Source organism: Akebia trifoliata, chromosome 8 (genome assembly GCF_017979445.1).
Source record: "Akebia trifoliata isolate Shusen 1 chromosome 8, ASM1797944v1, whole genome shotgun sequence".
In the NCBI taxonomy this organism is placed as follows: domain Eukaryota; kingdom Viridiplantae; phylum Streptophyta; class Magnoliopsida; order Ranunculales; family Lardizabalaceae; genus Akebia; species Akebia trifoliata.
The window spans coordinates 28,579,531-28,651,619 of NC_141382.1; the positions used below are offsets into that span (position 1 = coordinate 28,579,531).

Below are 72,089 nucleotides of genomic sequence, written 5' to 3' on the forward strand. Positions count from 1 at the left end.
CACAAGTATTTTTCTTCTTCTTTCCACCTTGACTACTAATAGTTTGAAGTGGATTCAATTCTGAAATAAAAAATTAGATATTAAGTTTGATTGCATTAAAATAAATAGTTAGTAAAATAATTGGATATTAAAATAATCAGGAAGAATATAAATTATAATGTAAAGAAATATATTAAAAATATCTATGAATCAATCCAATTCTATTATAATTATATCTCATATAAGATGATATCAATTCATCATTATCATCTAAATCAAATGATTCCACATTAGGAAATGCATTGGTATAAGGTTGAAGTTTGTTGAACACATCAACAATATCATCATCATCGTCATTAATAGGATAATCTTTTGCAAGAGTCAATAGAACAATTGAATATTTTAAATCAAGTTGGTCTTCTACATAAAAACTTTTTTTGTTTGGAAAGCAAAATAAAAAGATTATTTTTATGATCAAGTCTATGAAGCTTAACTATCCTGAAATCAAGGTCATTACCTATGATACAATTATTATTATCAATTCATTTCATAATCAAGTAGCCATATATCTACAATAACACCATAATAACATATATTTCAAATTACAGGTTTCTTATCTTCTGATGGTTTCGAGTGCCTTTAAATCTATGATTTGGAAGTCCTTTTGATGCAGATTCTTCAATCAATGGAAGTGCTTCAATACATTTACAATTTTTTTCGAGAAGCATTTTTTGGTTGTGTGAACGGATGTCCACTTGCATCATGAGTATACGTGGCATCTACATTAACCCCACAGTTTTGGGTCACGCGGCTGCTATAACGATCTTTTGTATTATAATGATATCTATTGATGATATAACTAACATATTTTCTTAGTTGTATTCGTAGTCCTTGTGTTATCCATCTCAATTTTTTTGATATATTATTTCCTAGGATGCTTAAGTCCTCTTCAACCTTTTAAAAGATAACATAAGTAATTAGAAAAGAAAATTATGTATAAGATTAAATGTACTTACTCGATATAAAGCTAAATATCCTTTATGTTCTACAAAACATATCAATGTGCTATGTCTAAGGACAAAAGATCTATTTTAACAATATAACCAGATAAAAACACACCACCCATAAGTACATTATCGTATTCTATAATTTCGATTTCCTTTATTCTAGCATGTGGTATCCCAATTTTATTTACCCTATATAGGTATTTTGAGCAAAATTCAACTACTTCTTCTATGATATAACATTCAATAATGCAGCCTTCTAATCGTCTTCGATTACATACGTAATCCTTTAAAACCTTCATAGCCCTCTTAAATGGGTACATTCATCGAAAATGAAATGGTCCATATAATTTGATCAATCTTACAAGATGCACAGTAAGATGAACCATGATATCAAATAATGAAGGTGGAAAATATTTTACAAATAAATATAGGTGTAGACACCCCATTTTGCCTCTGCCTGATCTAATAATTCATCATGTAGTTGTTGTGGATTCTTAATGATGAGCGTAGAACATGCGAAAAAATTGAAAACTTGTGAGAGGTCCTTTCTCGATTTCTTTTAATCTTTTTTCAGTCTCCGTGATCTTATCTTTTTTTTCTTGGCACACTCGATGTAGAAATTTCACATGCTTAGGATCGTCACACCCTACACTCGATTTAACAAATATGTATGATTAGGATCATCATGCATTTCGATAACTTAAAAATCTCACAACACTAGAAAAATGGGACTTTGTGACATAGAAATAATCATATTGAAACAAGAAGTAACTTATCGAAGTTCACATCAATTGGTAAAATGACAAAAATACCCCTAAACTTTAGAATACATCTAGAAATCTTTACGCTTAGGCTGATAAATTTTCAAATAAAATGATGATTTTCATTACTTGAAATGATACTTATCGCCATATAAAATGATGAATTTTTACACCAAATAACGATTGCCATCTATGTGGAATGACACCCCTCGCCACATAAAATGACGACATTTAAATTAAAAATTGAAATCTCAATCCAAAAATTTTGGCCTCGAAACTTTAATGAAAATATTTAAATCATAACCATAATTAAATATTAAGAACCTTAATCACCAATCAAATAAACCAGTAAATCATTTGGAATTCAACAAATGTAATTCAATTTTTAATAAACTTTAACCCATCAATTCCACTTAACCACAAAATTTTAATCAATCGACCTCTAATTAATTAAGACAATCAAACTAACAAAAAATGATGAATAATCAACAATACAATCAATTGATTGTGAATTTTAATTAAATTATCGATCTTGACACATCACAATCAAATTCTAAAAATCGAATTATCAACAAACAAGTTAAAAGTGACCAATCACAAAAAAATTTTACCAATCTACTAATCATTAGTTAATTAATCAATAAATCTTTCATAAATTTCAAACAATCAATGTACAATCCGACTAACAAATTCAAACTAATCAAGCAATTGCACTCAATTTTTTATCAATCTTAAATTCATTAAACCAATCAATCGATGAAACATCAATCAATCAACTTGTGAGTTTTGAGATGGGAAGTGTGGGAGAAGCTCATGCTCACCACTTTTTATGATTCTGCCAAAGACAATATTGAAAATTCTTCCACATAATTATGAAATCCCTTGAGTAAATCTTTATTGAAAATGTCAAAATGAAAGTCATGGGAGGTTGGTCGAATAAGTCAAAAATTAGAAATAAGACGAAATTTGATTAAAGAAGGTTTCTAACAAATTTAAAATCAAAAAAATAAAAATTTTATAAAGGAATATGACCTCTATAGATACCCCATTTTTACAACTGTCCAATTTGATAATCCGTCACCCGGTCATTGTGGGTTCCTAATGATGAGCTCAGAATATGTGAAGAACTCAAAATTTTGTGAAAAACCCTCTTTCAAAATATTTTATTTCTTTCCTAGTCATCGTGATTTCATCCATCTCTTACCTAGTACGCTCAACGCATAAATTATGCACGTTTAAGATCATCACATCATACATTCAATTGAGCAAGTACGTACACTTAGGATAAATATGCATTTCGATAACCTAGATTCCTCACCACTCTAAGAAAATAGGACATCAAAACTTATAAATAATCATATCGGGATACAAATAAACCACTCATCAAAATTCGTAAAAATTGATAAAATAATCTAAATATTCCTCATGGGTTTTACACCTCTAAAATTCTCAAAAGTACTTTCATTACTCTCAGAATGTGATTGAAAGTCTAACAAAATTAAAATCCATGAAAACAGAAAAATTTACAAAGAATTACAAAAATAATCAAAATATCCCTTAACATTCGACTTTTACTTAAAAATCTTGATTAATAGGAAAACGTGACTGAAAATAAATTTTTGACAATATTCATGCATATTAAGAAAAATCTATGGATTTCACGCTTAGGAGAACCAATTTTTTCACATAAAATGATGATTTTTTTTCATATAGAATGATGATTTTTACCACGTGAAATGACACCCCTTCACCCTCTTTGTTTTTTAGCCATTAAACAACCCTTCACCTTCTTCATTTTTTTATCCATTAACAACGCTTCATCCTCTTCATTTTTTCACACTCTAATAACAACACGTCCATCTTCCTTCAACTTACACACAACCTTTTTCATTTGTCCAAGCCTCCCACAATACCTCCATTAATCCCCACTCCATTAAACATCAACTTCAACTTCTTACCATCTCTTTCTCAATTATCTACCTCTCACTCACAGTACTTAAAGCCCCACTTTCTAGTTTCTTCTCTATAGCAGTCCCACCACATAAACCATCTCTATCTCATCATTTATCTTTATTGTACTAGCAATAACTCCCATCTTTCTCCCTTTTGATTGTTGTCTTATCACAAATCTGACATCACTTTCACACTCTTAACTACTTCCAAAAATAACTTTCCATCACTCTTCCTTTCAGTTTGAGTCACGTTTCAAGCTTCATATCCTAATCTTCTGTTTGATTTGACTCCTTTAGACTTCACTTCCCTTAATGACATAACAACCTTCTATTCGAATCTTATCCCCTTCATACTTCATATCCATTTACATTTTAGTTGAATCCCTTTACTATCACCTCCATCTATGTTTCAAGGAATCTTTTTAATCTCATGCCATTAATATTCTAAATATCCCCTCGATCTTTCCGTTTGTTTTTACACCCGATCGAACCCTGTCTTCATTTTTATTACTTCAGTCCAACACTTTTGGCCTCATAACTACTCTCGGTCTCGTAAGTGTAAGAGCACCCTAAAAAGATCCAAGCAATTGAATTCTTATGAAGGGTAATTTTTTCTTTTTTTTTCTTTGGTCATTATTTCATGTGGATTGGGGGTTTAATTCGGGACTTATTTATGCATGTTATGATTATAATCGATTTAATAAGTGTTTGTGCATGCGATTATGTATACATGTTATGGATTTCTTTTAGTAATTTGAAAATCTTATCCATATAATGTATTTGCTAATTCGAAATTTTCTTATACATATGATAATATTTATCAATTCGGGGATCCTTTATATATGCAATATCTTTTACTTATTCGAAAATCTCATATATGTGATAGTCTCACCAATTTAAAAATTTTATGCATGTGATGTTTTAGGTGTACTTGTTTGAAATTTTCTTATCAGTTTGATAATTATTTATGTATATGGAATTCACCCATTTTGGTAATTATTTGAGCTTATGAATTTTTTCCCATCTTGGTAACTATTTGTACATATGACGATATTTAATCTTTTTAGTAATTATATATGCATAAGGAAAATTTTGATCAATTTGATGAATTATTTGTGCGTATAATGAAATTTGACCTTTTTGATAATTATTCATGCTTATGAGTAAATGGTGGCTGATTTGGTAATTTGTGTGTGCATTTAATGCTTGACCCATTTGGTGATTATTTACACATGGGAGAACTTTAACCAATTTGAAAATTATTTATGCATATGATTATATTTATCCATTTAGTAATTATGTATTCATATTGATATGTTTATCAAGTTAGAAATTATACACGTGTAAAGTTTTAATCTATTTGGAAACTATTTATGCATATAAAATTTTAATTGAATTTTATTTCTTACCACGTGAGCTATAGGTCATTGAGTGCAATTTAGATTTTTTTCAAATAGATTATTTTTCTTCTTATGTGCATAATTTGAGGAATTGGTGAGGTGTTTGTTGTAAAAATCATAGTCATAAGGATTTGATTAGTTAACATAGCATAAAATGATGATGTCTGGACCCTAGTCATAAGGATTTGATTAGTTAACATAGCATAAAATGATGATGTCTGGACCCTAGCTTGACCCTAATCTTCTTTCTTGACTATTGGACCTTCTCAAATTGTAGTAAAAACCGATCACCTTGATCAAGTGGGTTTAGTGCCTAACACCTTCCCCCATAACTTAACCCCTTGCCCATTTCTCTTACCCATGAATCAATCCAGATCTGTTTTGGAGTTATTTTGGTTTTTAGACCTAAACTAGGTAGCGACTCCCATTCTCTAAAAATCCTCCATATATCCATCAAATATATTTTTTTAATCGATAAAGTGTTGAGGCATTTTTAATCTCTCATTTTGAAGGAGCTTTTCCTATGACAATGAGACCAGAATAACTAAAAAAGAATAAAGAAAAGAAAAAGAATAAAAAAAGGAAGATGTACCTCACTGTCAAACCCCCTACCTCCCTTTCATTTTTTTTATGTCCAGCCACAATCCCACATTCTTTTCTTCATCTTGGTACAGCCACAATAGTCCTTCTACCTCCTTTTTGTCTCTTTTTGCCCAATCACGCCCACCTCTCATTTTCCCTTTTGGCCTATTTTCTCCCTAGCTCACTCACTACTCTCCTTCTTACCTCCTCTTGACCTCAGTCACAACAACCATCTCTTTGACTTTTGAAATTCACTTTCACGACTATAACAACAACAAAAAAAAAGAGAAGTAAGAAAGAAGAAAAAATGTAGAAGCCATCTCTATTGTCCTTCCATGACTCCCACTCTTTCATTCTCTCACAACCTCTCTTAATTCTATTTTGGACAATAGTAAAACACTGAAAAACAAGAAGGAAAATGAAAAAAAAAAGAATATTAAGAAAATGACTCACCCTAGTTTTTCCTCTTCAGCCACGCCCAACAACAACCCTTCTATCTTTATCCTCGCCTTTCTTTCATTTTCTCGATTAGCCTCTCACTATCCTTATTACCATCACCCCTCAAAACAACAATCACCCTTCTTTGATCATCCTCTTGACCTCCACCATCCATCTTTATCTCACATTTATAGCACATCTCTCATTTCCTTATCCCTCTCATATCACACTTTCCTTTCTCATTTCCTCTTATCGACAACCTCCTCTAGCACCCCATCGGTTCTGCCTCCTCCCAAACTTCATTTTAGTCCTCATGCTCACAAACACACGATAACCCATATAATCCCCTCCATCTCCCTTGCCATTACTACAATACTCCCACCATTCTCGGCTTCTTACAACTCCCAAACAATTATTCTTCTTCTCGGCCTCACCCCATTTCAACCCTCACTCATTCTCTTGCTACAAGCCTCTCTCGACCCTCTCTTGATCTTTTTCTATTTTTCAACCCCACTCTTAAACTTAACTCTCTCTATCATTCTTTCCTTTCACAATCTTTTATTCTACAAGCTCTTCTGACAGTCGCAACGATATTTGAATACTTTGGTGGAATCCACAACGATCATCATCATTTGAATAATCCATTTAGAATTTTTTCAACTCTTTTATCATAATAATTTTTATTTGATTTCATCTGTTACAAATAATACAAAGTTGCTAATCTTTGATTATTCTTCATTATAATTAATAAATTCTCTTTATGTGCAGGTTTCGGAGTACTTGTGATCATGATTTCATGTTGGATCTCAATCAAATGATCGATCAATCTCTTCTATAATTTAATATTTTAAATCGAATATGAACTTGCACAATAAATCACAAATCGATTTGAAAAAGGGATTTATTGATCACATATCGAAAAGATGATTATTGTTTGATATTATCCATGATTTCATGTGTGCATTAAGCATAATTGAATTTCTTCAAAAGTGACATCCGTGAATAGAATCATTGATTTTGTGTATCATTATTGAAAATTTTTCATTAAAAAAAATTACTGAGTCAACTCGTTGAATTTTGTGCTTATGAAAAAAAATTGCAACCAATTTGGTAATTAATTATGCCTACGATGTTATTTGACCAATTTGGTAATTACTTGTGCATATGATAATATCTTATTAATTTGATGATTATTTATGCATGTGATCACATACGATCAATTTGAAAATTATTTATGTATGTAGAATGCATGTAATATTATTTTACCAATCTGAAAATAAATTTTGCATGTGATGATATTTTTACCAATTTAGAAATCAATTGACTAATTTGAAAATTAATTGTGCATGTGATGATATTTTTATCAATTTGAAAATCGATTGTGCATATGATGATATTCACCTAATTTGAAAATTAAATATGCATGTGAACAATTTTGACCTATTTGAAAATTATTTTTTCATGTGACATTTTAATTGAATTTCATTTGTATAAACATACTCGTGTAATATTAGAAAATATTAACCTCAAGCACATTAGAGGCTCTACAACAATCAAAAGGCTAAGATGGGAGAATATTTTGTAGGAATTTGCAAATGAAATAGATCTTAAAAAATGTGAACAAGTCTTTGTATTTTCCTCTTAGTCAACCCGTATGTTTGATGGCATACATGAAATTTTATTTGAAGCGAGAAAATTCATGTTTATATTTACTATTTGTAGAAATAATTTCATGCACGACCTCGAGATCTATAATTTCTGTCTTGATTCCATACGTCCAAAATTTTTAAGTGTACCTGCAACACAACCTTTCTGACGTCCTGGTCAGAATAAGTATAAAATGTGCAAAATTTCTTCTATACCAAAGAAAAGCATTCCTTGTGCGCCATTTTCCTCTCTTATTTATAGAGATTTAGTCATGATCCTTTTTTATTCTCTATTGATGTCATCTTCTTCAAAATTTGAAGTAGTTAGTTGAAATATACTTTTTTAATCATGTCTAGATTCATGGAACCATATTTAGTAATGGGTTCCTTATATCTAGGATAATCCCTGATTTTTTATCCATTAGATCCCTTATATTCCGGAGTTTGAGTATTTGTTCCACTTCTCTACTCCCAAGATCTGATTTCGAATTTTCATTGAGGTTGTCCTTCATCATTTTATATCTCTTAGACTTGGATGATCACAATGTCTCTCTTCATGTTCGTAGGACTCAATTTCTATTCTTACCACGAGTCATGGTTTGATGTCATCACTAAAATGATTATCCAAAATATCCCCTTTCTTGGGGTTTGGATTTCATTTGAATCCTTAGAGATCCGTCTTAAATATATATGGCATATGGCCCAGTCCATTTTTTTCGTGTGCCTTTTCTCTGGGCCGATACATCCTCGAGAATTCAAACGATGCAATGACATGTAGTTACTTTGGTAACTCAATGGTTGCACCATGTGACATTTCTGGTGCATTTATTACGCTTGCTACATGATTTCGCCTAGTTGGTTATTTGGTAAAGCATGTTCATAGCCTTCGGGCTCAACTAAAACAATGCAAGATAAATCTTGAGATTTCCAAGTCCGAGACCTTGAGCCAACAGCTTCGGGCCGAGGAGGTTGTTAAGGAAGCCTACATTTTGAAGTAAGAATGGGACTCGGCATAGGCCAAGCTAGCGAGGACCGTTGTCCAGAAAAAGGAAACCAATGAAAAGGCTTTGGTTAACCACGTAGTTACCGTCCAAAAGGAGTTTGATGCTTCTGATGCTTGGTGGGAGAAGGCTTTGAACAAAGTCAAAACCCGACTTGCCAAAGTCAAAAAGGCCCTTGCTTACAAGACCTTTCTCCCACCCATCCAAGCTACTACACAAGAGACCCCTTCCCTAGTGGTTTTGGATGGCGATCTTCTTACCGATCCTACCGCTTCGAGGATCGAGTTTCCAAGGAATGATGAGGCTACAAAGAATGCGTCGATTCAAGTTAGCGGTAACCCCCCAGCCCCTATAGCTTAAGTTTCTTTTGTTTTTTCTTTTTCCCCTTTTTGTACTCCTTTATAATTATCATCTTCAATGAAATAAAAAATTTATTTCCAAGTACTTATTTGTCTCATCTTGTAAGCCTAACCATATAATTTTCAATTGACTTCGGACTTGGCTCTTTTATTAGTCCAGACTTGAATTAACTCGACCTCCATTTTCGATAGAGCTTGGCTCCTTTTGCAAGCTAGGACTTTCGTATATCGACCCCTTTATGATCAGGCATGGCTCCCTTTGAAAACCAAGGCTTTTGTATTTCGACCTCCTTACGGTCGAGAAAGGCTTGGTTTCCTTTATGAACCAAGGTTTTTGTATGTCGACCCCCTTATGACCAAGCTTAACTCCCTTTACAAGCCAAAGTTTTTGTATTCCAATCCCCTTATGGTCAAGCTTAGTTCCCTTTTTGAGCTAAGCTTTTGTATGCCTACCCCCTTACGGTTGGGATTAACTCCATTTGAAAACCACGACTTTTGTACTCCGACCCCCTTATGGTCCAACTTGGCTCCCTTTGCGAGCCAAGGTTTTAGTATCCTGACCCCTTATGGACAAGTTTGGCTCTTTTTGCAAGCTAAGGATTTTGTATTCCGACCCCCTTGCAGCTTGGCTTGTCTCCCTTTGTGAGCCAAGGCTTTTATGATTCGATCCCCTTACAACCAAGCTTAGTTGAAAAACCAAAAAGTACAATGATAAAAACAAGATCAATATTTATTGATAACATTTTTCAGATTAAATACATTCCAAGTTGAAGAGATGGATTCTCCAAATACTATTTGTAGATAGTAAGTCCATGTTGTTCTAAGCTTTCGCACTACGTAAAGTCCATTCCAATTTTCATCGAGTTTTCTGCTGTTAATCTCTCTATTGTTCTAGAACACTTTCCTCAATACCATATTTCCTGGTTTGAAGGTCCTTCCTCATACATTCCAATCATATGTTCTCTTTAACTATTGTCGGTATCATCCCAACCATTCAAATGCTCGCTCTCTCTCATTTCATCCAACCAGTTGAGGTTTCGAGCTAATAGTTCCTCATTGGTTGTGGTTCGGGCAATCTGTGTTTTTGTTATTGGTATTTGTATCTTGGTTGGGATAATTGCTTCCGAGTCATAGGCCAACATGAATTATGCGAATCTTGTTCCTCTCCTCGGGGTTGTTTTGTAAGCCCATAGAATGTTGTGGAGCTCATCCACCCATTTCTTTTGTATTCTGCCAACCATTTCTTCAGATTATCCAATATAATTTGATTTGATGCCTTGGGTTGTCTATTACCTTGTGGGTATCTCTATGATGACTATAGAGATTTAATCCCATATTCTTCATAGTTGATCTGTACTCGTTTTCCTTTGAATTGCATGTCGTTATCCAAAATGAAAGCGCACGGGATTCCAAACTGCATGATGATATGCTCCCATACAAATTTGACGACTTCTTCTTCTCTTAACAAAGTTAATGGCACCGTTTCAATCCACTTTGTGAAATAATCAGTGGATACTTGTATGAACACTCTTCCCCCTAATCCTTGTGGCAAAGGGCCTACCACATCCATTCCCCATATTGCAAATGGTCATGGCATCATCATTGGATGAAGCTCTTCCACTGGTTACAAGATCATCCGAGTATCTTTCTGACACTGATCACACGTTCTTACGTATCTATTATAGTCTTCTTGCATCCTCAATTAATAATTATCTTGAGTGATTACTTTGTAAGCTAACAACCGTTTGCCAAAGTGATTTTTGCAAATTCCTTCATGTATTTCCATCAAAACGAGCTTGATTTATTTCATATTAAGGAATTTTAAGAGCAGTTTACCATAAGATATTCTTTATAGCTCTTCTTCGACCATAGTGTACCTTGGTATTCTGTAAAAGAGGCTCCTTGCTTGTTTCTTATTTTCTAGTAGTTTCCCTTCTTTCAAGTACTTGGTAAACCTATCCATCCATGAATATGCCATGTCAACTTGCATGCATTTTATCTTTAATCATCAATGTTTGGCTTCTATTGATATTCTACTAGTACTTTCCTTATATCCAATTCTCCGAGCATAGAAGCTACGTATGCTAGTATACCGGCATGTCTATTGTCATCTCTCGGTATTCTCTTTATGTGTACATTACTAAAACTTTCGAGTTCACCTCTTAACAGGTTGAGGTTCGAGCCATTCATTTATCTTTTGCCTAGTACCCCCCCTCCCTCCATTACACTAGCTAGCCAGCAGTTGCGAGTATGTAAACAATGTTAATTTTTTTATGCCGAACTCTTTCACCCTTCATAATCCATTCACAACGGACTAATATTTAACCTTATTATTTATGGTCCTGAATCCCAATTTTACCATTTTCTCCAATCTATCATTGTTCGGAGTTACAAGAACTATGTCGATCCCTGCACTACTATAATTTGAGGCTCCGTCTACGAACAACCTCCACGCTGCCTCTATCCTTTAGGTGTCTTTTTTGGCATCTGTTATCTCTATTTCGTCTTCATCTTCTTCCCAGGTCAGATTTTTGATAGGTAAATCTACCAAAATGTTAGCCAAAACTTGCCCCTATATTACCGTTCGAACTTCGAACAATAAAGAATATTCCCTAAGCATAACTACCGACTTCCCCCTTCTTCTCAATTTTCTGCCCTCTACATCATCTCACTGATTGGATAATCCATGATTACTCGGATACTGTGTGACTGGAAATAAGGCCTCAACTTTATACTGAATACACCAATGTTAATCCGACCTTTTTCGTCCGAGTATACCTTACCTCTAACTTCCCCAAAGTTTTGCTGAGGAAGTAGCTCGGATATTCTCATTCCAAATCGATTATGAAGAGTACCGAGCTTATTGAGAGTGAAGTGATGGCTAGGTAGATTTCTAGTTCTTCTCCATCTTTTGGTGTACTGAGAACTCGTGATTACCCTAAATACTTCTTTAAGCTTTGGAAAGCCTCTGTCCATTCAAACTTCTTCCCTTTCTTCAGTAATCTAAATAGCAGTCTGCATCTATTCGAGACTTGGGAAATGAATGTATTTAGCACGACAATTATTCCAATCAAAGTTTGTACTTGTTTAACTGTCTTCGGCCTTAGTATATCTGTTAAAGTTTTGATTTGTTCCAGATTTACCTCTATCCCCCTTCTCGTAACCATGTATCTGAGGAATTTCCATGAAGAAACCTCAAAGGTGCAATTATTTGAATTTAACCTCATTCCATATTCTAGGAGCCTTGCGAACGTCCTGCCGAGGTTGCCTAGGTGATTTTCTTCGCTTTTTCTTTTGACGAGCATATCATCGATATAAACTTCTACTATTTCTCCAAGCATTTTTGTGACTAATCTCTGGTACATGGCTACTGCATTCTTCAACCCAAAGAGCATAACTCAAAAGTAAAACAGTCCCTGCTCTGTTACGAAGGAAGTTTTCTCCTGATCTTCAACAACCACTGGTATATGGTTGTACATTGAGTATCCATCTATAAATGACAGTCTTTCATATCTTGATGTCGCATCTACTAGACTGTTGATCCTTGACAATGGGAAGTTATCCTTCAAGTAAGACTTATTGAGGTTCATAAAATCGATGCACTTTGATTTTTCTATCTTTTTTGGAACCGCTACTATGTTTGCGCTCCACTCTGAATTTTTTACCTCTCTGATGAATCTGACTTTGAATAATTTATTGATCTCATCGTTTACCCACTCTCTCAAATGGGAAGATAATTCTCGATCTCTATTTATATGGTTTGAACGTCAGATCAACAAACAGTATGTAACAGGCAACATTCGGATCCATCCCTGGCATGTCCTCTAATGACCATGCGAATACATATTTATTGGCTCTTAGGAACTTGATTAATTCTTTTCGCTCTTCATCTGTCAACAGTATCCCAATGCTAATGGTTGACCTCTACTCTTATCCTAAATGGATTTCTTCTACTTCATTTATAACTACACCTATGGAGGAGGTGACATTTCTTATAATTGTTATTGGTCAATTTCAAGTGTGGGGCGTTCCTTCCTTTTCCACTCGCTATTTTGTTTTGTCTTCTTTCTTGCTTTTATTGTCTTGATGAAGCACCTTTGGGCCATCTCCTAATCTTTTTGAATTTCTATTGGACCTTACTTACTCGGAAACCTTAGTAGTTGGTGATAGGTTGACAGTATTGCCCACATCGAGTATATCCAACCTCTTCTCGAGAATTGCGGAGATACATCTTCGCAGCCACCATGTATCTCCTAAGCTTCTCGTTCTCAATCATATCTTGGATGATATTTCTGAGTTTGTAGCAATCATCCGTTGGGTGATCATTGGCCTTATGATATTTGCAGTAAGGTTTCCCTGGCTTTCCTTGATAATCCTTTGACAGTGGGATAAAAGTCGGATCATCTCGAATATACTACAATATCTCTGACATTTTTGTCTTTAACATGGTAGAATTTCATTTTATCCTCCATGTTGATCTTTCCTTTGCATCTCGGCTATTCTTCCTTCCAACCTTTGCATCCCCAAGTTTTTTAGCTTCTTTCACTAGCTCTACTAAATTCACCATTTTTATTGATGAGGTATGTCCCATACTTTTCATCGTTTCTTCTATGGTGTATTTTTCCACCTTTAGGTATAGGTTTTCCAATCGTGTGGGGTCGACTTTAATCAACGACTCATGTAACCGAGTGCTTGGTGTAACCATCGTCGTATAAGTCACACAAACAATTGCTTCTTCTGGGTTATCCACTGTTAGTAGCTTTGTTCTGAACCTAGAAGTTAAAACTTGGATTGACTCACCTGATTCTTGTCATAAGTAAAACAATGTGTTCACCCCGACCTTTCTTTTCTGACTATGAATGAACTGCATCACAAAGGTTTCTTCAAGCTCGAAAAAATTGTTGATCGACCTCGAAGGTAAGGCTTGGAACCAAGCGACAGCTCCTTGCCTAAGCATTGATGGAAAAAGTTTGCAAAGTAACGTATCGTCTCCTTGGTACATAATCATCTAGTTTCGATAATGCATAATGTGGTCCAAGGGGTCGTCCCATCGAATTCCTCAAATTTCAAAGGATGAAAGTTTCTTAGAGGGTCGGTTGCCAAAATCGTCGGAGAGAACGGTGATCCTCGAAGCTCCCTAATAACGTATTGTGCTAGCTGATTTGCATCCCTCCCCCGATTGTTTTCGTCATCCCTTCTTTGAAGTAATTCCTCAACTTCTTCCCTTGTGAAAAGAATCTGAACTTCTGAACTCCCCTCGAGTACATGCATTCTAATTGAATTCACAATTCGCTCGAGTTCCATGCTCTCAATTTTATCGTGCCAAGGTTCACTTTGTTGTTCATCCCTGCTTATTGGCTCCTCACTCGTTTCTAACCTTTCCAAAAACAGCTGTCTTAACTATTCATTCGCCCTTCTGATTGCTTGAATCTCATCTCTTTGTTGTTGAAACCCCTATTGCATCTTTGTTCTCATCTCAATCAGCATGCACTGGACAGCCTACATTGAGTATTGTGGATCCAATGGAGGATTGCTAGTAAAAGATTTGCTGGTGGGGGATTTCTTGGTTCCTCAATCCTTCATCGCCTTGGCCTTGCCATGTTGGTTGTTTCTCTTTGTTGTTGAAACCCCTATTGCGTTTTTGTTCTCATCTTAATCAACATACACTGGACAACCAACATTGGGTCTTGTGGATCCAAGGGAGGATTTGTTGGCTAAGGGTCTGTCGATGGAAGGTTTGCAGGTGGGTGGTTAGTTGGTTCCTCAATCCTTTCTCACCTTGGCCTTGTTATACTGGTTGTTTATCCGTGTACTCACGGACGGAGCCAAATTGTAGATAAACTTTCTTACACTACCTCGAGATCTATAATTTTTAGCTTGATTTCGTATGTCTAGAACTTCTGGGTATGCCTGCAACACAACCTCTCTGACAACCTAACCAGAACAAGTATAAAAATGTTCAGAGTTTCTTCTATATCAAAGAAAATCATATATTTTGCGCCATTTTCCTCTCTTATTTATAGAGATTCAATCCTAATCTTTTTGGACTCTCTATTGATGTCATCTTTCTTATAATTTAGAGTATTTAGTTGAAATGTACTTCCTTTTTAATCATGTCTAGATTCATGGAACCATATTTAGTAATGGATTCTTTGTATCTAGGTTAATCCCTGATTTTTTTGTTCATTAGATCCTTTATATTCCGGAGTTTGAATATATGTTCCACTTCTTTGCTCCTGAGATCTGACTCTGGGTTTTCATTGGGGTTATCCTTCATCACTTTATATCTCTCGAACTTGGATGGTCATGATATCTCCTCATGTTCTTGGGACTTGGTTTCTAATATTCCCACATGTCATGATCGGATGTCATCACTAAAATGATCATCCATACTATTGTACGAAAAACGTTTGCAAAAAATAATTCCAGCGCTCAAATTTGTAAGAATCTTTTTTAGCATCATCCCATTGATCATTTTTCATTTGTCCATGAGGGAAGATTGTGGTCAAAAAAGGCATGCCATCAATTTGAAAACACAATTAATGATTACAATATTCACCAAAATGTGGAGGGGTATATATGAGTTATAATCCCTCAACTCATGAAGAATGACTCATGAAAAAAACACATGATCCAAACCATGTAAACACAAAATCCGATGGTTGAGATTTATCCTCAGGATAAGTCTCTCCGAGATTTGTGTTATCAAGATACACATAAATCTTAACTATTAGATTATGATCTAAACGGTTAGGATCCTGTATTTTCTCATGAGTCATTTTTCATGAGTCAACGATTTATCTTAGTTAACGGTTTAGATTGACTTTTTATTTTTATTTTTATTTTTATTAATTAATGTGTATGAATCCACATATCCAGACCCTTTGGAAAGTATTGGGTAATTCAAATAGACTCCTCCACATTTTAGCAAATATTTGAGATAGTCGTTTAATTATGTTCTCAAATTGATGGCAATGCCTTGCGAGACCACAATCTTACTTTATGAACAATTCAAAATGAAGTAAATATTCTCATCTAAGATTGGCTAAAAAGCTAGGAGCCCAGGCTAGCTTGACTCTAGGCCTTGCCCAAGGTCCTTTTTGTGGCGCCTCGCCAAATGCTAACACAAATCCCAAGGCCACCTCGAGGCACTAGTTGGCGCCTCGAAATTTTGGCATGGTCTCCTCTATTTATGTTAGCGTTTCACGGAACTCAAAATCTGATAAACCAAATTCAAACAATCCTGTATAAAGTAACATACCAACAATGAATAAGAAGCAGAAGACGAAAAATTTACGAACATCATAAGCGAGGTCAGAGTTGCGCAAAAAGGAATAAAGATATACAGGATAACAAAAGCTTATCCTCACTCCAACATAGCCCTATCACTCGGCCCAAAACACTGTGTACACCTCCTAGGACAAACAAGCTCCTAAGGGATGTAATCCCAATGCTCACCGGGAAATGGACATTGGTCGTCGATCTGAACAACCAGATGCTCCTCGACTGTTGGCTCAACACTCGCCTCCCCAAGCACAGGCTCTACAACTAAGAAAAAATTAAATGAAAGGGTGAGTAACAATGGTTACCCAGTAAGTCCACAAACAATTCCTATTAATAACCTCACCTAACGTGATCGAATAATCATACTGCATCATTTCAAAACATGCAAGTTTTACAATTGAAACTACGATTAACTGGTACATATAGCCAAGGATGAGCAACTAAACAGTTTAAAAGTTATACATAACATCAATCATCCATACTTATTATACATTTTTCATTTTATGCAAATACAGTTGACAACATTGAAATAATAGACATGCTTTTCAGTTTATAATTCAAAATATAACAACAGATACATAGTACAAGTGGTGGAGTAATGGAATTTGAGCGTTGGGATTCACGACTGGATCACTCTCAGTTGGGACATGATGTTACAACATAAATCTAGCTTTTAGTTCTTAATTTTGTGATCGATCGCTGTGCTTACCACACTGGTAACCATTTATCTGGCTCAGGCGGGCCCTTTGACGTGACAGTAAGCAATGGGTTTCTTTTCGATGTGTCAGAACGTTCGACTACTACTAAATTGTTAGTGATCACTGACCAATCATCTTCGTCTATGCCTATAAGGCGTGCATGTGATTCCCAAAATAACACTCCACTCGTATACGACCACATTTACAATACACGTTCACTGGTAAAGATAAGAAAGGAATGGATCCGGATTCCAGTTGTGACTACACTCTCATATGCGTCCCATACCACGTATGAGCTTGGTGGTCCCTACCGTACATCCCAGGATAGTGCACCCCTCCGAAGGATGTGACGCACTATCCCTTCAGGCATTCACAAACCCTTTAACAACTCATAAAATAGCTACATATATATATATATATAGTTTTTCATTTAAAACCAAAGAGAAATTAATAGAACGGGGTTGAGAATGAATATCCAGTTCCTATCATGCAACCGTGGCCTCTCGGCCTAAAATAAATAACAGTACTCAGTGCATGAGCTAACATAATCTTAAATAAACATGCAACCCTTTCGTTAATAACTTAGATATCCTTTCACCAACCTACAAGCAACATACAATGTAAAATGCAGACATCACCCCTCGGATGTGATTCTGACACTTTACCGTTCATCCCTTTTTTCCATTCTCTTGACATTCTCACTTTTTATCTTTTCAAATAAAACCATTCATTTTCAATCTTTCAAAGTCAATTTTTGGTCTTTCCATCGAAAACCATCAAGGTTTATTCAAAACGAGATCCCGACGATGCACGGGACAAAAGCTGCTAAAAATAAGGAAAGCTGGTGAAAATTTGGCTAAGTGTCAGAAACTCAATTTTTCAAAGTTCTTGAAATTGAAAATGGATTTTTGAAACTGAAAGCCTCAATCACGAGATTTGACACCATATAAATTTCATAGTCTAATTTAAGGTAACGCGAAAGTTATTACATTTTGAAAATTTGTCAAAAACGTCGAAATCTACGTTTTGTTCTTGAAACCAAAATTTAGATTTTGATCCTTTGAGATTCAGATCTCGAAACCATTCCTATTATTCTGAAATGGGGGGTAAAACCTTAATTTTATTAAAGAACTTATAGTAAATGGAAAGTAACATTTACTTAAATGTTTTAATGTAATGAAGGGTGGAAAAATCCAGTATAGGCAATGAGGAGGCCAATACGAAAGTCAAAGTCTGATTTTTGACTAAAAAAAATACTGTCGACGGCAGAATGTTTTTCTGTCAGTGGAACCGACGGTTCCTGCAGATAGAAGAATTTTTTCTGCGACAGAAGGTTGATTCTATCAGTGGAATAAACAGAATGCTCATCGGTAGGTGTCGGTGAAACCGACTGCATCTACCGACAGAACTGAACACTTCACGATTTTTGGGTTCTTTTTCGATCAAATTTTTGGATTCTTCTTCCATTCTTCAAACCCTTTGACCCACCCACAAATTCAACATTTATAATTGATAAAACAACATCAGATCTCCAATCCTAATCATGGATTGAAAATTTAACAAAGATTTCTACTATTTACAAACAACTAACAAGTTTTGTAAAACCTAAATGCACATTTCAAAATCTAAAGTTACCAATAGGAATTGAAAGTCCCCTACTTGGTTTGTGGACGTTGAATGTGATGAACTTGCACAATAATCAAGGTTGGTGGTAAAAGAGTCGATATTGGGTTGAGTTTGGTACAAAGTGAGCCAGGGTTTGCAACTCTCTCGACGACGACACTCTCCTTTACTTCTACACAAGAAGACGAGTATCTACTAACAAGGTGAAGCTCCGAGTTTGATGATACTCTAATTTACTTGCTGATTTTTTATGGAGGATGAGGAAAATGAACGTAAATGGATTAACAAAGAGGACGAGATTGTAGCTATCGTTGTAGCCGACAACTTTGTCTTCTTCGTCAGGGTTCAACGGTCATTCCTTCTCAACAAATCTTGAGGTGAAGAGAGGAGAACCCTAGGTTTGAGAAAAGGGCTGATATTTGGATTCTTTAGAGAAGAGGAAAACAAATGAGAATGGAAGAAAGTTTGTTTTCTTTTATAAAAAGCTGAGGGCATACTTGTAATTTGCCCATCATTTCTAGTTTCAATCGTAACTTAACTATTCGAACTCGAAAAATGACAGACGAGTATACCATTTCGAATAATTTTTCGTTGCAGTCCTAATGGTGTAGTCGAATCTTCCTGATTCTCCTTCTAACAAAAATTTTCTATTTTGGGTCCCGCTCAACACGAAATTTGAGTATTTGTTAACCTTTTCACCCGAACTTGAATTCAAACTTGGTTACAGGCTAAAGTATATATTTCGATCGTTTTGAAACTAATCGTGAAGTCGATTTTCAATAAAAATGAATATGGCATAATCCGGGCACTTTAATCTAAGTTTTCTTTTTAGAATATCCCTCGAATTAATACTATCTGATCTCTTCAAGATACGAGTTAAAAACACAGGGTGTTACATTCTCCCCCCCTTAATAAAAATTTCGTCCTCGAAATTAAGATAGTACCTTAGTCTTCAGAACAGTTCTTGGTACTTGGCCTGCATCTCGACCTCTTTTTTCCAAGTGACTTCCTCAATGTTGTGGTGCCTCCACAATACTTTGACTAAAGGAATGGCTTTGGATCTGAATTGTTTTACCCTATTGTCAAGTATTTGTACCGCACCTTCCTCGTATGATACGTCATCGTCTACCTCTAACTCCCGCAAGTCTATCATGTGCGAAAGGTCTGGCAAATATTTCTTCAACATGGACACGTGGAATACATTATGAACCTGCTCAAGCTGCGGGGGTAGGATCAGTCTATAAGCCACTGGACCAATCCGTTCAACTATCTCAAATGGTCCCACTAACCGCGGCTTTATACTTTCAAGAATACCCAATCCCCAATTTGAAATTCCAAAGGTCTGCGTCACTTGTCTGCATAACTTTTCTGTCTACTCTGAGCAATTCTCAGTCTGTCCCGTATAATGCGCACTGTCTCAGTAGTTTCCTCAATAATCTCGGGTCTCAACACCGTGGCATCTCCTGTTTCTGCCCAACATATCGGTGATCAACACGACCTACCGTATAAAGCCTCTAATGGTGCCATGCCAATACTAGCTTGAAAGCTATTGTTGTAGGAGAATTCCACCAACGGTAAATGGCCCTTCCAACCTCCTCCAAAATCCAACACACATGCCCGTAGCATGTCTTCTAAAATCTGAATAACTCGCTCGGATTGTCCATCAGCCTGTGGGTGAAAAGCTGTACTGAAGTTCAATTGGGTACCCTGCAGTTGGTCAAACAGATCATCGATATGCGGAAGGGGGTACTTATTCTTGATGGTCACTTGATTTAACCTTCGATAGTCAATACATAAACGGAGTGACCCATCCTTCTTCTTGACAAACAAAACCGGTGCTCCCCAAGGTGAGGAACTCGATCAAATAAACCCCAAGTTAGTGAGCTCATCAATCTGCGTTTTCAACTCTCAGGTTCTACCGGGGCCATTTGGTATGGTGTGATGGAGATAGGCCCTGTGCCTGGTACCAAATTGATAGAAAATTCTATCTCACGACATTGAGGCAAACCCGGTAACTCTTTTGGAAAAACTGTTAGTACCATGTTTTGTCAATTACAAGGATAGTCGTGTGATGTCATGATGTAACTTCTAGAAACATTGTTGTACGCTCATAACTCAACGACAAATCTAAAATATATCAAAACCAATCAAGATCAAGGGACATCATCTCCCGTGGAGCATCAGAACAGGTATATCTCAAGGGGATCAGAAGCTGTCGGCAGGAGTAAAGGATCCACCGCCAGCTACCGACCGAATATTTCGAGATATCTTCTATCGGTGGCAGAAGCTCTAATCTGTCGATCCCACCGATATAATATTCATCGGTCCCACCGATGAAGATCCTAACGGTTCCACCGTTATCCACCGACAAATTAACATGGGATACCTTCTATCGGTGGCAGAAGAACAATCCTGCCGGTCCCACCGACATTTTAGGCATCGGTTCCACCGAATAACACTTTATCGGTCCCACCGTCATCCACCGCTAGAACTAATGAAGGAGTTTTCATTCGGTGGCAGAAACATACTCTGGGCGGTTCCACCGTAAAAGTACTCATCGGTCCCACCGATTAAGCTTGGAGGTTCCACCGTCAGTGCTGCCGAAAACGCGAAACGGTAAGATTTTCGACCGTTATGAGTGGTCGGTGCCACCGTTGCAATTCAGGTGCCACCGACAGAAAGTCGTTAAGAGCTCTTCCTTTAAAAGAAAAGCACTAGGCCTCTTCTCTTTTTTATCAACATCTTCGAAGTTCAGCCCAAACCAATAAGCATACTTTAAAAGGCTTAACGAAGGAAGAAGAGTCGTGAAGGGTAATCAAAACCATGCATACCAAACCATCACGTCTTAGTTGATCAAGCTCTACTTACTCCATCCTTCGAGAGTTGCAGTCTAACATCGAGCGAGGCAAGAAGCCATTGTTGAAGGAAGTAATGAAGAACCAAAGAACAACACACTCACTTCAATTGTCATAACTGTGAGTTTGATTGTTCGTATCTTAAATTCTGAAAATACACTAGTAATAGTTCACTTGATTTCTTCTTCAAAATCAAGCACTTGATTGAGTTGCAGACTCAAGTTGAGTGACAAAGGTTACTGAGTTTCCTAAGTATAAAACTCAAGGATTGCGAGTGGATGTGGTCCATTCAATTGTAGGGTTGCAGAATTAACCCGAAAAATTCTGTGTGCGGTTTAAGGTGAACCAAAAACCTCAGCATTAGTGAATACCAAGAACCATCAATTTGGGTTCTCTTGGGAGTGGATGTAGGCACGGGTGCTGAACCACTATAAATCGTGTGTATCATATTTTGTCTCTGATTCTCTTATCTTTATGTCAATTTGGATGCATATCATGACTGATCATATCTTGCATGAATATCTTGTTACATGAATGTTTTAGTGGATGCTCCCTGACATTAAAATTTATTCACATCCCAACATTCACATTCAGTAGAATTTTAAATTAGTCCTATTCACCCCCCCTCTAGGTCACCATCTTGTCAAAGCTGGTAATTTCAAAAACATCCCCAAATTCCCTGACTACCTCTACCATATCCGTCGATGTTTCTAGTTCTGATATACTCAGAGTTCTCAACTGGTTGTATAAAGGATCGTCCCTTCTATACCTGGATCCTCTAACTTTGACTTTCGGATATCCCGGCCGTATAAGGACTACTGACCTTGCGAAACAATAGATGTGGGCATGGTTCTGCACCAGCCAATTCATTCCCAAAATGACATCAAAGTCAGAACAATCTAATGTCATGAGGTTGGTACTCATCTCTTGGTCCTCTATCCTAATTACACAGTTCCGACATAAGTTATGAGTTATCTGTCGGTCTCCCAATGGTGTAGATAGTTTCATTAACCGGCCCGTGTCAAAAATCTCTAATTCCAGCAACCGTGCAATCTCAGTGGAAATATATGATCTAAACGAACTGGTATCAAACAAAACTCGAATCTTAATATTGGAAATCAAAATTGTACCTTCTAACACCTCGTTTGAAACTGGTATCTCCTCTTGAGTCAGATGATAAACTCTACCCTGGGGTCTAGGAATCATCCTGGAATGTTGATGTGATGAGGGACAGTTTCTCCTGATGTGTCCCGTCTGTCCACACCCAAAGCATGCCAATGGTCCCATCTGTATAGGTCTCAGGGGGACAGGTGGTCTCAGAATCTATCTGGTTGGTCCCTTCGGCCCTGTTGGCCTCACTGAAGCCCCAACTGGTCTATAACTCGGTGGTACAAGAGCTTGATACTGTGAATACGTGGGTTCAGAGGCACTCGGTCTCGAAAACATCGACTTCTTGGCCGGATCAGCCCTCGGAAGAAATGAAATTTGGGGTCGATTAATCTATCACCTCGAAGTTTGCAACTCCATATCCTCCCACTCCACGCTCTGAGCTCGACTCACTTTGTCTCTATAGCTGGTGGTCTCGATTACTGACATCCTGGCCCTTAGCTAAGGTCGCAATCCTCTGAAAAATCTATGAGCTTTCTGCAGATCGGTCGGAATGAGCTCGGCTGCGTATCGTGATAACCTAGTAAATCTCAGCTCGTAGTCTGTAACAAATAAGTTGCCTTGCACCAAACTTGAAAACTCCTAATGTTTAATCTCTCGGGCCGTCTCGGATATAAATCGGTCTAGGAACATCTTCTCGAAATCGGACCACTCAAAAAGTCCATCCCCTAAAACATTCCTCTCGGAATGCCACCAATGGCTGGCATCCCCGTCAAACTGAACTGCGGCCACCGGTATCCACTGGTCTCTCGGGTACTGCATAGTGCTCAGAATCTCTCGAGTCCTCAAAATCCATTTCTCGACCTCAACCAAGTCGGAAGAACTTCCAAATCTAGGTGGACGTAGTCGCTAGAAGTTCTGTAGCTACATTCCCAAGTTTGTCTGTGCCTGGGGTGGAAGAGTTCTCGCGGTCCTCAATGGTACAACCTGTAGTCGTGGCTCCTGTGGTGGCTCCTAAGGTGGAATAGGGTCGGCTTCTTGTGAAGAAGCCTGGCACTCCCTCAACTCAGCCACCTCATCTGCTAGTCTAGCCTGTGACTCGAGTATATCTTCCCTAAACTTGTTCTGGGACTCAGCCATCTATCTCATAAATGAAATCAGCTAGGCTATCGAATCGGGGTTTGATCTGATGTCTGACCCGTTTCTACTATAGTTCGGCCTCTCCCTCGGCCTCTACCTTTGTCCCGTCCACTCATCTCATTTTTGTTCATAAGTAAAGAAGCACCATTTTCATTACCAACTGAATGAACCTAAGATCCTATCTTAATCGTACTAAGCTCTATGGACTCTAGACACGGAAGACCTCGTAATCCCAATACAGAACTACTACTGGGCTCTGATACCATCTGTGAAGCCCCGCCAAACGCTAACACAAATCCCAAGGCCACCTCGAGGTACTAGGTGGCGCCTCGAAATTTTGACATGGTCTCCTCTATTTATGTTAGCGTTTCACAGAACTCAAAACCTGATAAACCAAATCCAAACAATCCTGTATAAAGCAACATACCAACAATGAATAATAAGCGGAAGGCAAAAAATTTTACGAACATCATAAGCGAGGTCAGAGATGCGCAAAAAGGAAGAAAGATATACAAGATTATAAAAGTTTATCCTTACTCTAACATAGCCCTATCACTCGGCCCAAAACACTATGTACACCTCCTAGGACAAACAAACTCCTAAGGGAAGTAATCCCAATGCTCACCGGGTAATGGATACTGGTCATCGATCTGACCAACCAGATGCTCCTCGACTGATGGCTCAACACTCGCCTCCCCAAGCACAGGTTCTGCAACTAAAAAAAAATAAAAAGAAAGGGTAAGTAACAATGGTTACCCAGTAGGTCCACAAACAATTCCTACTAATAACCTCACCTAACGTGATTGAATAATCATACTGCATCATTTCAAAATATGCAAGTTTTACAATTGAAACTACGATTAACTGCTACATATAGCCTGAGATGAGCAACTAAATAATTTAAAAGTTACACATAGCATCAATCATCCATACTTATTGTACATTTTCCATTTTATGCAAATACAGTTGACAACATTGAAATAATAGACATGCTTTTCAGTTTATAATTCGAAATATAACAACAGATATATAGTACAAGTGGTGGAGTAATGAAATTTGAGCGTTGGGATTCACGACTGGATCACTCCCAGTCAGGACATGATGTTACAACGTAAATCTGGCTTTTAGTTCTTGATTTTTAGGCTGGTCGCTGCGCTTACCACACTGGTGACCATTTATCTGGCTCAGGCAGGTAGATTGATGTGACCGTAAGCAATGGGTCTTTTTTTATGTGTCAGAATGTTCGACTACTACTAGATTGTTAGTGATCATTAACCAATCATCTTCGTCTACGCCTATCAGGCATGCATGTGATTCCCAAAATAACACTCCACTCGTATACGACCACGTTTACAATACACGTTCACTGGTAAAGATAAAAAAGGAATGGACCCAGATTCCAATTGTGACTTCACTCTCATACGCGTCCCATACCACGTATGAGCTTGGTGGTCCCTACCGTATATCCCAGGATAGTGCACCCCTCCTGATGATGTGACGCACTATCCCTTCAGGTATTCATAAACCCTTTAACAGCTCATATATATATAGTTTTTCATTTAAAACAAAAGAGAAATTAACAGAACAGGGTTGAGAATAGATATCCAGTTCCTACCATGCAACCGTGGACCCCCGGCCTAAAATAAATAACAGTACTCAGCGCATGAGCTAACATAATCTTAAATAAAAATGCAAGCGTTTCGTTAATAACCTAGATATCCTTTCACCAACCTACATGCAACATACAATGTAAAATGCAGACATCACCCCTCGGGTGTGATTCTGACACTTTACCGTTCATCCCCTTTTTTCATTCTCTTGACATTCTCACTTTTCGTCTTTTCAAATCAAACCATTCATTTTCAATCTTTCAAAGTCAATTTTTGGTATTTCCATCGAAAACCATCAAGGTTTACTCAAAACGAGGTCCCGACGATGCACTGGACCAAAGCTGTTAAAAATAAGGAAAGCTGGTGAATATTTGGCTAAGTGTCGGAAACTCAATTTTTTAAAGTTCTTGAAATTGAAAATGGATTTTTGGAAATGAAAGCCTCGATTACGTGATTTGACACCATATAAATTTCATAGTCTAATCCAAGGTAACGCGAAAGTTATTACATTTTGAAAATTTACCGAAACGTCGAAATCTACGTTTTGTTCTTGAAACCAAAATTTGGATTTTGATCCTTTGAGATTCGGATCTCGAAACCATTCCCATTATTTCGAAATGGGGGGTAAAACCTTAATTTCATTAAAGAACTTAAAGTAAATGGAAAGTAGCATTTACTTAAATATTTTTAATGAAATGAAGGGTGGAGAAATCCAGTATAGGCAATGAGGAGGTTAATGCGAAAGTCAGAGTCTGATTTTTGACTAAAAAAATACTGTCGACGGCAGAAGGTTGTTCTGTAGGTGGAACTGACGGTTCCTGCTGACAGAAGAATTTTGTCAGTGGCAGAAGGTTGATTATGTCGGTGGAACCGACAGAATGCTCATCGGCAGGTGTCAGTGGGACCGACTGCATCTGCCGACAGAACTGAACACTTCGCGATTTTTGGGTTCTTTTTCGATCAAAGTTTTGGATTCTTCTTCCGTTCTTCAAACCCTTCGACCCACCCCATGAATTCAACATTTATAATTGATAAAACAACATAAAATCTCTAATCATAATCATGGATTGAAAATTTAACAAAGATTTCTACTATTTACAAACAACTAACAAGTTTTGTAAAACCTAAATGCACATTTCGAAATCTAAAGTTACCAATAGGAATTGAAAGTCCCCTACTTGGTTTGTAGACGTCGAACGTGATGAACTCGCACAATAATCAAGGTTGGTGGTAAAAGAGTCGATGTTGGGTTGAGTTTGGTGCAAAGTGAGCGAGGGTATGCAACTCCCTCGACGACAGTACTCTTATTTACTTCTACACAAGAAGACGAGTCTCTACTAACAAGGTGAAGCTCCGAGTTTGATGATACCCTAATTTACTTGCTGATTTTTTATGGAGGGTGAGGAAAACGAACGTGAATGGGTTAACAAGGAGGGCGAGGTTGTAGCTATCGTTGTAGCCTACAACTTTGTCTTCTTCATCGGGATTCAACGGTCCTTCCTTCTCAACGAATCTTGAGGTGAAGAGAGGAGAACCCTAGGTTTGAGAAAAGGGCTGATATTTGGGTTCTTTAGAGAAGAGGGAAACAAATGAGAATGAAAGAAAGTTTGTTTTCTTTTATAAAAAGCTGAAAACATACTTGTTATTTTCCCATCATTTCTAGTTTCGATCGTAACTTAACTATTTGGACTCGAAAAATGACAAACGAGTATACCATTTCGAATAATTTTTCGTTGCGGTCCTAATGGTGTGGTTGAATCTTCCTGATTTTCCCTCTAACGAAAATTTTCTATTTTGGGTCCCGCTCAACACGAAATTCGAGGATTTATTAACCTTATCACCCGAACTTGAATTCAAACTTGCTTACAGACTAAAGTATATATTTCAATCGTTTTGAAACTAATGGCGAAGTTGATTTTCAATAAAAATGAATATGGCATAATCCGGGCACTTGTCATCTGGATCTAGACTTGGGCTTTGACCCTACAAGCTCAACCCGTCCATGACTAGTCCTGCCCGCCCCCTACCCCACTAAATGGTCATTATTTAAAGAGTCGTGCCAAAGTGATCTCAAGATGGAACCTCATATCACACTTTCTTGATGTGAAAGTGAATATGAACCATAGATGCTTTTTCACACATATCTCGATGAAAAGCATTTATGGTTCCTATACACTTCCACGTGAAGAAGTGCAATATGAGATTTCAGTCTGAGGTCACTTTAGCTTTTTGTTTTTTATTTTAAACGCAATGCTAAACTGAATCATTTATTAACTTTAAAAAGATAGGATGCCTCCAAACATTTACACTAGTAAAAAAATGACAGGATAAATTAGTTTAGAGTACCCAACAATCCCCGTCGATGGAACCAATTAAATTCAGATTCCTTTAAGACTCGACTCTAGTTAGGTATAGAATAAAAGGAACCTTTTGGTGTGATTAAATGGTTACCCATTGAAAACCCTAATTATGGACTCTAGACAATCTAACCCAACTTGCCTCATGGTCAGAGTTTGGGTTGTGGACCATAGCCCTTGAGCTAAATTCGGTCAATGTGACAAATGGTGGGTTGAGAGGACTCATCGCCACCTTTGATATAAACATTTTTTTATGATGTCTAGAGCCATAAGCTCAACTAGCCAAAAGCAACTGACCTCTTAGAGCACCATATCTAGCCCAAATCCCCCGCGTGCATGTTTTTTATTGAAGCAGTGGTTGCAGCATGCAGAAGAAGAACAAATAAATATAAACGTTAAGTACTTGACAAGTAAAGGTCAAATCCACAAGGACGGTGGGGAACACTCAAAACTTCAAAAATAACTAGTGATCAAGTTTCAAAAGAATTTAAAATCAATTTCGGAGAATTTTTTTATTACAAAACTACAAAAACATAATTAAATTGGGAAAAACTACATATTAAAGCAAGTCATTAGAGAAGGTGAATCCACCAAGAACAATAGTCTTTAAGTTACAATTTCTAACTAATTCCAGTCTTCTCTTATCTCAATCCACTTGGCAAGTTAATGCTTTTGGGTCGAAAGATAATTCATTGAAGAACACCATTAAAGAACAAACCATATTTCCAATCATAACTAGATATCAAGGCTAAGCATGAATTAAATTGAACTTATCTAAAATTAATTCATCTAGATTCAGCATAACTAGTAAGGAAGAGCATAAGCGAAGTAAGAGGGAAAGACATTAAACCTTTTAACATCATTTGAGAAGAACTTGAATTAAAAGAAGCTAACCTTAAAGCATTCTTGTACTTGATTTCATCAACCACTCTAATAGAGGGATCTAGCCAACTATCATTGCAAGATGAAGAAGAAAAGAAGAAGAAAGACTTCTTCGTTGATTGCTATTCAAGTACACTATTTCTCTCAAAATTACAAAAAAAATATATATAGAGAATTGAGGAAGAAGATGAAGTCCTACTCTAGCTTTATTTATTTAAAAATTTTAATCCTCCAACTCCTCTAAAGTCATGGTCCAAGGGGTCTTTTTATAGCACAATTGGCACATTCGAAGGTTGGTACACGTATGGGATCAACGGTTTCAATCATAAGCAATCAGGAAAAGGCCTAGAGGGTTCTGTTATCACCCAGCCATGCCACCACTCCCTTTGGCCGTGCTAGGGTCGATTTGAAGTGGAATGGCTTCAAACTTTGGTAATTGAACCCTTATCATGCCTTGAGTGTAGTGGAAATCCCAATTTTGCACCATATGCCTTCAGCTGCCTTGAATTATCTTCGAGACACCTACAAAATAAATTAGACAATATTAGGTTCGTTTAATTACACATAAATGTATGTCAAAATGCATGGAAAATTTTCAACATTAGGCATGAAAATAATCTCTAACATGGTTTCCTATATAAACATTGAATATTACCACTAAAAAGTAATAAGTGCCTTAAAAATACATGAAATAAAACAAACATTTAGACATTCATCACATACAATGCTCCCACAAACCACACATATCAAGTAAGTAATGAAAAATCCATGTGGATGGCCAATGAAGGGGATTGAACTCAAGACCTCTCCCATTTTTAAGGATGTCTTAGCCATTGCACCCAACATTCATTGTTGTTTTTCTTTTTTCCTTTGATATAAATATTAAATAAAATAAAAATAAAATGAATGTATAAATAGTTAATGTTATAGGGAAAATAATTGTGAGACGTTAGGAGTGCACTTATTACACGAAGTAAAGATCTAACCCAGAATTGTATCACGTTCATGGGTCATCCGAGATCAGAGAGTCCAAACAACTGTTGACATCAACGTAACTAGAGCAATCACGAATTTCCATGCCTTAAATCCTAGAGTTCTCAATAGAAACCAAAAGACTTTGAGACTTAAAAAGGAGATTTGAGAGAGAACTAAATAGTTTTTTTAAGTTTTTCTTTTTCTCTAGCTTCTACATCATATTCTTACCCTTCATACAAGCATAGGTTGGCCCGTTTGTTGCAGTCTCCTAGTGCAACAACTCTTAGGTGTTCTAGGACTCTTAACTCCATATTGAAGGAGTCATGTTAGATGTGTGCTACTTAGATTGAACCTACATGGGCGACATATCGACCAACACTTACTTAATAGACCTTGCAATGGGGAAATACTTCTAAATGCACCCTGAGTTTTGGAGTGATATCTTAACAACCAGGCTACTAAAATATTCCTTTCTTAATTCCCCATCACCATTTTGTTATGAAACTCAAATCCCTTATATTCAATTTGGAATACGCAAAGGTTTGATACGTGAAACATTTGATTTTTATTCGATTTTGGGTTGCAAAAATTGAGCCAACCATTCGCTAAACAGGAAATATACGGCATATGCTTTACACATGTATTATATACCCCTCATCTAATAGTCGGAAATCAATAATTCGGTATACTTCGAAAGGGAATCAACCTATATAGTAATATAATTATTATAATCCAATGGTTTTCAAGTCATTAAGTTTTCAACTATTTGAGCTATGAACATAGAATCTAGAGTACATACATGGCCTACAAATAGTAAAATTTAAAATCCGAAAAATAATTATTTCCTCCTCCACTTAGTTAATTGATTAAATAATTAGAATAATTTAATTACAAATCTGAAAAATCAATAAAAGATTTACAATATTCTAGCAAACTTCTTAATTATATAATTCCTTGAAAAAAAATGAACAATCAGAAACATCTATACTTAATAAAAATAAAATAAACCTAGATACCAAGCAACCATCGAAAAAATTCAGGACATAATAAACTAAAAAGTAATCCAACAAATATATGAACATCCCTTGAGCTCATTTGAATGACAAAGAGATAGAGAGAATGGTGTTTGTTCCTACTGTTTAGAGAAAGAAAAATATAAAAAGGAAAACCAGTAGAAAAAAAAATTCTAAAAAGTTGCATAGCTCAATTTGATTTAATTCTTCTCTAGAAAATTGCAGGAATTGATTTGATTTCGGATCTAATTCTTTATTTATTTCAAGTCTGATTTTTTAATTTATTTTGATCAATTAACCAAAGAGAAAGACATGCTTGAATGGAGACGATGGAGAGATTGAGAATTTTAACCGATAGAAGAGAGTAGAAAGTCATTGGTAACTTAGGTTAATGCTTTATCTCTGCTGAATATTACAATATTCATAAAATATTTGGTTTATTCGCTTTCTGAAAAAAAAAAAAAACTTTTTTATTTGTTTCCTCATTAAGAAAAGCAATTTTTTTCCAAATGATTCAATCATTCAGAGAATAATACTTCTATTGCAAAAAAAAAGTTCAAATTTTTCAAGAATAAAAGGTAGATTGCTAACGAGGCTCAAATTATCGATCTCAACAATTTAAATCATTAATCTTGATGATTGACATTGAAATGTTGAGATTGATGATTGCAATAAGTTCTTGTTGTGGATGAAGTGAGCCACAAACACCTCTTCTAGCTGGACAAAACTCCTTCAAAATCAATTTTCTTCCATCTTCAAACATTAAGATGCACCCCTAATATTTATAGAGGAAAACTCATGGATCTTCTCTTTTAATGTGATCCTTATCCATTTTAATAAATGAATCTTGATTAGAAATAAATATAATCACGATTCTTTCCTTATTCAGTCCTTCTTTTAGGGATTTTTCTCAAGTAGAGATCCAGCTGCTTTTTATGACACCAAATCCCTGATTTATAAGGATTTGGGTAGATCGTAATATTCATTCTACCACATAATCCTGATACATTGTCATCCCCCAACTATCCAAGCATCTAAGTCAATTGAATTTGTCCAACCACTGGGACTCATATGAGATGAGTCAGATTTATAGGACTTAACGAATCCTAGGTGCCACATGTCATCCACTGATGCCTGACAAAAAATATCAACCACACCCGCCATTAGAGTGATTGTGGAGGACACTAAGTTGGCGTCGTGGAGTGCATGGTACCATAGATGCTTTTCACATGTATCTTGAGGAAAAGCATCCATGGTTCTGTGCCATATTTGGGTGCTAACCACATGTAGTCCACCTTCACTTATTATTACAGTAAAGACTCCTTCTATCATCATATATAGTAAAGACTAAGACCAATGCTACATAATCAGCACTTAGCCGGCTTAATGACTTACATATTTGTAATTGAAACTTTTATTAATATCAAATGCATATAAATCACCAAACATGAATTAAATTTTTTTTTTATATTTGTAGGTCTAACCAATGATGATAAATACTCAAATCCAACAGATAGCCAAAGGATGGGCCCATTGATCCGAAATAATAGGCCATCTGGCATTTTGGGTGGGTGTCTGTATCAAACTTTTGATGATAATAGCTGTATCAAATTCTTTTTCATCTCTTACAAGAGCGACTCGTATCGAGAGGATATACTTCATTTAGAAAAGAGAGAGAAAGAGAAGATCTAGCCTTAGCCACATGTGGCCAATGAAAATCCTTCCCTCTATTTGTCAAGATGACCTCCCCTCAATTCACTCATTCCTTATCTCCCATGTCCACAACACAACCACAACACAATACAATACAACTCTCTCTCTCTCTCTCTCTCTCTCTCAATGGCAACCACCACCTCTCTTCAGTCCCTCCACCACCATCACCCTCTACTCAGGACCCACAACTCCTCCTCAGACACCTCTTGTTCCTCTTCTCTCTTCCTCAAACCAACCACCACCACTTCTCCTTCACTCTCTCTCAAAGTCTCCTCCACCCCCACTCATTTCATTCTTTCCTCCAACACTTCGAGCACTGCCACCACCACCACCACCACACCAACTCCCCCAACACTCTCCTTTGACCTCCTCCAACAGCACTTAACTTCCAAAGATTTCCGTCAAGCCGACGAAGTGACTCGCCGTCTCATTATCTTCCTTGCAGGCGAGGCCGCTCAAAAGCGTGGATACGTCTTCTTCTCAGAAGTACAATTCATCTCCGAATCCGACCTCCAGACCATTGACAAGCTCTGGCGACAATACAGTGATAATAAATTCGGATATAGTGTTCAGAAGAGAATATGGGAAAGAGCCAACACAGATTTCACCAAGTTTTTCATGAAGGTTGGGTGGATGAAGAAGCTTGACACTGAGATTGAACAGTTTAATTACAGGTCTTTTCCTACTGAGTTCATTTGGGAGTTGAAAGATGACACACCTGAAGGTCACCTTCCCTTAACAAATGCTCTAAGAGGAACCCAACTCCTCAAAAACATTCTAACTCACCCTGCTTTTCAATCTGTGGAAGATAATGAAGAGGCACAAGACAAGGGGAGTGAAGTTGGATTGGAGGAATTAAGACAAAGCTCTAATAAACCCTTCAGCAAGAAACTCTTCAAAACAGATTACAGCTTTTGACTTATATATCCCCCAAACAGAATAAAAGGATTTGGGTTTGGGTTTTTATGTGCATTGGCAGTGATTGAATGAATTTGGTTCTCACTTTGAATTCTGTTTCTTTCTCTACTCTTTTTTTTTTTTTTTTTTTGTTCCCCCTTTTAAATTTTCAAGGGTAATGGGCTGTTGGGTTTTCTCACTTTTTGATTGTAATCTAAAAGCTTGTGACCAATAAGAGGACATGCTAGAACTGTGGGGATTAAAAAAAAATTTAGCTTTTTGTTGTAAAGTTAAATGTAAGTATCATTTGAAGGGAAGGGGAAGGGGAAGAGGAAGGCAAGGGATTGTGTAATTTAGTTTATATTGGGATTTAAAGATATTATTATCATTATAATTGTGATTTATGTTGCCATAGCAATAGCAGGAAGTCATTTATTTTGCCCTCAGGAGACCCTAAGTTTAGAATATAGGGTTAACCAAACATTTGAGAACTTGGTACCAATGTCAAAACACTTCCATCTTTTTTAGTGTAAATGATGTGCCCATGACATAAAATATCCAGGTAACTTAAAGAGATGAAGAGGAGTTGCTTCCCCCTACCCTTTATCCTATGGGACCTATTACTTGCAAATCTCAAGTTGCCAGTTGTACTTAAATCGAAAAATAGTTCATATTTTCTTTATTTACCTGTCCCTGGGGCACACCATGTGATTTCTGGGATAAATTCCTGTCGATGGCCCCTTGGGGGGAATATTCTTTGCATCTCATTAAACCCACTTCATCATTTTATGCTCAAACTCTCTTGAAGTCATACATATGGAGTGCAATCTATACGGGAGATGAAAAAGAAGATTATGACCAGGGCCCGTGAACGATGATGAAGAAAGAAAGACTACAACGCCACCAATCAAAGGCTTTGGTCAATCAAGAAGTGCAATCTCTCTTTCCTTCTTTTTTTTTTCTTTTTTCCATTTTGTATTTAGTAAGAGCAATCCTACATATGGAGTGCAGAGATACAACTAATCAGTCCCTTATCATATTGTTTTGGTTAGATAGAGCATAAATCACTCAACACAAGTAGTTAAATTACAAGAAAGTTTTCCGAAATGTAAAGAATTTCTTCTAGGCATCCAACTATCGCCACAATAATAAAATGAATGAGAAAGAAAGTCCTCCATGTCTGGCATTCCAATCTTAGTGGAAAGTTTCCTGCACATCAATGGATTGTAAAACAGAGTTGGTTATTCAGGTCTTTTTTTTATTTTGTTGGATATAATTTTATTAAAAGGAAGAGAATAGAGATAGTGGCCAAGAAGGCCAACCAACTAAAACAGAAAAAAAGTCTTCAAAGAAGAAAACAAAAATATGAAGGAAGGGGGGGACGCAGAACCCTCGAGCTTCACATAGCATAAATCTCACTTAAATAAAAAGTCTAAAAAGTAGACTCTTCTAAACTCTTTGATGATCTTGCTCCAAGAAAAGAAAAACCACAAAATGGACAAAAGAAATTTGTGAAGGGAATTTCCTTCCCATTGAAAATCCTCTTGTTCCACTCTGAGCAGATCCCTCAATAAACGGCAAAAGGAGTTAAAGACCAAAGGATTCCTTCATTATGAGAACTTGCTCTGAAGTGCCAACTTTGAAACAAATCTAAAATTGATGATGGCAAACACCACACGAATCGAATAATGACAGAAAATGAGTACAACCTTCTCAAAAAAGAGTAATGAATAAGAATATGATCAATATATTCCCCACTAGATTTGTACAAAAAACAATAATTAACCAAAGACATCCCCCTAAACATAATGTTGTCTATGGTGAGAATTTTCCAAAGAGAAACAAAGCAAATGAAGAAAGACATTTTATCAGTTAATTTCTTGAATCAATAAAAATCTTTCATTTTATACATTCAACTAGAAGCTGGCCCTAATCCGAAACAGCCAAAACCCATTGATTAAATATGGTTGCCAGTAAATTGGAGTTAAAAAAGGAAATCTTTTCTTTTTTTTCTTTTTCTTTTTTCATTTTTTTGAAAATTACTTAAAGGACCCTGATGGAGGTGTTTCTTTCTAAATAGTCCCTAAGTTTTGAGCAGTAGCTTCATAGTCATTTAGTAAACTTTTTATTTCTTAACGGCCCCTCATTATTGGCAAGCTCACCACTTTTTATTTATTGTTGAACTCACCACATTTTATTTTTTACCAAGCTCACCACCACTTTTCATTGTCGAGTTCGACATTTTTATTGTTGAATTCGACAGTTTAAAAAAAAAAAAATTGTCGAGCTCGACAATAAAAAGTGGTGAACTCAACACTGGTAAAAACCCACCCATTGTCGTTTCTCGAGTTTTTCCAACAAAAATACATGGAAAGATCAACTAGAAACTTAACATAACAACTTGTCTAGATGATTTCAAACCAAAAGAACCATCCTTGATCAATTTTCATCCATAAAAGAAGAAAAAAGTGAAAAAAAATCTAGCTTTTTATGTACTTCTTCAAAATGCTTGAAAATGATTTCTTAAATCATTTCCGACGGAATGGAGTCTCTGAAACTCAATTGGGAAGCCAAAATCCAATTTCGTTGGATGAAAATGATGACTTCGAACGGTTAGGGCATTCAATCGTTAGAAACATGGGAAATGCGGTTCAAGGACTGATTAGAAAGAAAAGTTTTACTAAATGGACTATTAAGAAAGGCACTAAAACTTAAGAACTAATTAGAAAGAATGCCCTCCACCATGGTCCTTTAAGAAATTTTCCCTTCTTTTTTTCTTCTTTAGCTAAGTTTTTTATAGGGAAAATTAAATATAGGTTGTTCTATGTAATACCATGACTCTAAATAAATGAACGTTCAGAGTCAAGCAACTAATTGACAGTTAGAAATATCTGATCACTAATTATCTGATAGTGGTCATGCATGGACAAAAAGAAGTAGAAGTAGCAGTTGGAAGGTAATAGTCATCTTCACAATTTAGCCCTAAATGTCCAATAAGGATGAAAAAGGCCAAAACTAGCTGAACCACACACCCATGCACCCATTCGTTTAGCCAATAGATACAGAGATGAATGCATATAAATAGAGTTGTATGTAATAGTTAGAAAAAAAAATAATAATAATAATGATTTTGAAGAAAGTTAAATTTGGTTTTATAATGGCTCAATTAGCTAGAATAACACATTTTGACATTAAAATGATGTTTTTTAAGAAACTGATACTTAATTCAACAATGATTTTGAATGTAGAAGGAAAGAACAACTCACAATAAAGCAAATGTATTATGCACAGGGGCAAAGTCTCCTTGTATGACGATGTGAACCATCACATGAAAGCATGTTCTGTGTTCGAGTATACAAGCATGCTCCTGGAATCTGAAAATCAAAGGCAAGCAAATGTCACTCAGGATTGATGCTATATAGGTGTTTCTATCAATGCGTCTTTGTTACTCATGATAAATGATAAAGCAAGTGGCAATACAAATTGCCAACAAAACTAAAACAAAAACAGACAAAAAAAAAGCCCAAGAACATAGACTTGCTCTTTGAAAAACAATCCTGAGAGGAATTCAAAATCAGTGAGAATAAAATGCACCATGAACTTCCACAAGAATAGCTCATATGGACGACTACCACAATCCTTCAACAGTGCTGTAAAATGGATTTGGGATACCCTACATTATCACTAAGTTAATAAAAGATTGTATCCATTCTGAATTATTTTGGTATTGTTTGCAGTTTTAACTTTTATAGCACTAGTGTTAACTACAGAAGTTTAAAAGAGAATGAAGAGATTTTTACCAAATGTCTAGGAGCATCCTCAACAACTTCTGCAGGTTGATCTGCACCGATGCTGGCCAAGCATTCCCCTTTGCAGCTCATATATTTCTGCATACTATTTAGAAAGAAAGTATCACCCACCCAAAAAAAAACATTATTAGGGGAAATGGAAATATTAAGAATGCATTTCCAAAAGTCTAAACTAGAAATATCCTAATACTTATGGGCGATATGATCCCAGTATCCATCCTCATTTCGTTCCAGTTTTACAAAACTATTTCATCCAAAGACTTGGAAATGGTAACATAGCTATGCTAGGAAGGTTAATCGCATGGAAGTTACAGAAAATTTTCCTATGCTTTCTTCTAACCGGTTAAATACAGATGGTGACTAATAGAATAAATCCAGCGTAAGCCTGCTTTTTTACAAATTGTTAATATTTTGGCTATATAGCTTAAATTTAATGACCTGAAGAAAAATATTCCTATTTTGTTGAAAATTAAATCAATGAACAGAAAGCGAACAATATAATGACGTTTAAATTTCACTATTTCTCGGGGAAAAAACAGGATAGAAAACAGTAAATGTTTGTTAGATTTATAAAGCTTACAGTTCACATTTATTGAGCACCACGAGCTTGTTGGGAACACATGATTGACCCTTTGACTTGCAAACAGAATCGCAAGACTCTCCTTGTCTGTTTCCCGTGCCATGGAAAATTTATAAAAATATGGTTTAGATAGTAAAACCAAGAAACTTAAATAAATTTCATGACCTCTCACCTTCCAATAACAACATTGATTCCAGATAACCTTGCCTCTGAATGGGTATCTGTGGCCCCTGCAGTAGTGAGTGTTCCAAACTTATAACAATTATGAGCCTCAACAATTAGAAGTGACATAATCAGGAAGCAAAAAAGCTTTGGTTTTTAGTTGGAATGAATTCTAGAAAGACAGGAAAAACAAGAAATAAATAAGAATATGAATGCTACAATTATTATTATATAATAAAGATGCACCGTCTTGAAAAAGATACTGGGGATGTCTTGTGTGATTAGCCAAGTCGTGGGTTTATGTGAGAAGAAAGGTACTGTGGAAGAGTCTCTCATTTTTATGTTTTGGGGTCTCAAGGAGGAGTTTTACCTGGGTTTTGTAGACTGCAATGGATCGGTATGCAGAGCTGTTCAGGATTATCTTTATTGCCTAATCTATTATTTTGAAGGAGCGTCAAAATACAAAACCTGAGAGTTTTGAATGTAATTGGGATCATTTTGTAGTTGGAAATGTAGCTAATAACTCTATTATTGCCTATTTTACTCCTATAATACTTTTCCTTTTCTGGTTTTCTCATTTTCTTGGAATTTTTTAAGAGAGATTGTATAACACACCAACTTTTGCTAACAACACACAATTCATATGTAAATCACCAAAGAATTAACACACCTCTTGAGGTGCTGTTAGCAAAAGTTGGTGTGGCCATAGAAGCTCACATTTCTTTTTTGGAAAAAAGAAAGTTTATGGAAGTAGCAATGGCCAAAAGACGAGAGTACTTCACTAGCGATAAATAAAAATTCAAATGATTTCCACAGAGATCAAGTGAATTAGTTTAAAATATGTTCTGGCACCCCAACATACTTAATATGATAGTCTTACTTGAATCATTTTCTATAGATTTTATCTATCATTCATACATTGTTATGTTGTATGAATTTTGTGTATCCATATATAAATGAACTAATCAATATAATTAAAAAATAATAATAACTTAAATAAATGTCTAGCATTTCATTTTAAATAAATTTTAGGTGTAAGATTTCCTGGGAACATTTTCCCAGGAAAAATGGTTTCCCAAGAGAGTGGATGTCAGTGTTATGATGCACATAGAAAAATGTCAAAAAGGAGTTTGTTTTTTTAATTTTGGAGGTGGTGGTAAATATGAGAAAATTAGGATAAAATATTCCATCCCGGCGAGAAAATTATTTTCCCAGAGAGTCTGCTCAGCAAATACCTTCCCCCTTAGTGGGAAAAATTTTCCTGCAAAAATGCACAATCAAATGGGTGGTGTGCAGTGAATTGAATTTTTCTAAGGAAATTGTTTTCCCAAACATTTTCCTGCACATTCAACAAATGTTTAAAGTAATAGATACAATGCAATTTGGGAAAAAGTTCTCAAAATAGGACACACATTACCTCAGACAAAAACCTTCTATTTGAACAATTTCTTCTTTTTTTCACATATTTTCTAAATTATAACCAGTGTGAATGCCAGAATAAATATTGTATTGGAAGCAAAGTCACAGTGTGAGTGTATCCACAACTAGAAGTCATAACAATTGAAATATTTCCAGGAGGTTTTTCATTGTTCAAACAATTAGCAGACAGCAGAAGTTTCAATGCATTAATTAAACCATACTTCTTAAAGAGAAGGAAATCTCATGCTGACTCACCTGATGCATTTGATGGCAGAGAAAAGCAGTGATGGAAATCGCTAATATAAGCATTCTCATGAACCTGAATGTTCAGCTTTGTCTAAGATACTAATATTGAAAATTTGAAATGAGATGAACTGACATTTCATGCATCATAAAATAAGACTATAAATTGAAGTAAAACAATGCCGTATCCCTGATGGTAATTTATTAAAATACCACATAAATGCAAGTGATTTGATATGTGAATATTGACGTCACATAAAGGTTTAGGACATCATTAGTACCACATACGACATCTTGCATTCACATTTTATTATATTAACGTACCATTAGTGCTTCGACATCTGTTCCCAAACAGAAAAAATCCCAATATAATTCCAAATAATACCCTTCACAAAATTTCCTTCAAAGTTCACTAAATTAAACATGCTTAAAACAGCATTTCCAAAACTTGAAGAATGGTAGGGACCATCATCAAGGAGAAACAATAACAAGACCCATGGGACAATTACATACCACACTTTCAGAATTATGACGGCACCTCCCAGCACAGAAATCAAAAACGCTTGCATAAGTCCCTGTAATTAGATGGAGATAGACACAACACTATGAATTAGTGTCAGAACAATGAATATTATTCTCAAGATGAAACCTATGGTTTCTAGAGAATGGGAATCCATTTCACTAAACTCCTCTCCAAACAGGACCTGTCAGACTAGAAGATCACCTGCAGTTACTGGCTTGGCTATCTTAAGCTTCAGTGCCAACTCTTTCTGTGTCTGCCGAAGAAATTCGGTGTGGTAAAGCATAAAGTTCTCTTTTCAAGATGGTATAATTCAAAATTTCAAAAATAATAGTTGTTTAGAGAGTACCAGAGCTGGATTTAGGCAGCACGAAACACAATATTCGTATGAGTTGCAGCATTGTGAAACAAGGTTGCATCCTCTGCAAGCAAGAAAAGAAAATATCTCAAATATGTTTATCATTTCTGCTCAAGTTGAACATTTCACAAACATGGTGTTTTAAAAGAAAAACTCACTGACAAGAGAACTTCTCTCCATTTCCAGGGCAGCAGCGAGACCAGGGATCTACTGATAGAGCCTCACATACATGGCCTGCAACACAAGTGTTGTATATGAAAATTTTGACGGGATTATAATCAATAATACATCAGGATAATAATTAGCAACCTTGAGGAAAAAGTAGTAGTTGTGAATTCTACTCTATGCATTATAAGTAGGTATGCATTATAATGAGGAAAATTAAAGTTGAGAGAACATTGCCATACCATTGTCATCAGATAGTAGATATCTTCCTTGAACGGTATTTTTGCAAATCTGTTTTTCTTGAAGGCTGATGTCCTTCCTAAAATGTAAAAGTGAAATAACAAATTTCAACATATGCTGCTAACAATTATAACTGAAGTTTCATTAAAAGCATCCAAATGGAGGAAAGGGTCCAAATTCAGGTGTTCCATCCATGTTTAGAGCGTTAAAGATTTTAAGAGCTTTATTTAAATTACTAAAATAGGAATGACTCTTTACAATTTTTAAAGAACATCAGCTTTTCATGCTGAATTATCATCATCAAAGCCTTATGTCATGGATTTGAGGTCGCTCAAACGAATCTTGTTCCTCCATTCCACTCCATCCAAGGCCATAACTTTTGTTATTGAAAGTGTCTTCATTTCCCCCTTAACTATCTAACGTAGCTGAAGCATGTGAATCAATAGATTCCAAAGGAATTAAGATATTGTGTTCAATGGAACACACAAATCAATTTGAATCAATAGATGCAATGGATAAACAAGCAATAGCTTGAAGAAACTAAAGCAAAGAACTAGAAAACAACTAAGAGATAAAAGAGAATTGTATTGATATGTTTCAATTGATTGAATTTCACTTTTGAAACTCCTTATATAGATAACTTCATCATAACAACGTAGAAACCTTCTAAAATACTAAAAAGTAACTTTCCTAACCTATCTATAACATAATACCAACTTTACCTATTATAACTCAATTTGAATACTTCTAAGCACTTCTAATTATAGCCTAAAGAATAAAAACGAATTAAAACAAAATAGAAACTAGAAAACAAATTAGAAATTAAACAACATAGAAACTTCCTAGAGTTGAAACAAAAACTAACTAAACACCTCTAAAATACTTAAAATTGAACTAAACTAAAGATATATGACTAAAATAAATTTGGGTTAAATCTGGACCCAACCTTGTCAACCCAAACCAGACTGGTCAAAATGACTTGACTCAGTCAAATTGTGTTGGCTCGATCAAACTGAGTCAACTCAATCAGATTAGGGTGAGTTGATTCAGCCATGAAAAATCTATTCTCAAGAGCAATATTTTATACATTAGGCCCCCGTTCTTAAAGAGAACTTGTCCCCGAGTTCGGCACAGATAAAGAAACTCCATCGTTGGGATAGTAAGGAAAGATATCCTTCACATTGAAACGCCTATGCTTGTTGGCAGCATGCTTGTATTTGGCTTGTTGAGAAGGCTTTGATTTGGCGTATGAAGGATGTAAAACAACTTTCACTTTGTTGCGCATGAAGAAGTAGGTGTTGGCTTTTCCATTGTATGCGACATCATTGTCGTGGAGCCAAGGTCAACCTAAAAGTATGTGGTAAGCGCCCAACGGGACAATATCACATAAAATCTGATCTTTGTATGCACCTATGTTGAATGCAATGTTGCATTGGTGAGTGACTTGCTTGGAGTATTCATCATCAACCCAACCTATCGAATAAGGTCTAGGGTGTGGAGTTGTTGGAAGCTTGGGAGATTCTACCATGTGCCATGAGATGAAGTTCTCGCTACCCCCACTATCAATAATTAATTGATACAACTTGCCTTGAACTTTGTAAGTGGTGCGGAACAAACTATGTCTTGTGGGAGGATCAACATGTTACACTAATAAGAGATTGCAAATAACGCAACTAAAATGTTCGCCTTCTTCTTCCTCGTAGGTCTCATAGATTTTAGCTTCATCAACTTCCACATGGTCATCGTCCCAACTATCACCATCAATGTTTGCGGCTAAAACTTGCTTACTTCGACAAAAATTAGAGGTGTGACCAGGCTTTCCATATTGAAAATATTAGAATAGTCAGTTCTGATTTGACTAATATTAGTTTATTTTGTTTTATTTCTTATTTTCTTTGTAAGGGCATTTATGCCCATTCCCTTACTATTGATTATAAATATATGCCAAGCTTTCATTATGAGACTTGACCTTTCTCTTCTAAAATTCTTCTTGGTATCAAAGCAGAAAAACCTTTGATCCTCCATCTTCGTTTCTCCTCCAAACTCTTTTTTTCTCATTAATCCCACTACACTAACCGAATTCACCTAGCAGTAGCCTCATCTGGAGTTTCTCCCCTTCGGGGTTTCTTTTCTTTTTTGATTTATATTCTCTTAATTACATGTTGCAATAGAGACTTTATTAGCTCTTCACATGCTGCAATAGAGTTTTGCGCTATGATTTTTGCCTTACATTAGGGTTTCTCTTTGCTATCAAACCTTGTGTTATTGTGTTAGTGTAGTCAGTCAATTTATGCATGCTCCGCGTACCTCTCATCTTGACGCTATGTATCGTATCCTTCGCTACTTGAAGTCTCGTCCTGGTCTAGGCCTATTTTATTCATTTACCACTCAGCCACATTTATCCTGTTTCACTGATGCTGATTATGTGGATTCTCTTACAGATAGGAGATCTACTTTTGATTTTTGTGTTTTCTATGGTGGTAACCTTATTTCGTGAAAAAGTAAGAAACAAAGTATGATTTCTCGTTCGTCTGCTGAAGCTGAGTATCGTACTATGGCTCTTGGCACATGTGAGCTTCTTTGGCTTAGATCTTTACTGACAGAGTTAGGATTTCCTATTTCTGGTTCCTCCTCGCTGTTCTGTGACAACAAGTCTACTATCATGCTTGCATCTGACTCAGTCCTTCACGAAAGGACTAAGCACATCAAGGTTGATCTTCACTTTCTCAGGGAGAAAGTTCAATCTGGTACACTTGAGACAGTCTTTGTTCCTTCTTAAGATCAACTAGCCAATATGCTTACAAAGTCTGTTGGACCTTCTGTCACTAAGTCTCACCTTGCCAAGCTAAGCCTAGTTGATATATTTGCCCCAGCTTGAGGAGGAGTATTGAAAATATTAGAATAGTCAGTTCTAGTTTGACTAATATTAGCTTATTTCATTTTATTTCTTATTTTCTTTGTAAAGGCATTTATGTCTATTCCCTGATTATTAATTATAAATATATGCCAAGCTCTCATTATGAGCCTTAACGTTTCTCTTCTAAAATTCTTCTTTCCACACTTAAAACATTTGTTTTGCTTTGGGTGGAGTTGTGATTATTAGGGGGGTGTGGAGTTGTGGTTATTAAGGGGCGGAGATGGTTGTGCTGACTAGTGGACAGGTGTACATAGAGGTTGGGAGGAAATGGTATGTGTAGATGGATCATGTTGGGGTTGATTTCAAGTTGCATAAGTGTCGTAAGAGGAAGGAGCAAATGGGGTAGTTAACTTGACGATTATTGGTGTAGGAAGGCTTAGAAAAGGACGTGTGTTCAGTCATGAAAGACTCCACCTTCAATGCATTGTTGATGATGGCATGAAGAGAAGTATACTAGTGAGTAACCAATTTCTTTTGGATATTTCTATAAAGTCCATTCAAAAAACGACCAATAATTTGGTCTTCATTCTCATTTAACTCATTCCTTGAAAGAAGCCATGAGAATTCATCCACATACTCTTGAACACTTTGGAAGCCTTACTTACAATTTTGTAGGTTAATAAAGAATGTTTGGACATAATCCGAGGGTAAGTACCTTTGCTTAAGCAATTGTTTCATCGTTGGTCATGATTGCACTGGCCTGAAGCCTTGACGTTGTCAATCCCATTGGAAATGGTCCGACCAAGATGATACTAACCTGATTAGCTTAAAAGCCACAAGTTTGACCTTCTTATCCTCTAAAATTCCCTTGTAATCGAAGAACCTTTCAACATTGGAGATACAATCAAGGAAATCTTCAATGCGCAAGAGCCCATTGAAGGTAGGAATGTCCACCTTAAGCCTATATTCAAAAGACCTCTCTTGCTATCCATTGTAGCGATGATGTGGGGGTGGATTATGCATGAACAAGTGTTCAGCCTCCTCAAAATTGTGGAAAAGCTTATTTGTGCGTAGGGGATAATGGCCTCGTTTTGCATTAGGATCGCGAAATGGGGGTAGGTGAGTATGGGAAGTTTTAGGAGGAAGTCTATCATGGTCAAGATACGGATGTTAAGTGTGTATGTGTGTGTGGGAGGGGGGTAGTATAAGGATTCAATTTATCCATGTAATCCACATAAGGGGCTGTTATGTCCTTGAAGGGTCATTGAAGTTGTTTGATGGGTTTTGAAGGGTATTTGCAGGGTTAGGGTTATGAGACACACGTTATGGGGACTGCTAATATGTAATTGTTCGAGGTGAAAGATTTGATTTTAAGGGTATAAGAGTGGTGAAACATGGCTAGAAGGTTGAACGAGGGTCGTATGAGGTGTAAAGAGTAATGCAATTTGTGTCAAATCAATATCTGGGCAGGGTTCTGGTTTTGAGAGAATTTGGCATCTCTAGAAGAGTTTCTAGGGGCTGAATTATGAGAGGAATTGAGGGAGGGATAGTAAGAATCCTTGGGGTCTTCATCTCTAATTTCTTAACTTTCTCCTTCTCAATGGTGTTGAGAAGCATGCCTTGAACAAGGGACTCGATCTTAGCCATAATTTTGTTATTGATTTTTTCTTCAAACTTCTCAAATTGGACTGCAAATTGGATTTCGAATTAGGATGCAAATTTGGCTTCAAATTGAACTTCTAGATAAGATTTTGTGACAAAATCACCTCCACGAACCATCTTTTGTGGATCATATCAGGAGCTCTGATACCACTTGACGTAGTGGAAGTGTGTGAATCAATAGATTCGAAAGAAATTAAAATAGTGTGTTTAGTGGAACACACAAAATCAATTGAATGAATAAATTCAATTGATAAACAAGCAATAGCTTGAAGAAGATAAAGCAAAGAACTAGAAAGTAACTAAGAGAAAAAAGAGAACTGTATTGATATTTTTTAATTGATTGAATTTCGTTTTTGAAGCTCCTTATATAGATAACTTCATCATAACAACTTAGAAGCCTTCTAAAATGGAAAAAACGTAACTTTCCTAACCTATTTATAACATAATACTAACTTTCTAAACCTATTATAACTCAATTTGAACACTTCTAAGCACTTCTAATTATTGCCTAAAGAATAAAAATGAATTAGATATTAGAAAACAAATTAAGAATGAAACAAAATAAAAACTTCCGAAAGTTGAAACAGAAACAAACTAAACAATTCTAAAATACTTAAAATTAAACTAAACTAAAGACATGTGACTAAAATAAATTTGGGTCGCGTATGGACCCAACATGGATAAACCGAGTTGACTCAGTTGAAATGTGTCAACTCAGTCAAACTGAGTCAAATCGGTCAGATCTAGGCGGGTTGATTCAGCCATTAAAAGTCTATTCTCAAGAGAAATATGTTCTACATCAGATAGATGTCCTACATGACTTATCTCAACTCACATTCTTTTGGGTCTTTCTTTTAGTACCTTCAACAAGAATATTTCTTTAAACATGCCCAAACCATCTCAACCGACTCTTATTTATTGCCTATTGGAGCTATGCCTACATTTACCAAAATGAGTTTATTTATAATTTTATCTTCCTAGTCTTTCCACTCATCCATCTCAACATCCTCGTCCTTGATGAGATCAACTTATTAACATAATAATGCTTTTTGACCACCGAACACTCAGCTCAATAAACCAGAACTGGTTGCCGTCTTAAAAAAATTTCCTACTGAATAATAATTAATAAACCTACTGCATAATAATTAACAAAATCTAACTACCAGTGTAATATTAAAATTATATTACAGAAGCAATCTAAAAATCCTTAAAGCATATTATAAAGTTGTAGACAAAGTGTAGCCTAAAACATACCTCCCCTCCACCCCCACCCCACTCCCCCACCCCAAAAAGGATCCACCAAGTACCCATATGAGAAACCATGTGCTTGGGGTGTTGTACCATTTCTCTAATGCAGGAAAAAAATTATTTTATAGTGAATCAAATGTTTCTTCTCAAAATGGTACTTGGTATCATGGCTTTGATTTGTAAAGAACTTCGACACAGAGATTGCTCTTGTCCAATCTGAATTGACCAAAATGAAAGCAACAGACCACTTTAATCTTGTTTTACAATGAGTTTAGCTTTGAACTATATGACAAGAACATGGAACTTGTAGGATTTTGCCCTTGTTGGACACAGCACATAGACACACCCGACAGACAAATAGGTCACCCTTTATTTTAATGAATTTTTGTTAAAAATGACTTCTAAGAGAGGGTTGCTGAAACCCATCCTCCATACAATTATTTATTAAGTTCTTAAACACAACCATTATATAATATTAGGAATATATTTATTGAGTTATAATGTACCAAAAAGTTTTCTTTTATTTTTCAAGAAAAAAAAAAAAGTACAAGTCTAATAGAACTAAAATATTAAAGTACAATGAATGAGTACAGAACTATCAACATTTTAGGTTTCTCGAAGACACCTGGTCAGAACTTCATACCCTTGTCAAACACTGACACGCATGTTTGTGTCCTTGTTAGATAGACTTTAAATGATTCTATGAGTGCAAGTAAAGTTAGGTGTTTTGGAATTAGACAAGGGTATAGAGTGCCACACATTGGAAGCACACCTACTATATATGGACTTAGAAAATATAATTTACAAAATTTATAAATTCAATATATTGGTGTAAAATGCCCATAATCATAATGTTTTCAAGTTGGGACAGTTTGGAGGCAAAAGATACACGCAAGATCAGTTTTGACCATTGATCTTGCCTCTTTACATCTCAAATCCAAACCTTTTATTGGTATCTTCTAATTGCTTTGGATCTGGTTATATTCCTCCCCTCCTTGTAAATCACATGCCTACGTTGGGAGGAGAGAATTGAGTGAGAAACCACGAGTGTAAGAAGAAAGAACGCAGACCACTTCTATATGAGGATCTTGCTCCTTTTATAGGAACAAGGCTACTCCGTCTCTATTAGAACCATGTTCCATGGTGCTGGTGGACTAACTCAGCATCATTTCCCAAGAGTGATCGGTGGACTATCTCAATCTTCCACTTTGGAAGTGGTTCGTGTCTTAGTGAAATTCCATTGTCTTGTCTCACTAATCATATCCTTCCAATACAAATTTCTTGTTTGATAGAACCTCCAGATCTAATAGTACTTTTATGCTTGACAACACCATTTCATCTGTTAGTTTCTCTTTGTATGATGAAACCTTTTTGTTTAACACATTTGGTCTAACAATTCAACCTAGTTTGTTAGTGCTTTTCCTTTAAAAAATGTGGATGGTGTGTTGACGTCTTAGGCTACTTGATTAGTCAAAAACCTTCCTCAAATATTGTATTTGTGAAGGCCAGGGATGTTTTCAAACCATTGCCTTATCGTTTCTTATTCATGTTCTAGGTCTGATTGTTAAGGTTTACACCTAATCTAATCATCACCGAAGCCAAGATACTTGGTCGCTAATATATCTTAACGACCTCTACATTATCTTGGCTCAAAAGCTAGGCTCCACGTTGTGCCCATATGTCAAAATATATTTTAATTGGACAAAAGAAAGTTAGTTACCTTGGTGTATTGCACATGTTACATATGTTTCCTATGACATGAGAACGATTCGATGGCATTGCGACATTCTGACCTCCTTAGATATATCGTCATCATCATTATCCATACCTTATCCCAAAAATTGGGCTCAGGAATATGGATACTATTTTTTCCATTGAACTCTGGATCTTGAGCAATATTTTCATCCAAGGCCAATAATTTGAGACACAAATCAAATGATAATTTTGTAATTATTTAGGTTGTTGATTATTTGGGTCCAAAGTTATTTTTTATCACTTTTATTCTTTTGGGATTAGTTTTGAGTTGTTTTTTAGTTATTTTAGAACTTTGATTTGAGTCTAAGTACTATTTATGTCATTTTTCTTTAGGCCTTATTTTGAGGGGTCAAAACTTGTTGTATTATATTGATTTTCGTGTCATTCAAAAGGTTATTCTATTACCTATCCGACAAATCCCAGATTTTACAATTTTGACATGTTCTGAGAAACTTATGGAAAAAATATTGAAAAGAGATCAATTTTACACATGATTTGCATCTCAAAGTCAAAGTTTAAGTCATGTTAGGATCAAAGTTTGAATCTAAAAATATATATACGATTATCATAATTGATTTTTTTTATTGAGTAAAATGGTAGATCACTTTTGAGAACTTCTCCAATTATTGGAAACTAAAGTGTAATGCCATTGAAACCCTTGGTGTGATTCCAAGGTAAATCTCTCATTTTCTTCTCTTTTATATTATGCTCCTCCTCTATCTTCTCTTCAATTCATCTTCTACTACACTTTTCTGAATTTTTTTTTTTTTTTTGGTTTACTTTTGGTATGTTGGAAGGTAGTTGGTCACATAGCGCTAGAGATGCAAACCTTTACATAACCATCTAACTCTTTTCTAAATAAATAGATTTTATTCAAAGAGAAAATGCAGTCAAGGAGGCCGTTCTACAACACAAGAACAAAAAAAGGAAAAAAAAATTAAAGGAGAGATAGAAACGAACAATACATTCAAGCATCACAAAGAAGATCCCACTTAAATAAAGTCTTCAAAAAACACTCCTCTAAAATCCTTTGATATGAGCCCCAATATAAAAATGATAACCTCGTGCAAGATATTCTCCTTTCCTTTGAAGACCCTATTGTTCTGCTCCAACTAGATGCTCCAACAAACGGCAAAAGAGGTTAGATACCATGGGCTTTTTTATAGGAATTGGCTTTCGAAATGCCAAGTACGAAAGAACTCCAATATAAAAGACAGGAAGCACCAAGAAATTCGAAATAAGGATAGAAAACGGGCTCATATCTCCCTTGAGAAAGAACAATGAATGAGAATGAGATTGAGCAATTCCCCACTAGCTTTACATAGAAAACGAATAACTAACAAAAAGACTGCCCCTTGGCATGATATTATTCATTATGAGAATTTTTCCAATAGCAATTGACCAAATGAAGAACAAAATCTTTTAGATGGAACTTTTGTACCTCGTATGGAGGAGGCTGGAAAGGGTGAGGAACTAGTAGGAGACATCGACTTGAGGAAGAATTAGCAGAAAATACCTTATCTTTGCTTACTTCCCAATGTCGAATGTCTTCCACTGAAAAGTCAAGATGAACTTGGAAAATACAATCAATAAGGCAAGATACTTCTTGAATTTCCAAATCATCAAAGTTCCTCTTGAACCCAAAGTCCCATGAAGATTGCTCACCCGATTGAATCTTGAACTCACTATTGAGAATAAATTTGGAAATTGGGTCCTAAGGGGAAGGAGTCCGTACCAATGATTTTCCTAGAACTCTACTTTATTTCATTTTTCCACTTTGAAGGTAATCCTCTTCAATCTCTCTATTTGGATTTCCTTCCAATTTTTGCCATGTTATGTCATATTGAGATCCCCAAAAAAATAGATTGTGTAATTTATGAGGATGTTGGGGAGGTTATAAATACTCACATGTATATTATTTTTATAAAATATATTTGGATAGGAGTCCTAGAAACCCAAGTCTGCCTAACCCTACCCCCCCTACAACATGAAAAAAAAAAAAAGCAAATAAAGGAAAAAACAGTTAGAAGTGAGTATATTCAGCTAGGACTTATTTACTGCTTGTTATCACCTCTTAACACCTCTTAAAAGGTAACAAGTAAGAACATTTGTGCAAGTAACATTTAGCAGACACATACAAAAAATAATAATTCGCCAAAGATTATATAATCGGCAGGCAGGACCTAGGATTTTTCATAGAGCAAGCAATTTCATTGGTCGTATATGATCCTACCAACCAATCAATCACATTCATTTGATGGTCATGAGTTATGACCATCCAAAATAACGAGAACGATGGTAATGTTATGATTAATCATTTGGTATGGATTATTTAACTATGACCCATCCGAGAGCTAGCCAATCGATTGACATCACATATCAAACCTACCCTATCTATACAGATCAAGATGAATTTATAAGAATTGCACTTTTACACGAATTTGTATTACAACTCTAAAATATAAATCAACGACGACTTCTTCAACAATTATTAGAAAAACTTAATACAAAATTCCAAGTTCAGAGGTTAGTTGATCACATCTTTTTCTTTTTTTCATTTCTAAAACCTGAAACCATGCGGGATAATGGGTCCATTCTAATAAATAAATAAATAATTGGTACGACTAATATCCCAATTTACTACATATATTGGACTGAATTCACAATCGTGGAAAAGCTGAGATCTTTTGCAATGATCTCTAATGGGTAACAATTTCTAATGATCCATCAATTTTAATAAATTTCAGCTTATTATTTTTTTACTGGAAAACTGAGATTCAAAGGGTTTGATGCACATATTTGAGAGATTCTCGAAATTGAAAACACTTAGAGAGAGATACAGCGATTGGGGTGACAAGCTAAGCTTACCTGATCGCAGAGATCTTGACGGGGAATTGGAGAATAAATAGACGCAAAAGGATTTGGAAGAGATTCAAACGAGATTTCGCCATTACATATCCAGAAGAGCCAAAACGAAATTGGAAAATATATATATATATATGTGGGGACGGTTCGACGGACGTCTCCGAAACCATATAAGAAAACGATGTTTCTGATTCGTTGGATGAAGAGAAAAGGACGGTGCAGATGGAGTAAGACGTCAATTCCGAATGAGAAACGGAGTTTTAGATATTTTAAAACAACTCCTTCATTTTTTTCCTTCTTTTTTACTTTCTCTCTATTTCTACCCAACCCTTCATTTCTCTCTTGACAGAAAAACCCAACCCAACCCTTCGTCTCGACAGAACGACTAAAAATCTTGCCTTCGTCTCGACAGAACCACTCTTTCGATCGATTTGGTGGGAGCTCTCTGTTTCTATTAAACGAATTTCTCTCGAGTTTCCTTCGAACCCTTCGCCGACTAGAACCCTTAAACAGGAAACCTTCGTCTTTGTCTCGATAGAGACAGAAAACCCAGCTCTCCTCTCTCTAGCGAGATTATTTAGAAGGATCGTTCTATTTGCACGACCCTCTTCCAATCGGTAAGAGAACCCAAAGCGAAGAAGGAGCAACTACATTGATCTCTCTCTCTCTCTCTCTCTCTCTCGATCGACGATTTCAAAGAACCCAAACATAAAACAATTTGATACTCGCAGAGGTGACCTTCGATCCCAAATTTTTTACATAAAAAAATTTGATTTTATCTGGGTATTTTACATTCCTGAGTATTTTTGGGTTTGATCGTTAATGCATATTTATATTTAATGATACCTATGCTTAGTGTAGAGTATGTTCAGATCCACCAACAATCTGGGACATATTGAATCCATTAGAACACTAGTTATATAAAAAGACAAAACGTTGCTACAAATCAAAATAAAATCTCCAGGACATCAGAGTACCCTGATTTGTTCTTTCTCTCTTTTCTCTGAACTTCTGTCAACCCCAAAAAAAATTTTCCTTTTGGGTGAATGGGAGAGGGAGTGGGGTTGATAACATTACTGTCATCAGAATAAGAATTTGAGTTTTACTATTACTATTTTTTTTGCTCAACTCCATTTGCAATACTCATCAACCATTCTGGGGTTAGTCATAAAAGCACATCTTACACATCACTAGTCATTCTCTTTTCAATGCGTGGAGACAGTGCTTCCCAGGAGCAAATATGAAGAAGATGTTTACATAAATAATCACACTAGTGTTTGGGGTTCATGGTGGAAAGATCACCAATGGGGCTACAAGTGCTGCAAACAAGTGATTAGGAATAGCTACTGCACAGGCACAGCTGGAATTTAGGCTGCTGAAGCGGCAACAGATCTCATGAAGGCTAATATTGCTCTTAGAGAAGTCACCAAAGGTTTGTATGCCCTTTTGATGTTGTATGTGTATTTTAAGTCTTAGAAACTGTAATGCCTACTGTGGTGAACATTATTTAATTGCTATCATTTTATTGCCCTTTATTCTTTCAGTTGATTTATTTATTAATAATAAAATATTGTGGTTTATTAAAATGCAATTGCTTCTAATTGCTGTTTTCTTCAATTTTTGAATGATTTGAATAATTTCTATTTGTCAAATATGATTTTGCAAGATTTTTCATATCAAATGCATTTACCAATTTCTTTAATGATTGCACTGTTAGCGAGTCCTGATAATTATATATCTAACATTTTTCATATCAAATGCATTTGTGCCTGTTTTTATTTTGCCCCATTTTATGATTGTCAATTGTCGAAAAAATTAACTGACTCCAAAGTTAATGTTATCTAAGACAAATGCTTCACTTTGAATTGGCTGATATTAAGTAATGGTTTTGTCCTCTTAAAGCTAAAACTCGATCTTGTACATGTCCAAGTTCCAACTCAGTGGGGGCTCAGATTGGTGAAAGCCTGATTGAGCTGGAGTTGCTTGCACCAGTTTTAATTATCAGCTCTAATTGTTTAGACTGAAATTTTTTTGTCTGGCCAGGAGGACGAAAGGAAGAGAGAAGAAAGGGATGAACGAAAACACAAATACAATGTCACGTGGAATGATGAGGTATGCTTTTGTTTCGTTTTTTGCACAAGGGTAGTGAGTTACTTGGGATGATTTTGGAAGTTGAGGTTTTGAAAAAAGCGAGGGAATGCCCAATAGGAAGTAGATTGAGGTAGTGAGAGCATATATGAAAACACTTGAAATAACAGAAGACATGGATCTATACGATATTGAATGGAGGAACATGGTTCATTCAGCCAATCCCAAATGTTTGCGATAAGGCTCCAATAATGATAATGATCAAAGCCTTAATTAGCATGCCAATTGCTCAATTATTGTGCCATTAATTGAATAAAAATAATGAAATGAATTTCCTCATAAGAAATGGAGAAATAACGTTCTCAGGAGCAATGACCGTGACACTCACCTTGACAGGCAGTACGCGAAGGCCAACACAGTTGATAATGATCTTATGAAATTCAAAAGACGCTGTTTAACAACCTGGCTAGCTTCTGAAGGTAAAACTACCGGATCAATTGCCCTGCAAAAATTCCAAATTAGTAACTATGAAGCGATGGGCATAAAGTGGTGGAGTGGAAGAGACATCTTTTCACACTTCAGAAGGGTCATGTTGTAGATACCTCAGACAAGTGCTGCACCTGTCCACAGCAACGAGGGTTGAAGATAAGATGTCATAACATAGTGCGTGCTACTCTTCTTCCAACTACTATCACTCTGCTGCAGGTTACTACTGAGGACATGGAAGCATATAGGATGAAGAAGGTCCATCATGATGATCCAATGAAGGACTTCCTGCACTAGATCCAATGATGATGTTCACAATTTATTAATAAAAATATTTGGGCACTTCAAAACTATTTGTATGATATTGAATCATTTTAATTCGATGGTTCGTACAAAGTTTTTCTTTGCATTTTTACATCAAGGGGTTTTTTCACTCAGCTCTCTAAGATATACCTACAGTTTTGTTTCATATCAAACATGAAACAATTGGTATGACGTGCACTTTTTGTCTACTTCTGTTATTTTTCTTTATTTTTAAGTGGTAACGGGTGTTGATCTAAGCATATCTCGAAAATAGTTTTTGTATTGTATACATACAATTTTTATTTTTAGTATTTTACATTTTGTATAGTTGTATCACCGTATTCAAATTTTCAGAAGTAGGCATGCTCAGGAGTGGAGCTCGGATTTTGTCTACTTGTGGGAAACATTGACCTTTAAAAAAATAAAAAATAAAAATTGTGGGCTTTCACAGTTTAATCGTGGCTACATCAAAGTTCTTAATTTTATATTCTATAGTTTACACGCCACAATAAATCATTTTCTGCTAACGGCACACCACGCATAAAAATAAATTTTTTTTTTTTTTTTCAATTTTTTTCTTGGAATTCTCTCATCACAAAAAACATTAAAAAAGAACAATTTTTTTTATTTTTTAGCGTATCACTTACAAATAATTATATAAGAAGAAGATGAAAATAAATAAAAAATCATTTTTTGCTAACGGCACACCACGCATAAAATACTTCTTTTTTTTTTTTTAACGATTTTTTTCTTGAAATTCTCTCCTCATCACGAAAAACATTAAAAAAGAACCTTCAATAAAACAGTTAAAATCTGTAAAACAATACAAAAAGAGCACGAGTATGAGGATTAGATCATAAAATTAATAATTGGACAACCAACGAGTTCGGTGTGGGTTGGTTAAGACCCCTACATACTCCACACCCAAATTCACACATATACAACTAGTTTGGTGAGAACATGCAAGATCAAAAGAGTAGTAACATAAATCAAAAGAGTTCTTAAAATTATAAAAGACATTGCTTATTTACAAAATAAAGTGCCCAAAATTATATTTGGACCTCAATCGAAATAACTACAACAAATTTTGTTTGAACCTTGAACCATGTAATTAATGTCCACATAACCGTCAGACCACCTACACCCGCAAGACCAACGTCCACATAAACTTCATCCCAGTCAATAGAACAATAGCACCAGCACTAGCACCTTTGTATTCTTCAATAGAACAAGGCAGTTGTTGCTATCTTCACTATGTCGGCTCCAGTACCTTGTATTCTAACCGCTAGATCGTCAATATCTTCCTATCGACTAGCATCTCCATGAAAAGACAGCAAGCATCACGATATCCCTAAAAGGAACCAAAGCCCGAAGTTAGGAAATAAAAATGATAAAACAGTGAGCCGCAGAAATTAATAGAACCACCACTATCATAACTAAATTAGAATTCTAAAACAACTAGACAAGAAATTGGAAATTAAAATACTTTAATAAAAAAACTCAATATTTGAATTTTGGACATTCAAGTTTATGTGCATGTTGTAGAAATAGAATATGGATTTGATAACAGGCACGCTACAGCTCAAAGAAGGATCCCTAGCGGATGAACATGGTTCAGGCAGGCAGAAGATAAAATTGGTAGATTCCAATCCATGATAAAAGAGAAGAAAAGTTTGAAAAAGAAGTTATGCACTCATTTTTAATTAGGAGTAATGGAAGGAATGAAGGAAGGCATCCAACTTAATCAGGAGAGATGTAACATAGATTAATGTTATTGTTTTTTTCTTCTTTTTAATTAAAAATCCACAACTACCACTCTAATCTTTGGATATCCTCAAAAAAGGCAAGCAGAAGGCAACCTGTTTGAAAAGTGTCCTTCAATGATTTTGTGGGCCAAAGGAGAAGCCTTGAAATGCTTTGCAAATGCAACTACTGGAGTAATTTCCATAATGGGATGGAAAGAAATGGGACTATGAAGAGTGAGGACAGCGAAACATGTTGTGAAGGCAGCAATGGATGCTCAGCTCTTCGACATTGTGATACGTACGTAACAAAAGCAAGGTCTTGATCATGACTACTTTACAAGGTCTTGTTTTATTATTAATAAATAAATTAACTGAAAGAATAAAGGGCAATAAAAATGATAGCAATTAAATAATGTTCACCACAGTAGGCATTACAGTTTCTAAGACTTAAAATACACATACAACATCAAAAGGGCATACAAACCTTTGGTGACTTCTCTAAGAGCAATATTAGCCTTCATGAGATCTGTTGCCGCTTCAGCATCCTAAATTCCAGCTGTGCCTGTGCAGTAGCTATTCCTAATCACTTGTTTGCAGCACTTGTAGCCCCATTGGTGATCTTTCCACCATGAACCCCAAACACTAGTGTGATTATTTATGTAAACATCTTCTTCATATTTGCTCCTGGGAAGCACTGTCTCCACGCATTGAAAAGAGAATGACTAGTGATGTGTAAGATGTGCTTTTATGACTAACCCCAGAATGGTTGATGAGTATTGCAAATGGAGTTGAGCAAAAAAAATAGTAATAGTAAAACTCAAATTCTTATTCTGATGACAGTAATGTTATCAACCCCACTCCCTCTCCCATCCACCCAAAAGGAAATTTTTTTTTGGGGTTGACAGAAGTTCAGAGAAAAGAGAGAAAGAGCAAATCAGGGTACTCTGATATCCTGGAGATTTTATTTTGATTTGTAGCAATGTTTTATCTTTTTATATAACTAGTGTTCTAATGGATTCAATATTTCCCAGATTGTTGGTGGATATGAACATACTCTACACTAAGCATAGGTATCATTAAATATAAATATGCATTAACGATCAAACCCAAAAATACTCAAGGTATCATTAAATATAAATATGCATTAACGATCAAACCCAAAAATACTCAGGAATGTAAAATACCCAAATAAAATCAAAATTTTTTATGTAAAAAATTTGGGATCGAAGGTCACCTCTGCGAGTATCAAATTGTTTTATGTTCGGGTTCTTTGAAATCGTTGATCGAGAGAGAGAGAGAGAGAGATGTAGTTGCTCCTTCTTCGCTTTGGGTTCTCTTACCGATTGGAAGAGGGTCGTGCAAATAGAACGATCCTTCTAAATAATCTCGCTAGAGAGAGGAGAGCTGGGTTTTCTGTCTTTGTCGAGACAAAGACGAAGGTTTCCTGTTTAAGGGTTCTAGTCGACGAAGGGTTAGAAGGAAACTCGAGAGAAATTCGTTTAATAGAAACAGAGAGCTCCCACCAAATCGATCGAAAGAGTTGTTCTGTCGAGACGAAGGCAAGATTTTCAGTCGTTCTGTCGAGACGAAGGGTTGGGTTGGATTTTTCTGTCGAGAGAGAAACGAAGGGTTGGGTAGAAATAGAGAGAAAGTAAAAAGAAGGAAAAAAATGAAGGAGTTGTTTTAAAATATCTAAAACTCTGTTTCTCATTCGGAATTGACGTCTTACTCCATCTGCACCGTCCTTTTCTCTCCATCCAATGAATCAGAAACATCGTTTTCTTATATGTTTTCGGAGACGTCCGTCGAACCGTCCCACATATATAATATATAGGGTCCCGTTCGCCACCCTTAGTTTTACCACACACTTTAACAAACGCGTTTTGTCTTACATGGGTTAGAAGTTTCGGAATGAGCTGATTTTTGGTGAGGATGATCTCTATGGTGAGGAGATCATCCTCACCAAAAATCAGCTCATTCCAAAACTTCTAACCCCATCAAAATTGATTTACAAAAAATGGACGGTCCACGATTTTTCAACGTGTAAACATGGGGCTAAACATTTCGGAATGGGCTGATTTTTGGGGAGGATGATCTTCTAATCATAGAGATCATCCTCACCAAAAATCAGCTCATTCCAAAACTTCTAACCCATGTAGGACAAAAAACGTTTGTTAAAGTGTGTGGTAAAACTTAGGGTGCTGAACATTTCCCATATATATATATATATGGGTCAGGTTCAAGGGCCATGTGAGAAAACATGTAAGAAAACTTTCGGCGGTAAATAAAATTTTAAAATATGAGTTAGAAATTTTAGATTGAGCTGATTTTTTGTGAGGATGATTTCTATGATGGGAAGATCATCCAAAAAAAAATCAGCCCAATCTGAAACTTCTAACCCCATTAAAAGTGATTTAGAATGTGGACCGTCGATTTTTTTTCAATTTGTATCACTAATTTGTAAATCACTTTTGATGGATTTAGAGGTTTCTGATTGAGCTGATTTTTTGTGATGATGATCTTCTCATCATAGTGACCATCCTTGCAAAAAATCAGCTCAATCCAAAACCTCTAACCCTTATTTTGAAAAACGAAAGTTTTCTTACATGTTTTCTCACATGGCCCTTGAACCTGACCCTATATATATATATATATATATATATATATATAGATATATATATATATATATAATATATATATGTGGGTGCTGAACATTTCCCATATATATATATATATATGGTCCCGTTCGGCACCCTACACTTTAACAAACGCGTTTTGTCCTACATGGGTTAGAAGTTTCGGAATGGGCTGATTTTTGGTGAGGATGATCTCTATGGTGAGGAGATCATCCTCACCAAAAATCAGCTCATTCTAAAACTTCTAACCCCATCAAAAATGATTTATAAAAAATGGACGGTCCATGATTTTTCAACTTGTAAACATGGGGCTAAACATTTCGGAATGGGCTGATTTTTGGGGAGGATGATCTTCTAATCATAGAGATCATCCTCACCAAAAATCAGCCCATTCCAAAACTTCTAACCCATGTAGGACAAAAAACGTTTGTTAAGTGTGTGGTAAAACTTAGGGTGCTGAACATTTCCCATATATATATACAGGGTCCCGTTATTTGGCCAACAGTTTGGCAAACACTTTTTCAAAACATGGGTTAGAGGTCTTGGAATGGGCTGATTTTTGGTGAGGATGATCTCTACGGTGAGGAGATCATCCTCACCAAAAATCAGCTCATTCCAAAACTTCTAGCCCCAGTTTACTAGTTGAAAAATCGTGAATCGTCCATTTTTTGTAAACTATTTTTGATGGGGTTAGAAGTTTTGGAATGGGCTGATTTTTGGTGATGATGATCTCCTCACCGTAGAGATCATCCTCACCAAAAATCAGCCCATTCCAAGACCTCTAACCCATGTTTTGAAAAATGTGTTTGCCAAAATGTTTGCCAAACTGTTGGCCAAATAACGCTACCCATATATACAAAAGGAATGCTTAAATCTTAATGGATATGGATCATTCGATCCAACCAAATAAAAATTGGGTAATATTACTTCATAGACCCTGCGGTAGGGATGCCTTTCTAAATGCGCCCTATCTGAGTTTGAGTTTTGAGGTCGCATTCGAACAAACAGCTAACGACATAATTTGTATCCAATTTGGTTCAATCAATGAGGGTTGACCCGCTTTAGGTCAATGATTGTGAACGGACCATATTTGGCTTGATTATGGAAGATAGACCAGATTTAGGTTGATGATGACCAGTGGGGCCGATTGAGTAAGACAAGGGATTTAGACTTGATTTAGGTAGATGCAACAAGTTGGATCCTAATTAGATTGAATTTGACTTGATTTTTGATAATTGATAATTGATATTGTCTTACTCAAAAAAAAATTGAAGGGGGATGGCATATAATGGACTCAAACTCTGTTTGAAAAAATTATATGTAAAGTTGCTGATGCTGAATTAAGTTGTTGAAATTGAGAGAAAATTGTTGTCATTGTTGCTGAAGCAACTTACTGAATTGAGTATACTGTTTGGTAACATATTATTTAATTGTGCTGTTAAGATGTTAAATTGTTTGATAACCTGTTGTCTAGAATTTACTAGATGAAATTAAAAAAAATTAATAATAATAATAAAAAGATTATTTATCTTATATAAATACTAATATGTTAATAATAAGTATAAACATAAGATTTAATATTAAAAAAATAAAAAATAAAAAACGAATTTAAACTTAGGTTAGGTTTTTTAATCATCCCAGTCAAGAAAATTCAAAACACCACCAAAATTATAAAGGAAAAAAGAAAAATATGAAAAGAAACACAAAGGAGGAAATTTACAACAAAAAAAATGATCACCCAAAAAAGTTTGAATCAAGAAATCAGAGAAAAACCTATTAAATTCTTGAATTATAATTTTATAATATCTTGTTCAAGAAGACCCAAACAACCATCAAATGGGTCGTAGATAATAATATGACTATGATTATACTAAAGAACGACTAACTTATTACATCCACTTTCTTAAATTATTTATTACACCCTAATTAAAGATTAATACACACATTTCAAACATTACAAAAGTTCAGCTCAAATTATAATCTCAACATTAAAAAACATTATAACACTTGTTGAATAATTGTTTACAAATATGATTAGGCTCTTAAAATCCTAAACCCAACAAATAGAAATCTAACCAAAAAAAAAAGTGAATTTATATTGGCACCCCAACTTTTACTTATTCTAAACCATTCACTTATTTTCTTTATTAATTGAGGGTGTAGCAAGTAAAAGTTAGGGTGCCAATAGCATATCTCTTATATTATTTATTAGTTGAATCTTCATTTCATGAATATGATGAAATTCCAAGTATGGTGCACTCTTCATTTTAATTCCCAAAAGATGTTTTCTAGTGAATTTTTCACTTTTATAATCAATGGATTCACTAGCAAAATATCAGCAACATTGTCATATCGGCGATCTCCTTGGTAATTTATCTCCAAATTCATTGATTATAAAAGTGAAGAATACACTAGGCAAACATGTTATGAGAATTAAAATGAATAGTGTATTGGAACCAAAATTTTGACATAAGTTAACACACGTTTTGAGAAATATCTCTTATTTATTGGGGTTATTTATTTACATGATTCAACCCAATTAGGATATGACAGTGTTATAAATTTAGAGAGATGCTATTGGCACCCCAACTTTTACTTGTTTCATCGTAATTTCTTAAATTATTTATCACACCCCAATTAAAGATTAAAAACACAACATTCAAACATTACAAAGGTTTGGCTCAAATTATTATCTGACTATTATAAAAAATTACAACATTCTGTCAAACAATTTCACTAATTTGTTACAATTAAATCTAGCAAAAAAAAAAAATAATAATAAAAATTGAGAGAGAACTTCTATTGGCAGCTCAACTTTTACATATTCTCAAACATTTACTTATTTGGGCTTTTTTCCAAAACGTGCCCATATTATATCCAAATTCTGATTTTGGTACATTGTTCACTTTAATTTTCAGAATATGCATTCCAAGTGAATTCATCAATTTTATAATTAACAAATTCGTTGGTATATCTATGAATACATAGATATTAAAAGCGAGCAATGCATGTTTTGGGAATTAAAATGAACAACGTAGTAACTCGGAATTTCGTTCATATTTAGCCAACAAAATGGGGGTTCACCGTACTTATTTTCTTATTTATAATTGGGGTGTAATAAGTAAAATTTGGGGTGCCAATACAACTCTCTAAATTTACCATCTCTTACCAATTAAGATCTAAAATAAGAGCGACTGTTGTAAAGTGTATCTAAATATTGTTTATTTGTTGCTGTTTTTTCTTTTTCTTCTTTTCTTGGATAATGAGGGGAGGTGAAGAAGATGACGAGGTGATTGTTCTTGACTGGTTGAAATCCATGACATAGAGAGATGGTTATTGGGTTTCAAATTCTAAGAGAGAGAGAAATGGAGAAGGCTGAAGCGTGAAGAAGAGGGGTTTTGGGAAAGGGAAGAAACTCTTTTGAAATGGAGGCGGCTGAAGCTTGAACGAGATGGGTTTGTTCGCTATTATCTGACCACTCGAATTCGAAGCTTCGTCTTCCCTAATCTTTTAGGTTTCTTTAAATTTAATATCACTTTAGGTTGGGGAAAGAAAAAAAAAAAAGAGGAATAAAAGATGGATGCTTACCCGGTTGTAGAGATGAAGATGGAAGCGAGCTTCTTGATTGTAAGATTTGAGAGAGAGAGATATATGGCACCAATACTCTGTTTTTGCAGAAATGTGAGGAAGCTCGTTGAAGTATTGATAGTTGAGGGATTTGGCTGATTTTTCTGAATCAATCGACAACTAAAAGGAGTTGTGAACAATTCCAAACACTCAAGTTCCAAAAAACGGAACGTGTTCGGCTGAATTTTACCTTCATACAGTTGTTCCAAACAGAGTATCAATGATGAAAATGGACCCGAATAGGGTAGGACATAAGATGTAGACCTGATTTGTATCCAAAAAAGAGAGTGGATCGATAGATGGATGAGGCGGACCTACTTTTGGTTGATCATGATTTTTGATTTGACTTAGCTTGATGATGAAGATTAAAATGTTCGGAATTGATGATGGAAGTGGATCCAATTAGGGTTAATTGATGGGAACAGACTTGATCAGAGCCCATTAATAAGGGTGGATATTTTATTTGGAGAAGTGCCACAAGATGGTATCTTAATGGCTCTTGGGTTTGGTCTACAAGGGAAGTAAGTGAGTTTTGAATCCTACTTGGGGGTCAATGTGGCTTGAAGTGTCATGGGCTAAGATAGATTAAGGAAGATTTGGATTGGTAACCCATGATCGATGGCTTTTAGGGAATGGATGCCTTTGGATATTGGGAGGTTTTGGGGTTTTGAATTCCTAACTTAGGGTTTAAAACGGGTTGAGGTACGATGGATGGAGGCCACTTCAGATGAACTTGAGTTTCTCTCATAAACAATGATCATATCATTGGGGTAGGTAAGGTCCCTTTTGTAGCATTAGGCCCTCAAACTAGACAACAACAGCCCAGCAAGAGTTTCGGTCCGTATTGATGAATTAAATAGACAATGGTTCGTAGAAACCATACTAATAGTGTGGACCAAAGTACTTTGTGGTGGTTCATTTTCTTAGTGTGAAACTAAGAACATTCATTTTTATCCGAATTGTCTATGTGGACTAGAATCATTTTATTTTCTAGGAAAAGCATGAATGGGGCATGGGTTCTTTGCTTTGATGTCTCAAAAGAATAGCCTCTTGGATCGTGATTCCCCAGTCTATGTGATATTTGTGGAGTGCAAATGAGATACAACTACAAGTTAAGTTGTGCCCTCTTTTACCTAGAGGGAACAAGAAAAAGGGATATCCCTAAAATCTATAAAAATTGCCTTCAAGGGCTTACAACTTGGACAATGATATAAATGGGCCTTCATGGACCCAAAAGGTTACATTGTTGAAAGATGGGGTTGATACACTTTTTCATTGTTGAAAAATTGGTATCCTAAGCCTCTAAACATATTGATACATGCGGCAATAAGTTGCTTTATAGTCACCCAATATTCAAACTTCGATGTACACCAATGCATATGTGTCTTAGGTTGGTAATTGGGGTGGATATTTTCCTCTCCGCCACTCGAAATGAATAATCTTGAGGTTTGAGAGTACTAACATCCGGATTTAAAATTCTATCATAGATTAAGGTGGTTTGTACAATGGGCTATAAAGCATTAGTGTACAAGTCCATTTGAAAATGTGTGTATTAATCCTTACAAACATTCAATCCCACAGAAAAATGAAAAATTATATTTATTTCCCACAAAAGAAAAGAAAAAAGGATATTCCCAATAAGAAAGATGCAAACAAGAAAAAATGTTACTAGGTATAAAACGATGGAGATGAATGATTTTTTTATTAGCCAAGTTAATAAACTTTGTTTAAACCTAGCTACAACTCCCTAGTGGAATCATTGGTTGTAGCAATATGATTTTTGACTACGGAAAATCTAGTTACCACTTAAGTTTTGAGTCACCGCCATTTTTTTTAAGAAATGGAAGTAAATGATCATCAGAAAAAAAAAATTAAATTGAAAGTTTCATAAAATAGTAGTGACTCACTAATGGATAAGGGCATAATCTACCTTAAATCTAAGTAAGGAGATTCAGTTAGAAAATGGGGGAAGGTGTTAGGCATCTCATTATCTCCATCTTAAAAAGGATACCAATTTTATCTTTTATTTGGAAGAAAACATAAAATAAAATAAAAAGCAGATGCATGATAAAGTGTGCATGAAATGTACCCTTAGTAAGGAAAGGACATTGATTTTGGCATTAAATTGTGAGGGTATCATTATTGAGAAACGAACCCATGTTCATATCTTGACTTGTAATTGTATGGATGCACATATATTATTTTGAGAAAGTGTGAATGTCATGACATAGCAATGGTGAAGGCTTTTTCTAAAAAGAAAATAAAGAGAGATTGAGGGGAGTAGAAGAGGGATAGGGAGTGTAAAAAAAAATAAAACCTAATTTAAACTCTTCATTGTCATTAATCTTTTTCCTTTTTATTTTTCTTTGCAAATCTTCAATGAGGGCTTCTTAGAGCAAAAAGATAAGGGAGAAAGGGAAGAAAAAAGAAGGAGATCCTGGAGAGTAGAAAATGGACTTGGGGAAAGATTGAAGACAATGATTTTTTGAAAGAAATAGGTAGTGTTTTTGCTAAATAAGATGGGGATGATGGATTTTCCAAGGAAAAAAAAGAAGAAAAAAGAATCAGAAGAGAGAGAGAGATGATGAAGAATAAGAACCAAAAGAAAAGAAGATAGAGAGAGAATGATAGAGGGAAAAAAGGAGAAGAGAGTAAATAATGTACCTGGGCCAGAGAATTGGTGTCGCACATTGGAGGAGAAAGAATATTGAGAGGCAATCAGTGTTTTGCAAATTTTTTTAAGACTTTTTGTCCTCGAAATTTTCTCCTATTTTGAAGGAATTTTACAAGATTTTACAATTTGGTCCACATTGTTACGTCTCTACCAAGCAACACAAAAATGGAAAACATGGTAAAACTATGTGTTTTCACCATTTTATGTGATTTTATGTTCATACAAAGTAGGGCCAATAAAAGAAAATTTTGCAATCATACATCTATTAGTGTGTTCTATCATCAAAGAATAAATCAAAGTTTATAGGCATATATCTCTTGGTGTGTGGAGTCGTCAATTTTGGAAACACATAAAAGATCAACAAATTCGAGTTTGTTGAAAATAAATTACAGAACTAATTAACTAGATGGTCATTTATAACCCAAGATCAAATCTTCTATCGACAACAAAATCTAAATCTCAAAAGACGAGCAAAATCTAAACCCCGAACCAGAGCTTACCCAAACCCATCTCAAATCCCCCATTTATCAATAACAACAACAAAACACTGATAAAAAATCTTTCAAACATCAAGCAAAATAATGCTTAGAGCCAGAAGCACACTTAAACATATCTCATGCTTCAATTTAATAGTAAGAACAATAAAACCCAGATCAACAAACCTTTAAACCCTTTTATGGTGGTGAAAGCGCCCTCGATCCGCGGGATGCGCGGATCCGCTTTTGACCCTTGAGGTTTGGGAGTCGCCTCCTAGTTATTATGGTCTAGGAACCAAACTGACTCTAAAACGGATAATGAACTAATCTTCTACAGAAAATCTGAATCCGGGGATCATGTTACGGGGTTGGAAGGTGTTAGGCACCAACCCCGCCGGCCATTGCCGGTCTCTACTTATCCCAAATAAATCTACATCCCTAATGACAAACCTAGATTAAAAAATAATGAAAAATCTTACCTTCGATCTGCAAAAGTGTTATTCCCTCAGATCTGGTGAAAACGGCTCCTTGTACCATATTCCTTACTTCGTTCTATCTCCGGATCTGATTCCTGATATCCGAGGTAAGGTATCTTCTTCTTGGATCTGGGTGCTTCGAATTTGTTGTGGATTTTTGGGATGTTTTTGAGAGGTTTTTGGGTATTTTTTAGGCTAAAATCGGAGTAGGGGTGTAAGGGAAGGAGTTGGGGCTCCAAAATTAGGGTTTTGGAGAGGTTGTGGAGGCTTCTTCACCTACTTTTCCTAAGGTTTTTTCTTTGATACGAAAATAGGGTGTGGAGGCTCCTATTTATAAAGTTTTTAGAAGCATTAGGGTTTCTTTTAGGGTTTCAATTAGGGTTTTGACTTAGTCTTTAGGGTTTTAGGGTTTTGACTTTAGTCTTATGAGATTGACTTGATTAGTTTAGATTAGGGTTTTGATTTAGGGTTTTGACCTTAGTCTTATGAGATTGACTTGATTAGTTTAGATTAGATTTTGATTTAGGGTTTTGACCTTAGTCTTATGAGATTGACTCGATTAGTTTAGATTAGGGTTTTGATTTAGGGTTTTGACTTTAGTCTTATGAGATTGACTTAATACTTGACTCTAGTCTTACTTAATTGACTTTAATTTTGACTTTAGTCTTATTTGATTGACTTTAATATCTTGACTTTAGTCTTGCTTGATTGACTTTAAATTTTTGGAGAACCCCCCTCTATTATATCTTTGATTCTTTGGACCCCCAAATGGAGGGGTCCTTAAAGAAATATCTTGCGAACCATCAACAATTTTTCTTGAAAGCCTGATTGATCAATTTTTTAGTTTAAATTTTATAATTAATTTTATTAATGTTTCACTTTACATTATTTAATGATTTATTTATTAATTTTGAAAATTTTAATTATTAAATTGTGAAATTACCATTTTGCCCTCGGAGAGGATTTTTTACGTTTTAAGTCATTTTCAATGTTTCAGGATGTTTTGGAATCAGTTTTTCGTAAGGAATTCAATGGGAATGTTGGTTTTTCATTTATGAAGTTTTTTTTGTGAAATGGTCGTGAATTTATGAGGGGTATTTTCGTAATTTTGTCAAATTTTGTGAAAATTGGCGAAGTGATTTACTTGGTTTCGATTTGTTGTTTTATGTGTTTGAGTGGGTTTTCCTAAGCGTAATGCAGGCTCTAGGGTTGTTTTGATGTTAGGGGTATTTTGGTAATTTAGTCAGTTTTAGTGATTTTTATCGTGAAGCTTCTTTTTGGTTTGCAAGATGAATTTCTATGTTTCTGGGGTCGTATTTTTTCTAGCGTAGCGTGGTTTCTAAGTTTTGTCAGTTCGAGATACCTCATCCGGATTTCTGAAACATATCTGGTAACAAAATAAAGCATGGAATAGACATCCATCATTGGGAATCTTTGCGATCGGGTTGACGAGTTGATTAATCAGGCGGATGCAAAAATGGGGTGTCTACAGATGCCCCTCTTTGGCAGAGGATTGAAGCAAACTAGATAGCAAATCTATTTTGGTAGATAATGCGATATCCGAATGCCAAAGCTAGTGACAGTTCATTTTGCAGCCTGATTTAACAATTCGTCGGGGTGTTCGGATCCTTGAGCGTAAAACTCTCCCCGAACTAGAAAAATGTCAGGTCCTTGAGCGCGAGCTCTCACTGGCAGTGTCAGATCCTTGAATTTTAGAAAATTCTCCTTGACTGATGTAACAACTGTGCAAGTATGTGGGCTCAAAATCTGAGATAGATTTCAAAGATTTTGAGTTGGAAATGAGTCAAATCTGAGCATGAAGTAAATTTAAACTGAGCATAAATCCAAGAAAACCCTTGGCGGCATCTGAGCATAATTTTGAGAAAACCCTCGGCGGTAACTGAGCATAGTTCCTAGGAAACCCTCGGTGGCATCTGAGCATAATTCCAAGAAACCCTTGGCGGCATCTGAGCATAGTTTCGAGAAAACCCTCGGCGGCATCTGAGCATAGTTCCGAGAAAACCCTCGGCGGCATCTGAGCATAATTCCAAGAAAACCCTTGGCGGCATCTGAGCATAGTTCCAAGAAAACCCTTGGCGGCATCTGAGCATAATTCCGAGAAAACCCTCAGCGGCATCTGAGCATAATTCCAAGAAAACCCTTGGCGGCATCTGAGCATAGTTCCGAGAAAACCCTCGGCGGCATCTCTGAGCATAATTTTAGAAAAAACCCTTGGCGGCATCTGAGCATAGTTCCGAGAAAACCCTCGGCGGCATCTGAGCATAATTCCAAGAAAATCCTTGGCGGCATCTGAGCATAGTTCCGAGAAAACCCTCGACGGCATCTGAGCATAATTCCAAGAAACCCTTGGCGGCATCTGAGCATAATTCCAAGAAAACCCTTGGCGGCATCTGGCTGAGTAAAACTGAGAATAAGGAATAAATCTGGGAAAGAATGATTGAAAATGAAATCTGGAAAGAGGGGTTGGATCCGGGAATGAATAGATCTAGGACAGAATAGATGCCCTATCTCCTATGTGAGATCTAAAATGCATGTGTTTGAACCTCAAGGTTTTATCCAAAATTTTTATAAATTTAAAACCTGAGTTTGAATTCTAGAGTTTTTTTCGAAAAACTGCTATCAAGAGGGTAACCTTAAATTTGAAGTTCTCATTATTTTTTTTAGGATTAACATTGCTCAAAAACAAAATGTCCCTAGTTTGACAATGGCATTGAAAATAATTGAACACATCATTAAAAAATGCCCCTGGTATAAGGGGGGAAATTACATATCTAGAGGAAAAGAAAAAATGCCCCTTGTATGAAGGTTTGAAATATTTAATTACCACAAACGCAATAAAGATCCAACTTTTAATTTTGATTAATTTTATTAAAGATTTTGAGTCAGGCTCAAGAGAACAAAATATTTCCTTTTGAGACTCATCATAGAATTCACCATTCTCTCCATTGGTTCACTTGGAGAAGTAAGAATTTTTAGATCGATCGTAGACAAGATACTTGTGGCTTCTGAATCTATGCCTGGTTTAAGCTGAGTATTGAACTTGATTATTCAGCTCGAACCGCTCTCAGCTTGGGATTTTTTTTTTATATTGCTCTAACTTTTGCCTAGATCGCCTTTTCAGGTTTTCAATCTATCGAGCTTGCTCTAACTTTTGCCTAGATCGCCTTTTCAGATTTTCGATCTAGCGAGCTTTTTCTTTTTTCTTGGCTCTGATTGTTGCCAAAGTTGTCCTTTCAGATTTTCAACTTTGCGAGCTTGCCTTAATTTTTGCCTAAGTTGCCCTTTTCGGATTTTCAACTTAGCAGGCTTCATCATTTTTTTTTTATCTTTTTCTTTCTTCTGAACTTCTGGAGTTGCTGTCTGATCATGCTTTGCTATCTTCCTTGACTTTTTGTACACGGTACTTAGGAGGACTTTTATAGGTAAGATTAGGACTGGGTATAAAAAGAAAGGGATTTTGAGGCTCAAAAACCCAAATGCCCCTTGTGTGGCATTTCCTTTTAATTATTTCTTTTTCCTTAATTTTTCTTTCCCTTTTGGATTTTTTTCTTTTAAAATTTTTATTGTGTAGGGAAATAGATTTTTTTTATTTTTTTATTTTGATGTGGTCAGACTTAAGTAACTTCTCAGGTTGCCTACGTACCCCAGAATTTTGGGATAAGACCAAAACGTAGTTCGAATTTTCCCTCCCCTAGGTTAGGTGATCGGGCTAAGAAAGAAAAAGGCATTATTTTTTTTTTGAAAAAGCTGCAAAGGGCTGAGAAAGGACATAATGAACTGGGTAGCAGGAAAATTGATTCGGTCAAAGATGGCCTCCTTAAATGTAGTATCATTTGATCCGGTCAAGGTTGGTTGACTCTGGTAGTTCACTTCCATCATGATCTTGAAGTCTGACGACTTTTCCAGACAGTATTTCCTTAATAAATGAATTTCTCCAATTGGGTTCAGACTTTCTCCTATAGTCGAGGAGGAGTGTTCAATTTTCTTTGAAGTCTGATACTTAAATCCTTGACTTGTAAATGATGAGCTTTGACCTTTTTGTCAAATGCACAGGTGACTCGTCTTAGATAAGCTTGCACATGGTATAGGGCTTTAACTCGTTTTCTTCGATCAAGTTTAATTCTTTATACTGCTGATGAACCCAATCTGTTTCTAACAAATGATTTTCTAACAAGACCTTGAGAGACGAAATTTCTATTTCAACTAGCAAGACTGCTTCCATGCCATACACTAAGTAGTAGGGAGTAGCTCCAGTAGAGGATCGAATTGAAGTTCGATATGTCCATAGCGTGAATGATAATTTTTCTGACCAATCTTGATGTGATTGACACATTTTCCTGATGATAGTCTTGAGACTCTTACTAACTGCTTCAACCGTTCCATTGATCTGAGGACGGTAAGGGGATGATTTGTGCTTCCGGATCTTCAACTTTAAGCATAGAGTAATGATTTATGCTTTGACGTACGACCCATTATCAGAGATCAGTTCAAAAGGTACCCCCATATCGACTGATAATATGTGATTTGAAACTCAAGATGTAGTAAGGATAGTGCTGATACATTTTATAACATCTTCTTTGATTCCCTCGATATAGACGAGTATCTATCCGTGTTGAACAATACCCAAGCTTGTACCTAACATACCCTCATATGATCACACGAACAAGTCTTTTGAAATTTCTGAGTAAATTCATTATCCCCTGGTGTTCCTTTAGGGATAAGATGGTTTCTATTTGAATCTCTTTAAGAATTGTTTTTGTTTCGAGGTCAAAGACCTTTCCTTTCTCGATAAAGGTTGAGCCCGACTCTTATCTTCTTGTTCAGAAACGAAATCTATCAAATTATTAGTTAATTCGTTTTGCGCGCTCGAGGTATTCAAAAATTTCCTTTATCCGATCAATTTCAGATGGGACAACAGACACCTCTATAGACTCGATGAACTAACTTGACTCAATAGGAAAGAGTAGACTCAATCTAAGGAAGACATGACCTTGCTGGAAAAAGGGACTCGAGCTAACCCAAATGACTCATGAAAACTCAAGATAAGTACTCACACGAGTTTGATTTGGACTGAGGACTGAGATATTGCTTATAACCGGTAGGATTGAAGCATTATGATCTTTAAAGAACAACTGGACGATGTTGAGGTCATTTCTGACTGTTGATTTGATATTGACGTTTACTCTAACTGACAGGATTTACAACCCTAGCTAGACGATGGACGATTGAGCTTAGACACAATGATAACCCTTAAACTTCTTTGAAGGTGAATTTAACCAATTTTAGTGTCACCCCCTTGATAACATTTTAAATGAACCCTGAGATTTTATTAAATTTTGTGCACCAATCCATTAAACAATTCATTAATGTAATGATTATTCACAAAAATAATTTTATTGCACTCTTGAAAAATATTGACAAATAATGTTTTCATTGAATAACAACTTCCACAAACATATTTCAATAATTTTTCATGCAAAAATAGATTTTTTGTAAACCATTTTTTTCTGAATTTTCTTTTCTTTTGGAAAAATATTTTCTTTTGAAAAACTTTTTTCTCTGAAAAATAGTTTTTTATTTGGAAAGCATTTTCTCTTGGAAAATCTTGTTCTTATGGAAAATATTTTTTGGAAAACTTTTTTCTTAGAAAACATTTTTTCTAAAGAATAACACTTTTTCTAGAAAACATTTATTATGAAAAAATACTTTCCCTTTGTAAACTTTTTCTTCTTTGAAATTTGATTTCTATTTCGATTTAAATGGCCCGGTCCATCAGGATTGTTGGATCGAGTTGGGCTGGGTCATTTGCAAGAGATGGGATTTTTTATGGGTCGGTGCACCCATTTTAATTTTCGAAACAAAATTTTTTATTCTTGAGGACAACCATACATTCCTTATCTCATCATTCACATACATTCACATGCATTTTGATCTCATCATTCACCTACATTCATCAATCAAAATGTTCCATTCAATAAACAACCCGGGAACACCCACGATAAGTTCGAGTCGTGACCTACAGGGAAGGTTTCTAGACTCTAAGCTTACTACGTGCAATGCATTTTTATCTGGGCCCTTGCCCAAGCACACCTATATACCTTTCGATACGTGGTGACTTGGTTTGATATACCGTATAGGTGATAATCTAAAACCTCAACTCACTTCTCTGAAGCCAAAAACAGCCAGTTCGATCTCCAGTTGAGAGGTGGCGCACAATGCTGAGCAAAGGCCCACTTAAATACCTCTCGTCTAGAATAGACGTAGTCTATCCCCCTCGTACAGTAGGGTACAGCGGGACAAGATCTTGTTTAGGCACCGATTTTGACCAAGAAGTGCAATTGATATACTTAGATTATCTTTTACACCTACGGGTACGAGTCAAGAGTTGTATCTTT

General features: G+C 35.7%; 2 protein-coding genes and 1 long non-coding RNA gene across 3 annotated transcripts; 2 read left to right on the plus strand and 1 right to left on the minus strand.

The window, feature by feature from the left end:
- Positions 1 to 32,427: 32,427 nt before the first annotated feature.
- On the plus strand, positions 32,428 to 33,394 carry GUN4 (protein GENOMES UNCOUPLED 4). The gene has a single exon (XM_086450912.1). The coding sequence runs from the start codon at positions 32,509 to 32,511 to the stop codon at positions 33,298 to 33,300; it is 792 nt and encodes a 263-aa protein (XP_086307038.1). The 5' UTR covers positions 32,428 to 32,508; the 3' UTR covers positions 33,301 to 33,394.
- An 800-nt stretch (positions 33,395 to 34,194) lies between these two features.
- On the minus strand, positions 34,195 to 51,305 carry LOC147396468 (glycosyltransferase family protein). Its single transcript, XM_086450911.1, has 12 exons — positions 51,166 to 51,305; positions 40,778 to 40,854; positions 40,529 to 40,604; positions 40,362 to 40,434; positions 40,217 to 40,268; positions 40,006 to 40,067; positions 39,505 to 39,568; positions 37,841 to 37,898; positions 37,669 to 37,755; positions 37,080 to 37,173; positions 36,546 to 36,653; positions 34,195 to 34,488 (listed from the first exon to the last, which is right to left on the minus strand). Exons 1-11 carry the CDS (start codon positions 51,246 to 51,248, stop codon positions 36,561 to 36,563), a joined length of 819 nt encoding a protein of 272 aa, XP_086307037.1. The 5' UTR covers positions 51,249 to 51,305; the 3' UTR covers positions 34,195 to 34,488; positions 36,546 to 36,560.
- A 596-nt stretch (positions 51,306 to 51,901) lies between these two features.
- Positions 51,902 to 54,259, plus strand: LOC147396469 (uncharacterized). The gene is made up of 3 exons (XR_015180637.1): positions 51,902 to 52,594; positions 53,206 to 53,274; positions 53,647 to 54,259. It is a non-coding gene; the product is annotated as an uncharacterized LOC147396469 (long non-coding RNA).
- Positions 54,260 to 72,089: the final 17,830 nt, after the last annotated feature.

Coding starts and splice junctions, on each gene's coding strand:
- LOC147396468 (XM_086450911.1), bottom strand. CDS start 51,248: ATGGCGAAATCTCGTTTGAATCTCTTCCAAATCCTTTTGCGTCTATTT. Junction 40,855..51,165: donor GTCAAGATCTCTGCGATCAG/GTAAGCTTAGCT, acceptor TTTACATTTTAG/GAAGGACATCAGCCTTCAAG. Junction 37,756..37,840: donor ATCAATGTTGTTATTGGAAG/GTGAGAGGTCAT, acceptor CACGGGAAACAG/ACAAGGAGAGTCTTGCGATT.
- GUN4 (XM_086450912.1), top strand. CDS start 32,509: ATGGCAACCACCACCTCTCTTCAGTCCCTCCACCACCATCACCCTCTA.